The sequence below is a fragment of the Aotus nancymaae genome, unplaced genomic scaffold (assembly GCF_030222135.1).
Source record: "Aotus nancymaae isolate 86718 unplaced genomic scaffold, 86718_ANA_hifiasm-v0.15.2.pri h1tg000008l, whole genome shotgun sequence".
Classification (NCBI taxonomy): Eukaryota; Metazoa; Chordata; class Mammalia; order Primates; family Aotidae; genus Aotus; species Aotus nancymaae.
The window spans coordinates 439920-512008 of NW_026988419.1; positions in this window are offsets into that span (position 1 = coordinate 439920).

A 72089-nucleotide genomic window follows, 5' to 3' on the forward strand; every position below is an offset into this window, starting at 1 on the left:
GGGAAATTTTTAAAGGCAAAGAGGAGAAGTATATGCAGGCTGTTTTGAAACAAAAGTTCATTGTCTGCAGAGGTTTATCACAGGCAGTGATGTGTGTACTGGCCATTTTTAGGAAAGGTCTTCATAGAAGTGACCCTGACTTCAAGGTTGTGATTTAATAAGGCTACTTAAAAGGTTTCAATTAAGACTGGCTGTTATTGGAAAGGTGTTCTCATGGGAGTGACCTTAACTGCAAAGTGTGGTTTGGCGGATTCTCTGATCATTCTTGCTATCAGACAAATACGCATGAGGACCCTCCCTTCAAGGCCTCTCAACTCCATTTTATTAGGATTTGACATAAGTGTCTTCCCAAGAGTATGAATGTGATTTTCATCAGTGATTTATTTGTGAAGATCCTAGTTCTAAAGTAATATTAGGAGAGCCACCCTATGACTTGAGCTCTACCAGAGGGAAGAATTTATATTGGTAAAATCCTTTTCAAACTTCTTTGACTTAATCTTCTTTTAATTTACAGCACATTTTGGCTAGATCAGATAGAGTTATAACCGGTAGCCATATATCAATCATACTCCTGCGTGCATACAAACACACACAAATTTCACTTAAGTGACCCACATTAGGCACTGTTTTCTGATTCCAACCTAATAAATAAAAATAATACAGGGAGAAGGGAGAAGGATAGAGGGAGAAAAGATAGGAAGGAGAAATAGAGAGAGAGCAAGCAACAGAGAGAGAGAGAGATGGAACCATTTTCTCAACATATTTCTCAAACATTTCTTTAGCTACATTCTGTTATTCAGGAATTGCAAGGATGAATTAAAACTTCTGCACATAAACTTAGAGTTTTGATGAACTATAAACAATTTAAATAAATTATCAGAGAAAAATGTTACCATTAGCAGATTCTGTTACCAAAATGTTGCCATTTTGATTCTGAGAATTTTTGCGAGTATAATATACATTTAGAAAAGCACCCATGTCCTAAGTGGACAAATAGATACATTTTCACAAATGGAAATTCACCATGTAGCCAACAAAGAGATTAAGAAACAAGCACCTGCAGAAGAGGTTTTCATAGTCCCACCAGTCACTGTTTGTTAAGGGTAACCGCAATCCTATATAGAGTATAACAGCACTGATTAAGTTTTGGCCTTTCTTAAAGTAAACATGGAATTGTGATATATTCTCTTTTCACTCAGCATTGACTTCCTTCTGTGAAAGCAAAATAGATCTTGGGACCCCAAACTCATGAAGCCAAAGGGAAAAGTCAGGCTGGGAACTGGGTCATGCACACCTGCCTCCCGTTTTGGTTCTTAAATAGGTTGGCTACAAAGATGAAAAGCTACATACCTCCGTCACATTTTGCCCACCAGGAAATTCCTTTTGGGCCCCAATATTCCTACCCTAAAGTGTTTCTGTTAAAGTTCACCATGGCGATGAAGTTGATAGCTTATCTTCACAGGTACGAGGACATAGGACAGAACTCAAAGTCAGCCCTCTGCCCACCTGAGACAACTGCGTGTCGAATTGTTTCTTCTGCCTTATTGTCTGTGTTATCTTATGTATAAATGCAGATTCACTGAGCCAGACAGAGGCATGAATGGCTATTTTCCCCCAACCCCCTCTCACAGGAAAATCCAGCCCTTTTCCATTTAAATATTGAAGCCCTCAAAATCGTCTTCAGAGAAAGGCACAGACCTGTCTCCTTGGCATGTCCTTAGCTTTGGCAAATAAACCTCCTAAAATGATTAAGACTTCCCTTGGTCATTTGCCTTGATTGACACTTCAAATATGACTTCTTTCATTCAACATTATGTTTGTGAATTTCAATGATATTCTTGTATGGAGCTGTAGATTATTCATTCAGTAACTGTGTGGTATTCTACTCTGTGGATACACTACAATTTATTGATCCATTCTACTGTTGCTGAGCCTGTGGACAGGTTCCAATTTGGAGCTATTTTGAATAGGGCTGCTATGAATATTTTAATAAATGTATTTTGGTAAATACGTGTGTACATTTCTGCTGAGTATGTACCGAGGAGTGCGGTTTCTGGGTAACGAGGTGTATGTATTCAGCTTATTAAATACTGATGATCAGTTTTCCATTGCCAGTGTACACCCTCACCAGCAGAATATAAGAGTTCCAAGTTGCTTCGTTTGCCTGCCACTCAGTATTTCAGTCTTTTTTATTTTCCCCATTCTGTTGTTCACGTAGTAGTATCTCTTTGTGATTTCACTTTTTGTTTTCTTGATAACAGCTGCACAGTTTTTTATGTATGTGGGTGCCAACTGAATACCCTCATTTACAAAGTATCTATTCAAGTCTTTCAGTGATTTTTCTATTGAATTGTCCCTTTAACTTACTGATTTGTTGGTGCTATTTTTTGCTGATACAAGTCCTTTGTTGAGTATAATGTAACACCAACATCTTCTCCAAGTCTCCATACCATCTTTTCACTCTTCTAATGAGGCGTTAGTTAATAAAAGATTCTTAATCTTAATATAGCTCAATAGTGATTAGTTTTTGCTGTAGGTTAATGCTTTCTTTATCCTATTTAAGAAATCTTTGCCTATTCTACTCATAAAGATCTAGTCTTTTGTTTTTTTCTAAAAGTGTTATATATTGCCTTTCTCGTGTAGATTTGAAACGTATCTGGAATTGATATTTTTATGCATGGTGTGAGATAGGTGTCAAGATACATTTTTTTCCACATGGAAAGCCAATCAATCCAGCAACCCTTCTTGAAAAGTTTATTCACCTCTTAATTCCCAAACTTGTCATGTCACTTTTATCATAAATTAAACGGCTTCACATGTGTGGTCTGTTTCTGGACCTCATCCTGTGCTGGCAGTGCACTGTCTATCTGTTCATACATCAATATTGCATCCCCTTCAGGCTTTCAGCGTAGCAGGTTTTGAAAGCTGTAGTTCAAGTCTCCTCGTTTTTCTCTTCATGACTGCCTTACATGTCAGTCTGTTCTCACACTACTATAAAGATATCTGTGGCTGAGTTGTTTATTTAAAAAAAAAGAGGTTTAATTGGTTTACTGTTCTGCCAGGTATACAGGGAGGCCTCAGGAAACTTACGATTGTGATGGAAGGTGAAGGAGAAGCAGGCAGGCCTTCACACGGTAGAGTGGGAGAGAGAACGAAGCGGGAGGTGCTGCACACATTTAAACAACCAGCTCCTGTGAGAACTCTATGTAAGAACATCAACGGGGCTGCCGGTCCCCATGATTCAATCACCTCCCACCAGGCCCCTCCTTCAACACTGGGAATTAGAGTTTGACATGAGATTTGGGTGAGGACGCAGAGTCAAAGCATGTCACCTTGGCTCCCGTTGATGAGGCCAGGCCTGGCGTGGCTGGAGCAGGGTGTGAAGGCCTTAGTGGACATTGAGGAAGAGGTGGATCTGAGAGCAGAATAAAATTTTAAAAAGTTGGCTTTGGTCACAGTACAGGGTATGAGGGGGGATTAGACCAGCTGAGGAGCTACTGCCACGGTCCGTGAAGGCTGCAGTAGTCATAGAGTCCATGCCTCCTCTCTGGACACCGAGCCCCCTGCTCTCTGCTCAGCGGCACTGGCTTTTCTTAGCCCCTCATCTATCCATATGCTCCTTCCTGCCTCTAGGCCTTTGCCCTTGTGGTTACATTTGCCTGAAACTCCACCCATCACTTTTGGCCTCATTCCTGCCCCTCACCCTTTAGGTTTCAGCTCAGGTGACTTTTCCACAGGAAGCTTTCCTTGGTAAGTATGATGTAATGACAATGATAACAACCACAGCAGTAAAAGTCATGCACATTTTTATTCAATGGCTACCAAGTACCAGATCTAATCTAAATGCTGGGGAAATAGTAATAAATAAAACAGATAAAGTTTTTGCTGATATGGGGTTATATGAGAGAGAGAGAGAGAGGAAAGAATGTGCAATACGTTGAATATCGATCAGTCCAAAAAGAAAACTTGATCATGCTTTCACTGTTTCTGCGACTTTAAGCAAATCACTTAACTTTTCTGAAATAAAGACACCTTTCCTGCACATTTGACAAACTTATGTTGGGGATAAAAATTAACAGCATATGCTTAGGTGTTTAAAGAATGACCAAGTGCTGGCTGGGCACGGTGGTGGCTCATGCCTGTAATCTCAGCACTTTGGGAGGCTAAGGTGGGTGGATCATGAGGTCAGGAGTTCAAGACCAGCCTGGCCAACATGGTGAAAAATATAAATATTACCTGGGCATGGTGGCACATGCCTGTAATCCCAGCTACTTGGGAGGCTGAGGCAGAAGAATTGCTTGAACCCGGAAGGTGGAGTTTGCAGTGAGCTGAGATTGTGTCACTGCACTCCAGCCTGGTTGACAGAGCAAGACCCCATCTCAGAAAACAACAACAACAACACAAAACAAGTGCTATGTTCAGGGTACCATTAGCTAAGTGTCAGTGCTTCTGAACTCTGGATTCCCATTTGCTAAACCCTCTCTAACTGAAGGGCCTTAGGATCACACATCAGTCCAGAATTCTGGAGGACAGTGCTATGCTAGACAGACACACCCTACCCTTGCAGTGCTCCCTGCTTACAGATCAGCCACTAGCTATGATTCCTACAGAAGTGAGGGGTTCTTGCCTGCGATGACCATGCAGGACACCTCCCATCTGAGCTGAGCTGGGGAAGAAGCAGCTTATATGCTCTCTTATCTTCATTTACTGCCTGTCTCTTACAGGGGATAGAAAAGCTTAATTGCTGAGCATGCAGGTTTATTTTTCTGTTTTTCCCTGCTATGAGATATTTTAAGATATTCTTTGAGGGGAAAAATAATTCCAAGAATGAACCTTCTGGTGTTGCAAACTAGGATTTTCATGAGATAAGATATGGCATGAAAGCAAAATGAAAAAAGATTCTTTTTAAAAATGTTCAATGTTTTTAAGTTTCTCCAAGAAAAGTCCATTAGCATGTATAGTTTTAGGGGTAGAGTTGCCAGTGCCCACTGACAATCAGTAGGCTGCCTCTGCTGACGGTTCAAGATTCTTGAAAACACTTATTACAAGGAGAAGCTGGAAGGAGCCTTCGAGATGATGGAGGGCAGGGGCCTCTGTGTCCTGTGCGGAGAGGCAGCAAGCCCTGTTTCAGGTCCCCCTTCCCTCACGCCACTACCTCAGTGTGGTTTCCTCCCCCTCTCCTGGTGACAGGTTTAGGCCCTTCTGAACTTGGCCTTGACTGAGCATCTGTAGTGCGTCAACTTCCTGGTCCACTTCAGAAACCAAACCTCATTCCTGAGAGCCCAGGTTGGGGGTTGTCAACTGCACCCTGCTGAGGTGGGGCCAGGGCCAAGGTGGCCTTGTGGCTTTCAAGTGGCTTCATAGCGCCTGCCCTGGCCACCCAGTTGGACCTGTCTCCAACTATGCACAAGTAAAACAAGCTGCTTTTCACATGGAGCAATTCTCCAGGGGATGCCCACTGGATGTGTTATGATTTCATTCAATTCTGACACTATCTGCCTGGAGTTTAGAGTCAGAGCCTACAGGTGAAGGACTCAGTCCCATAACACTGCTCCCAACTTCAGACATCAATTGCAGTGGAAGTTTATCACCTGTAATTCTGACTGGCTAGCTGCAAATCAGGGTTCCTCCCGCTCCCAACTTGAGTCCAGCAGGTTTGCTAGGATGGATCACAGAACTCAGGGAAGCACTCGCTTATGTTAACCAGTTTATTATGAATGATACTAAAAAATACAGATGAACAGCCAGATGACGAGATGGATGGGAAGTGGGGCTTCCCAGCTCTCCCTGGGCAAGCTGCCCCCACCCAGTACCTTCAGCAACCCACAAGCTCATCAAGTTTTGTTGTTCAAGAGTTTTCACAGAGCTTGAACTCCAGCCCTCGCAGGTTTCCAGAGATTGGTGAGTGGGGCTGAAAGTTCCAACCTTCTAATAATTTGGTCTTTCTGGTGGCCAGTTCCTGAGGCTATCTGGGTGCTCCACCCTAAGTCACCTCGAAACAGCACTCTTATCCCTCAGAAAATCACAATAGTTTCATGACATGAACTGGGGACAAAGACTAAATATATTTTACATTATATCACAATCTACTTATGTCTTGTTCTTTTGTTTTGGAGATCACACATCGTATCTATTTTGAATTTCAAATTTAATTATAGAAAGTAAAAAAAGAAGAATCACTTACCCCTTCTAATCTGTTGCCTCATATGTAGCTGCTCTTCATAGCTAATGGGTAGTCTTCCTGAGTCTGTTCTGAGTCCATTCAGATCTATTTATACTCATAGGCAGACACATTTGTATACAGCAAAATCATTATTTATATTTGTGTGTGTGGTGTGTGTGTGTACATATATAATTTTTTAAAATTTATATGTTATCAACATATTTCCACATAAGTAGATCTATCTCATTTTTAATGGTTTCATAGTGTCTTCTATTCAACTGTTTAGTAATGTAATCCTGATTGTTTCCTCCTAGTTTTTTCTATTTTAGGTTTTAGCAATACTAACAATACTGAACATCCTAAAATGTGTTTGTGCTATTACTTCTATAGAAGAGATTCTTGGAGAGTCATTATTATTGGGTCAAGGACATAGTATTTTAGGGGTGGAAGGAAAGTTTCCTTTACATTCTCTCTGATGCTTTGCTGGAATAAACTGACAACAGAGAGATTAATAGGAGAAAAGGTGGACAAGTTTTAAAATGTGACTAAGTAAAGGAGCCATATAAAATATGAGATTCAAAGAAAGGCCAGATAGTTGAAGCTTACGCATCTTCTTCATAGGGGAGAGGGAAATGGGAGAAATGTAGCCAATTGTGAGGGCAGTAAATGATTTTTCAGGGAAAATGAATGAGTCCCAGGAACAATGGCCTTGGATGAAGAGTTCCTGTGAGCTCTGGAAGAGGTGGTGTGAAGGTGAGAGGCAAAACTTCACTGTGAACAAAGGTTGTCTTATGCAGATAATATCTCCCAGGTGATTTCTTAGAGCTGTCTCCAGAAAAATAGATGAAAAGACTATCTAGATGTGACGACAAGATTTAGTCTCTTCTCTTCTCCTGTGGTTAATCTTGCCTGATTATTTGTTCAGATTCCTACAGACAAAGTTTTAAGACAATTGCATTAAGACATAAAAGAGCTTCTCTTAATTAGATAAAGGAACTTCAGAGAAAGCCACTCTACTGCTTTGGGGAAAAAGGGATCGGAGAAGTGGAAAGAAGGAGAAGGTCAGAGAGAGACCTTGGTTCTGAGGATTATTTCAGAGGCCTTCCTGTTTCCTTTAATTCAAAGCACTCAGCATGCCAAGTCACGATGCTTTGGGATCTTGTTCTCTGTGCCCCAACAGTAATAAGTTATTCTGTTCAAAACAGTGTGGTAATAGCGCAAGAACAGACAGTAGGTGGAAGACGATATGCGAACAAATCTAAAGCACAATAATTTAACATTGTGAAAGTGTGGGGACACGGTTTGGCTCTGCGTCTGTTTCCAAAACTCAACATTGTAATCCCCACATGTGGATGGAGGGACCTGGTGGAAGGTGATTGGGTCATGGGGGCGGTTTCCCTCACGCTGTTCTTTCTCATGATAGTGAGTTCTCGCAAGATCAGATGGTTTAAAAGTGTGGCACTTACCTTCTTTCTCTCTGTCTCCTACCATAAGGTAAGATGTGTCTTTCTTCCCCTTCACCTTCCACCGTTATTGTAAGTTTCCTGAGGCCTCGTCAGCTATCTGGAACTGTGAGTCAATTAAACCTTTTTTCTTCATTAATTACCCAGTCTCAGGTAGTCCTACATAGCAGTGTGTAAATGGACTAATACATGTGGCATTTTTAAACATTGAAGGAAGGATATATATCATTTTATAATTACCTATCTACTTGAATAGGTATAGTAAGATACCCTCCTCAGGAGATATCCAAAACAATTTCCATGAGTATTAGAGAACCAAATTCCATAGTAACTATGATGGAAACAGATTTACTTTCCTAACCAAGGAGGGGAATGGGGCGGGGTGGGGATGGGGAACAGGGATGGGAAGCCAGTCTTTACAAACAGCAAGCTTATAGTGGACACTTTCTATTACATGCAAGTTAGGGTTGTGAAAATTGGTATATTTATACATTTTTGACTGAAGTTTAAATTGGTGTACTTTATAAAATAATCGTGAAGGAGCTATTTAAATTTCACATGTGCTAACTTCCTCTTGATAAAGTGATTTTCCCTTGGATTCCAGCCACAGTGTAGGTCCAAGGAGCTGGGCTGTCCCAATGCAGCTGATGGATACGAATGTCACTGATGCCATGGAGGCAGGCACCTGTCACAGGCCAGCTAACCCTACCTGCGCTCATCCTATTCGAGCAAACTGTCCTTGTCTGAGACAACTCCTGTGGAGTTGGAGGTGTCCATTTGCCTGTAATCCCTTGTTTTTTGAGCTGCAACTAGATTCCAGGCACTATTCTCAGCACTTGTATACAATTAAGAAATAAATCAATGAGTTGATAAACTATTTAAAATAAGCATTATGTTCTCGGTTTAGAAGCATCCATTTAAGATCTGATTTTTCTAGAAGAGTTAAAAGTGACAAGAAAGCTCAGTGATCACCAGGTATTCACTTTACAATTATTCTTGGTTAAATAGTGGTTTTTCTATTTTATTAATTTAAAAAAAACTGCCACTTTGATTTATTCACCAATTATATTGCTTTTTCATTTTCTCGATTACTTTCTCTTTTGTTTTTCCTTTTTTCCCTCACATCTTGAGTTAAATGTTTAGCTTTTAATGCATTTTTAAGTTGAACATGTTGAAGGCTATGAATTTATCTCTAGGGGCAACTTTGGCTGAATTGCATCTGTTTAGACATGAGGCATTTTTATTGCTATTTTATAAATATTTTGCACTGAAATTGTGATTTGCCTTTGATGCAAGCAGGCTTTTTCTTGCTCCAATTGTGTGCATTTTTATTGTTGGTACTTGTGTTAGTCCATTTGCATTACTGTAAAGGAATACCTGAGACTGAGTAATTTATAAAGAAAAGAGGTTTAATTGCTTCATGGCCCTGCAGGCTGTACAGGAAGCATGGTGCTGACATTGCTCAATTTCTATTGAGTCCTCAGGGAGCTTTTACTCATGGCAGAAGGTAAAGCAGAAGCAGGAATCTTCACATGGTGAGAGAGGGAGCAGGAATGGGGAGGAGCCACACTCTTACACAACCATAACTTGTGTGAACTACCAGAGGGAGAATTCGTTCAATACCAAGTGGATGGCACTTAGCCACTTATGAGGGATACACTCCCATGATCCAACCCCCACCGAGCCCCACCTCCAACACTGCAGATTATAGTTCAACATAAGATTTGGAGAGGACAAGCATTCAAATTATATCAGTACTTTATTGGTATAGTTTATTTTCTTTTTCATTGTAGTTAAACAATGCAGATTGCTTTTATTATTTGAAGTTCATTGAGGTTTTTCATGCATATATAATATTTAAGAAAGTAATGGAACAATCAATAAAATGAAAATGAATTAGTTATAGATTCCAATAAATTTGTGAATTGAATATAAGACAAAGGTACTAGTTCAAGCCCATCTGAAAAGCAATCATTGCTCAATATGTGGTGCTGGCTATCTGTCCAGAAAAATAAAACTGGATCCCTCCCTTCCAGAGAGCATAGTCGCTGTGGGCCAAGGGGAACAAGGCAACAGCGATATAAATGGAGCTCAAGGATAAGGAGGTATTTAACAGTAGAAGGGATGGGAGAGACAGAAAGGCACAGTCACCCAGGGGAGAGGGATTGGGCCACATTTCTCTATTTGCTGGAGGAAAAACTGTCTATTCAGGGGCCAGATTGTAAGTATCAAAAACGGAAGAGATCTCTGTAGTTAGGGTGGCCACACATCCCAGTCCTGAGTCAGTCCTCACGTGCACCTGCTGTGCCAGCCTCCAGTTGAGTTGGTGCCCTGTTTTATTTTCCAAAGTCTTGGTGAAGACAACAAATTGTGTAGTCACCCTTCCTATGGAACATCTTCCTGGAGAGGGTGTGGTCCAAATTACAGGTGAAGGCAATGACCTGAAATAGTAAGGGGGCATCTCGTCTTCCAAGATATGAAAGAAAAAAATGACAGGCATGGTGCTGGAGTCTTCAGTATAGGATGCCCAAGACTCCACAGTCAGCATTAGATCCTTGTTCAGTGGGAAGAGAACAGGCTGAGGCAGGCCGTACCTGTAACATTCTTCAAAGTATGTCAAGAGTTCCCACAGTGTAAAACTTCTACCCTTTCCCGTTGGGATTTTGGGGAGGCAACTGAAGGAAGTATGCTATTGTGCTCTCTGAGCACCTATCTTGATACAGAACAAGGATCGAAGTTAATTTTCTGAAATAGGAAATGTTAGTCATTGTACCAGGTAGATTAATTCCAAATCAAGAGGCATGTGGCTTGATAAGAAGGAGGCAAAAGGAAGAATTAAAGATAACAGGGAAAGGCATGGCTTATAATTTATTCCAGGACTCAGGAAGTGGAATACCAAATCTGTTCCTTTTTTTTTAAACAGCTCCTTTAATGAGAATGCCCTAGATCCTGACCCTCCAGCAATATTTTGCTGTTAATATTACAGACTCATTAATGCATACAAAGAATATGTTGCAAAAATCGGTGAGGGGATATAGCTGGTGTTGTCAGGGGTAGAACTGGAAAAAAATTGTCTCTGTGGTAATGGAAATAAAAGTCGCTTGTAATGAGGATAGTATGTAAGGAAGTGAAGGTTGTGAGGGTACACAACTCTTTCAAGACCAACAGGAAAGAATGTGATAGAAAGTGGATGGACAGGAGGGTGCAGTCAAGAGAGAAATTTCTTTTAGATTAGAGAGAACTAAGTACATTTAAATGTGAGTTGAAAAGAGCCAGTGAGAGGAAATGGTGATGGCACAGAGGTGGGAGGGGACACAGCAGAACGAGGTACCCAGGGTGAAAGGTGAAGGGAGTCTGAGCACTCATTCAGGCCTCCTTTCAACCCAGCAGTCGCTCTGGCCATGTTGCTCTGGCTGCTTCTGGAGACGCTGCAGATCCTCCGCCCACCTCTGAGCTCCTCGATCCTGTGTCTGCTCATCCCCACCACCCTGCTGAAGCTTGCCAGGTTTGTGTGTTCTGGATTCACTGGGTCTTACAGCAGGAAACTAGACAACGCTGTATCCCAGCATGCAGACCTCCCATGTACCTGGGACTACAGGCATACACCATTATGCATGAAGCATGCCTGTAGTCCCAGGTACACAGGTGGCTGAGGCAGGATAATCAGAGAACCTGGAAGGCAGAGGTTGCAGTGAGCTGAGATCACACCACTGCACTCCAGCCTGGGAGACAGAGCTAGACTCCATCTGAAAAAAAAAAACAAAAACATGAAAATAAAAAAGAAAGAAAAAGATATCCTCATTAGATCTGACTTTTTTGAGTGCAGATCAGCTCCAGGGTCTTGGTGCAGACCTACAAGACCTGTGTCTTGGCATTGGCAGCTCCAGTGGGGACATCCGAGCCAGCTGGCAGCAGCAGGAATGATGCTGGAAGAAGGAAGACAGTGGATGTGGATCAGCATGAGCTGAAAGGAGGATCTCTTGGCTCACCCATCTGGGAAGGGCGAAGATGGAGTTGACCTCTGGAAAAGCCAGATCCCAGGATCCAAATGATATCTTCAAGTAGAGTTTCTCTCTTTTCTACTCCTCCTCTGGCTTGAGTTCTTTCTCTGCAACTGCAGTAAGCTTTCCTTTGTGTAGCAGGATATGTGGCCATTGGAGGCTCCAGCTATTCTCATCCTAGCTTAGTGACCTGACAGTTTCAGTCCATGTAAGGTTGGGATTGGCTTGGCAAGGGTCTCTCTGTGCCCACCTAGGGACTGGGGACTGATCAAAGAGGCCAGAGGGATGAGGGATGCAAATTGATGGTCACACCAGAATGACCTGGTTATAATGAGTGGGGGGAAACAGTTTCCCATAGAAACTGAGGATCCTGTTACCAGACAGTGAGAGTAGGAGGATGTTTACAGGTCAAAATTATGGATTTTCTCTATCACGATGTCTTCTGTGGGTGCTGGGAACAGAGCTGCCACAGGAACCTTGCCAGAGAGCTCTTCAGGAGAGGAGGACTGTGGTGAATCCCAAGGAGGAGACTAGGGAATCATTTCCTGAGCACCTCAGTAGAACCTTCAGGAGACTCCCAGAGCTCCAGGGAGGGAGCAGCTAAGGCTGAGACAGAGCTCACGAAGCAGAGCTCTGGTGACGGTTATTTCTCTCCTGAAAAGTTTTACCCCCAGTGGCTAAGCCTTGAGTAAAAAGCATAATACCACTTTGCACTATAGCTATTTGTATGTGAATTTACATTCTTTACTAAATTGTCACTTCTCTGGCAGCAGGAGCTGTTTCTGATTCAGCTTTGGATTTCTCAGAGAACATAGCACAGCACCTCTTATAAAATAAGTGCAAAAGATGTTAATGTTGGTCAAATGAATGAATTTTTATTCTGGTCAGAAGGTCTAACTTTACCATCTTATCCAACGCCCTGTTATTATTTGGCGTGTTTATCTTTAACCCCAAGTCAGCAATGGTGCTTGGGTGCTTAGTGCCTGGTACATGGTGCATATTGCTGGGTGCATGGTACGTGGATCTGTTTGTGGTTCCATATGAACTGTGCTGTCAGTGGACACGGTACAAATTGACTAGAAAGAAACTTTCATCCTCATATTGTGTTCTGTGGCTTGCAAAGAACCTCATTCAACAGGTTCTCATGGTATTTCCAGGTGGGGCATGGGCGTCTCAGGAATCTACTGATAAGCAGCACGGGCAGCCCTAACACCTGGGTGTTCTTACCCACAGCCCTGTTTCCACACATCTCACTGCCTGCAGGAAAGATGATTCAGGTGAATTACTTCTTTTTGAAGTGATTAAAGTTTTTGCCCATAGTGCCTTTGTTTTTGCTGTAAACTACAGCTTTTCTAGCGTGCAACCATGTTTTACCATTAGATTACTCAGAGGCTCAGACCAGTCACTACAAACCATAAATGGCAAATTGAAATATGGATCATGAGCTGAATTTTCATCTTGTTGTCTTTGGATTTCTACAAAGGACCCAACGCTTCATGAGCTCTAGGGAAATATACTTATAGTCAATCCATTTTATTGCAAAATTGCCTATATAGGTTAAAAATGAAAAGAAAGAAGGCATCCCCCTCTCACCTTCGCTGCAGCCTCTGGAGTGCCTTGCCCTCTCCCTGCCCTCCACCTCCTCACTGTCTCATATCCTGTGACTCACAGGACATGTGCTCCGAGTCACAAAATCCCACAGTGAAGGTGTTTGGCAGCTGCCAGGTATTCTCCCCATCAAGAGGCTCTACACATGCTACCTGAAACGTGCTGCAGCAAACCGTGGTGAAAAATGCACTTTCTCGTCGCTTGACTTGGAGAGAGTCCTGTGTGTTTGAAGACTTAACAGATGCCACAGAACCCTCAGAAATGCTCTCCCCGAGGTTCAGCTCCCTCTTCCAGCAAGGGTGACATTTTCACATCCACCATCTTAGCTTAGGGCAGTAGGGATTTCCTAAAGGTGAACAAGCCCGTTTGGTTACAGATGGATTGTTGTCAGGACACAGACCACACCCTGCCTGGCCTTCCCATCCTTGGCAGGGTCCTAGAATGCTGTTTCCACTTTTCCAGATTCGGTGGTGAGAAATTTGGTGGTAATTACTAAGAAAAACAACGCTAGTTATTTCTGACAAAACCAAAGTTGCTTGGTTAGGGCTTGTGTTAAGGTTAGGGCTAGGGTTAGGGGGTGTATTAGTCCATTTTCACGCTGCTAATAAAGACATTCCCAAGACTGGGTAATTTATAGAGGAAAGAGGTTTAATTGACTTACAGTTCCACATGACTAAGGAGGCCTCACAATCATGGCAGAAAACAAAAAAGGAGCAAAGGAATATCTTACACGGGGACCGGCAAAGAGAGAACGAGAGGCAAGCGAAAGGGGTTTCCCCTTAAAAACCATCAGATCTGTGGGACTTGCTAACTACCATGCAAACAGTATTGGGGAAACCACAACCGTGATTCAATTATCTCCCTCCAGGCTCCTCCCACAACACGTGGGAATTATGGGAGTTAAAATACAAGATGAGATTTGGGTGAGAACAGACAAATCACATCGGGGGGATTTGCAAAAGTCACTCCTATCGTAATGCCTAAGTGTTTGTACTGCTACATGAATTAAATTTTCTTTTTTTTTTTTCCTCCCTCCCTCCCTTCCTTTATTTCTTTGTCAAAACGTAAGCTTCATGAGAGTAGGGGCACTGACTCTTTTACCCAACTCCTGGAATTTGTGCCTGACACCTAATAAGAACTCGGTATATACTTGTTTTGTTGAATGACATTTCAAAATTGATATTAACATGTACTGAGATCTGAAAGGTAATAGAACTTCTCTGTTGCTTTTCCTCATCCTAAGTCACCCATACACTCTATGTTGATAAAATGACACTTTTTGCTTCTTACCATGTCAGACCCAGTGTTACACATTTACATTGGATTATCTCATTCAGCCCATATAAAATTCTATGACATTGTCATTGTTATTGTCTGCATCTTTATAGACAATGAGACAAAGATTTTTAGGGTAAGTAATTTTTCCAGGTCTCTTGCTTGTAAGTGGATGAGTAGGGATTTGAACCCAGGTCCTCCTGACTTCTGAGTCCATATCTATCCCTAGGTATCTGTCAACAGGTGAAATCTGCACCCCCCCACATGATGATCTGAGAGAAGTGACTTTTCATTAGAATTTTAGCAGGGATGAATACAGGGGTATCACATCAAGGTTCTCAGGACTTTGACGGCTAATAACAAAGAAACTCGTGAGGGTGGCCAACTCAAGGCAGGCGACATCCACCATCTCTTAGAGACACCCACAATGTCTTGAGTGGACAGAACCAGGACCAGGACTTCATGGGGAAATAACCAATTATTTCAGGAATGCTCATCTGGTAGCATCAGCAAAGCTGGATCACATGAGGACAGAATTATCCTCACCTTGTCAAGAATGCAGGCTTGCCCCTTCCCTCTCTGGTTATAGCAGCTATCTCAGGAGTCATCTAATTCCTCCATACCCCCCAGCTTCACTGGGTGAGGAATAGGTGTGCCCTGTACCCCTGCCCTAAGCAAACACCCCAGTCTCTTAGTATGGGCAGTCTCTTTGTCTGTTAGTTCCACTTAGACAAGAAGGACATTTTAAAAATAAATTTTATTTAAGATGAAACACACACACAATACTACACACACAGACACACACATCTACCGAACTCAGAGTTCTTTGCCCAATACAACTAAAGACTATTGGCATTCAACCATAGTTTGACCATGCTTAGGAACAAATGCCAGCTGCTTAGACCATAATTATTCTTCTTCAACCCTGACCTGGTTGAAATCCTGACTTGCTTGAAGTAAGGACAGGTCCACAGCTAATGGGCTTGGGGCACTGGTTACAGGAATATTTGTTTAGCTTTTGGAATGTCTGCACCTCAGTGAAACACTTCATGGATTGCTCAGGTGTTTTCCAAATGATTTGGTTTAGAAAGAAGTTTCTGTTTGGTTTTGTAAGAGCCTCTCCTGGTGTTGACCTGGTTTGCCACTTTGACCTGCTGGGATGACTAGACGGCCATTTTATCCAAGCACCTGGTATTGCTAATGGAAGTTATATTTATGCTTACATTTTGAACAAGTGACTCTGACTTTTTTCATTCATATAAGTCTGTATTTCAGATACTAATAATTATGTAGTTGCAAAATTGATAGGTCTAATACTTTCTTATAAAAAGTATTAACATGACCAGGCGAGGTGGCTTAAGCCTGTAATCCCAGCACTTTGGAAGGCCAAGGTGGGCAGATCACGAGGTCAAGAGATTGAGAGCATCCTGGCTAACATAGGGAAACCCCGTCTCTACTAAAATTGCAAAAAATTAGCCAAGCGTGGTGGCATGTGCCTGTGGCCCCAGCTAGTTGGTAGGCTGAGGCGGGAAAATCGCTTGAACTTGGGAGGTAGAGGTTGCAGTGAGCCAAGATTGTGCCACTGCACTCCAGCCTGGGTGACAAAATGATACTCCATCTTGGAAAAAAAAAAAGGCGTTAACATTGAACAAGGAAGGCTATTCTGGTTTATGTATATTGCATACATTTTCTCATCCTATCCCACAGATTCTAGAAAATCCAATCACTTTGATTTTTGAAGCTAATATTTCTTTCACTATGTGTAGTTTTGAAGGTTCAGGAAAAACATTTTTGGTCTCACATATATTTCTACTTAGCCCCAAACAGAAACAAAATCCTGATTGTGCTCCAAGCCAAAATTCTGATACAAAGATAAATCACTTCTTTGTTGATACTTACTTTAGTGTCTTAAAAAAAAACTTCTTCCTTCACTAAAATACCAGAAAGCAGCAACTGGCATGCAGCAAGCATGTACCAAGCAGGCTCCTTTTGCGTGGTTGAAGCACGATGCCATCTGTACCCCCTTTTGTTTAGCCAAAGTATCTCAGTTTCCTTCCATCAATAACAATATACAATGAAACCTCTTCTGCTTAGGGGATGGCAAACGTGGACTTTGAATTCAATTACATGTTACACTTATTAATCATCTAATTCATTGGCTGAGGAATAATGTTGCCTAGAGCAATGTACATTGTTTTAACCCAACAGTATTTGCTTCATCAGGTTTTCCACCTCAGCTAATGGAAAAATACCGAAAGATGTAGAAGGCTCTCTACTGGGCATCTCTAGGGCGGCATTAGATAAGTAAAACATGACCTGAGCTTGAGGATCTTATAGTCTGGTTGAGAGTCTGAGATGTGGGGTATCTGAGACAGCTAGAAGGACCTCAAGGGGAGCATGGGGTCTCTTCTCCCTCCCCATTGTTCTCATTTAAACAACCACAGCATAAACCACCTCAAATTGTTTTCAACGTGACTATCCATCTGTATGTCCACATTTGCCTGTATGTTCATAGACACATGTAGATCAAAAACATAAAATCGAAAACACGTGCATGCTGATTGCAAAGTGAAACCAGAAATTAACCACATCCCAGCATCCATGAGGAATTTTTGCAAATACAGTGTAGACAGGATTACACAGAACACACCACTGATTGCTGGAAATGCTTCACATCCAGAGAAAAAATATGCCCAGAAAGGAAGTTTGGCTGGGTCACACAATAGCCCACTAGCACCCTTCCGTTAAAAAGCAAGGGCTCACCAGGCATGGTGGTGCACACTTGTAATTCTCAGCCACTCAGGAGGCTGAGATGGGAGGATTGCTTAAGCCCAGGAGATCGAGACCAGCCTGGGCAATAAAGTAAGACCCCTGTCTCAAAAAAAAAAAAAAGAAACAAAACTTAGCTGAGCATGGGGACACAAGGTTGTAGTCCCAGCTACTCAGGAAGCTGAGTGGGAGGTTTTCTTAAGCCTAGGAGTTTGAGGTTCAGAGAGCTATGATCACACTCATTGCACTCCAGCCTGGGCAACAGAACGAGACCCTGTCTTTAACAAAAATAAATAAAATAAAAGCGTAGGCTCGTGGGAGATGGGCTCTACAGGCTGCCTGGAGTGCCCTAAAGCCCCCTTAGTTGACTTTGGTTCCCATCTGCACAGCAGAGGCACTAAACTTCACCAGGGCGTGCAACTTGCTCCTGATGAGTTGGACACATTCTAGGCGTGTGTAAATGGGAAGTGTGTGTGTGTTCACGTGTGTGCACATAGGAATGCATGCAGAGGGCACAAACATTTCCCCTGGAGTCCCATCAGCCTCTCTTCTAGGAAGCCAGACTGGGGGCAAGATGAGATAAAGCTCCAGGCTGCTTCTACCAACCTGCCTTTCTTGACTGACCTCCATCTCTCATTCCCAGGTTACCCCAACCCCAGATTCCTGGATCCCCAAACTAGTAATCCACTTCCAAAGCTAGGCTGACAAATCAAATACAAGATGCCCAGTTAAATTTGAATTTCAGATAAACAACACAAATTTTTAAGTAAAAGTATGTCCCAAATATCCCAAGGGACATGTTTACACTAAAAAATAATGTTATTTATGTAAAATTCAAATTCTACTGAGCATCCTGTTTTGGTTTGTTTGTTGTTTTCTTAAAACCCCATCCCTCAATGATTGATACAGCATATACACCAATCTCAGCAAGGGAGTGACTAACAACAGCACGGGGCCTTGGAACACCCTGCCTGGTTTCTAGCCCTAACTCCACCACTTGCAGGCCACGGAACCCTGGGCAATTCACTTAACCCTGCTGGACCTCAGCTTTCTCATCTGTAAAATAGGGATAATACTAAATGCCCCTAACATTTTTAATTTTTTTATTATTATTTTTTGAGACAGAGTCTCACCCTGTCATCTGGAGTGCAAGCAGCGAGATCTCTGCTCACTGCAACCTCTACCACCCAGGTTCAAGTGATTCTCCTGCCTTGGCCTCCCAAATAGCTGGGATTACAGGCGCCTGCCGCCACACATGGCTAATTTTTGTGTTTTTAGTAGAGATGGGGTTTCACCATCTTGGCCAGGCTGGTTTTGAACTTCTGACCTCATGATCCACCCGCCTTGGCCTCTCAAAGTGCAAGGATTACAGGCGTGAGCCACCGTGCCTGACCATATTTTTATGTATTCAAATACTGAGAGCTCGAGAGGAGGACGACTCTCAGGCTGGGCAAGGCTGGTGCTTATTCTGGGGAAGAATGATGTAAGCAGATCTGAACTGGAGAGCCAAAATAGTCGTCGACTTTACCCTCAACCCTTCCTAATGCAGATGAACTTTCAAAAGAATGCCAAGGTAATGTAACCGAGAGAGGTCCTTCTGTTTCTTTCTTTTTGTTCTTTTTATTTTTTATTTTTGAACGCTCACACACAAAAAAAAACAAAAACAAAACAGAACTCACACTTTATAAACAGATAAAATCTTCCGACAAGTTGACAGAATTGTAGCCTCCAAACAGCAACATGTTAATGGGAAAATGGCAGGTACCCGTTTCCCACGTCAGTTTCCACGCCGGCTCCTGCTGGTGACTTGGCAGCCACCCTGGTAGTCGTGAAAATGACTGACACATCTATTTTCACATGTTTCTATGCCAAGAATAAGACTGGAAGCCTTGACTGAAGCAGTTGGCTTTTCTCAGGGCAGGGCGCGATTGTCCCGCGCACGGAGGGAATGGAAGGTAGGAGGAAATGGTGGTACTCTCGTCTTAGTCACCACCGCGTTGACAGGCCCCTCTCCTTTTCCAGACTGGACCCTCCCTTGGGGATGTGAACTCTGTTGTTAGCTCTCTTCCGACCTATAAACGCATGTTTGTAAATTCTACTGCCTCATTCATTTCTCCTTCGCCATTCAGATGGGTGTTGAAAAGCCAATTTTAGTGGATGTCAAGGGCAATGTGATTTGGAAAGAGGGTTGTCACCCCACTCGAGTGATGCTCATGGACAAGGCATGGGCGGAAGTGACATTCAGTTTCCTCATTTACAATTTCCTAATCGAGCCTCTGCTATGTGCAGATAATGCTCCACTGGGGCAACATGGAGTGAACTAGACAGACAAGTCTGTGCCCTCCGGAGCTCACATTCTAGCTGGTTAGAAAGGAAACAGACAAGGGGAGAACCGACTGAAATAATGTAGCTGCATATTTGCATGTTCCTGGGAGAGCCACTTGTTGAGTGGTGGGGCCTGGGAGACAATGGGCTGCATTTCAGAAAAACTATGGACAAGTTTTCTTGCTCACTGGGGTCAGAGCTCAGAGTTCTCAGTTCTCCACACAGGATCACCTTCTAAAAAGGAAGGGATCTGCAGACTACGTGTTACGGTAAAGTAACCAGATTGTAAACCGTCACCTGCAGCTCATAAAACCAACCTCGAGATTGTGCATCACGGAGGGAGGAAGTCCAGGTTCACATTCCAGAGTGACCACTGATGCTTTGTGTTCAGAGACTGGGCTTCCCTTTTCACACCAGCTTTCCTTGTTTCATATTTCGGCATTTGGGAGAGGTTTCTTTGAATTAACTGTTATGTTTGCTTGAATGTTGTTGAGAACGTGAATCACACAGTTTCTCAAAGGTTATTCTTTTCTAGAAGAAAAGTCATTTCATAGGAAGGCAGGCCCTCAGAATCTTCTAGAGCCCGGGGTCTCTTTTGCTGGCACAGAGCTGTATTGTCATGGCTTGAGGATTTTCATTTCTTACTCAGTTTATTGGAGCAAGCCGTAAGCTTGACCTGCAATGGCATACAGATAGGCAGGTGTTCAGCTGGGACCCTGCAGAGATGACTGTAGATTCTGCCAATATTGTTCACAGAAGGAACTCTAGGTCCAGTCCCAGGAAGGCAGGGAGAGGAGGAAAAGAAAAGGCAGGGAGTTGTCAGTCAGCTCAGGACAAGGAAGCTGGGGCCGAGGGGCCGAGCTGGAGTCAGAGCTGAAGGGGGACCTTCATCCTCAGCTCTTGATAGGGTCAGGAGTCTTAAGAAAAGCTATTCTGCCACGTGCCCACCTCTCGGCATGGTGTGGTTGGTTGTGTCAGGCGTGCACACCAGCTGGAGGTTTCTGAAGCTGCCTGTCATGGGGGGTGGTTCATGGAGTAGGGGGTAACCTGATGGGCTTCCTGCTGAGCTGCTGGGCATCACATACTTAGCCTGCAGCAGGGCGGCTTTCATTGCTCTGGGAGAATTTAGGGATGATCACTGGGCTTCTTCCAGGATCTCTGGTTTTTCCTTTTTCCTGTTCCATTCAATTGCTGATCTTTGCTTTGGCTTAAGGCCCTGAAGTGAAATTGGAGTCTAAGTGAATCTTGTCGCAAATTGAATTAAGACCGCACCTTCATCCTTTTGGACAAACGTTGCAGTTCTGCAGCTGTGGGGACTTCGGAGCATTCCAGGGCATTCTGCTAGTTGCTTGGGAATGGATGATGCATTGGCACAAAAATCGATAGCAGTGACTTGGAATCATTCTTCGACCTTTTGATAATCTCCTTTTAAGAAAGCATTATATTTTGGGGCCAGGCGCAGTGGCTCACGCCTGTAATCCCAGCACTTTGGGAGGCCAAGGCAGGCAGATCACGAGGTCAGGAGATTGAGACCATCCTGGCCAACATGGTGAAACCCCGTCTCTACTAAAATACAAAAAATTAGCTGGGCATGGTGGTGCATGCCTGTAGTCCCAGCTACTCGGGAGGCTGAGGCAGGGGAATCACTTGAAACCAGGAGGCAGAGGTTGCAGTGAGCCAAGATTGCACCACTGCACTCCAGCCTGGTGACAGAGTGAGATTCCATCTCAAAAAAAAAAAAAAAAAAAAAGAAAAGAAAAGATTATATTTTAATTGTATTGTATATACTCTGTAAAATATAGCTGAATTTTTAAAATCACATATAAATGACCACCTAGAGCTAACCACACAAGATTTTGCTACGTAGCATTTTCTATCATCCATCTATCTGTATTTTTTGTATGCAAATGTATTTTATAAATATAATTGCAAAAGATTTTTATGCAACAATGAATTATACTTTATATATTGTTTTATAACTATATACTGATAGTTGCCAAGGATTGCCTCTAGCAGCGAGTTAATTAATTCTTCCCCAGTTTTCTTAGTTACAGACAAACCATACTCAGTCGTAGATCAGATGATGGTTCTTAGGAAGGCTTTAAGGCAACGAGGTAAAGTGGGTTAGTGGAAAAGGGTCATGGCTCCCCCAAGAGATTGGCCACCCTGAGATGAGTGATTTGCGTTTGCAAATATCTCTGAGATCCTGGGATCTCATAGAGTCTTCTCATTTCCTACTTATATGTCTTTGTGGAAACCACATCATGTATAGCATTTCCAGGATAAGCAACTATTCCAGGAGACAGGTATGGAGGTAACTGAATATGCTTGTATTTCCCGCCTCTCTTGTTTAATGCTGAGGACATAACAACAAAATCTATTGATTTTGTGTATGCTAATATCAGTCGACGGAAGTTAGCCAGTGACCCTAATCCATACTGTAATGTGATTCTTTGTTAGTCCTTTCCCTGTCTCAAGTGTATTTTACTTGTGAACAAGCCTCAGAAAACATTATGTTTAGGAGGTCAGCCTTGGTAGGCTTATAGATCCGAAGTCAGGCCCTTTGCGGGTTCTGGTCAACTTTTTGCATCAGAATAACGAACCTGAAAAGTAAGAGTTGGGGTTGGCATAGAGGGCCAAAAAGTGACCTAAGTGGATAACAAGGTCAAAACAGGCTTCCAAGGCTTCCAGAACCAACCAGCCTCGGGGTTCTAGTAAGTGACTCACATTCCCTTCCCCGTTGCTATAAATGTTTCTCATTGTTGAATACCTTTGACTTGTTAGGACTGAGCCTTTTTCTCTAAATAGCTGAGAGATGAGTTGTCAGTTGAAAAGAATCTTTAATGAGTGAAAGTACTGTTTCCTGGCTTCACATTATTAAATTATGATGGTATCTCCTGTCTCTAGTCAGGACAAAGAGAAGGATAATCTTGGAAAGTTTCTGGGCAGGGGAATTAATGACATGGCACACAGGTGCTCTTGTTGTGCTAAGTCACAATTCTGCAAATGCTCCAAGATTGAATCCGCTCTGCAATAAACCTTTTCCCCCAGGTGTCACTACTACATGTCACATCCACTCTAAGCTGTTGTCTGCTGTGCGTTTGTGTTGAATGGCTTTCTAGATGTGGTCCCAGGAAGAACGGTGCAAGCATCCCAAAGCCCTCTGCTCTGATAGGCGATAAATGAAATAGCCAGCATATGTCCCAGAGAGGGAGGAAAAAGTCCATTGCAGGAGACAGTTTCTTAGAGTAATTGACCAAGAACTTGGCACCAGGGAGGAGAGCTTTACTGATTCCAGAGTCAGAAGACATGGATGGATGATCCGTTTACATATTATTGAACATTTTAAGTTATTTTCAATAATTTGGTAACAGTTTTATAATAAACATATTTATGCATAAACTTTATGATAAGGATTATTTCCTTGAAAAAAGTTCCAAGAAGGGTCATATACTAGAAAGTATTTTGAAATAACTTATTTACACTACCAGGAGAATACTGATTAATTCCTAGCCATTACTTCTTACTATAAATAAAACATGACTCAATGGCTCCTCAAAATCTTCAGGGATCCAGGCTACATTTATTTTTCTGCTTTGCCATCTTTGTCATTGTTAACTTGTACCTTTCTGTCTCATGATCACAAAGTGGCTACTGTGCCTTCTAGGGCATGGTATCTACATTCCAGATGGGGTGAAAGGTAGGGTTGAGGCCAAAGCTTTGTTTATTACACCAGGAAAACCCTCTCCAAGGTCTTTTGCTTATACGCTGTCTTAGTCCATTCTTGCATTACTATAAAGACGTACCTGACACTATGTAATTTATAAAGAAAAGAGGTTTAGGCTGGGCGCGGTGGCTCACACCTGTCATCTCAATACTTTGGGAGGCTGAGAAAGGTGGATCACAAGGTCAGGAGATGGAGATCTTCTTGGCTAACATGGTGAAACCGCATCTCTACTAAAAAAAAAAATTCAAAAACTTAGCCATGCATGGTGACACATACCTATAGTCCCAGCTACCCAGGAGGCTGGGGCAGGAGAATCACTTTAACCTGGGAGGCAGAGTTTGCAGTGAGCCGAGATTGCGTCACTGCACTCCAGCCTGGGTGACACAGCGAAAAAAAGGAGGTTTAATTGACTCATGGCTCTGCAGGATATACAGGCTTCTGTTTCTGGGGAGGCATCAGGACACTTACAATCGTGGCGGAAGGGTGAAGGAGAAGCAAGCATGTCTTATGTGGCGGGAGCAGGAGGAAGAGAATGAAGAGGAAGGTGCCGCACACTTTTAAGCAACCAGATCTTATGAGAACTCTATCACAGGACAGCACTAGGGGGATGGTGCTAACCCATTAGAAACCACCCCCATGGTCCAATCACATCCCATCAGGCCCCACCTCCAGCAGTGGAGATTACAAGTCAACATGAGGCTTGGGCTGGGATACAGAGGCAAAGCATATATCATGCCCCGTGGCCAGAACTGAGTCACACAGACACTCTTGATTGCAAAAGAGGGGAAGGAGACAAACAAGCACGTTGCCTTCTGAATAAAATCTGTTGGAATGGAACAAGAGGCAAACCTGTGTTGGGTGGACACCAATGCTACCTGCCACATGTATAACTGTGCTGTGTTAAAATTGCTAACATTTGTTCCAAAGCCAGTTTAAAGAAATGCAAAGTTTTTGTAGATGTTTTGAATGACTGATCTAATAACATGGGTAGTCATTGATAGGAAGAAGCCAGCTTTCAGTAAATCAAATAGCAAGAATTTCTGGAGTCAGGGGGAGACTTACTAAAACAATAGAAAGAGAAAATATTGTGAGAGCACTGAGAGAGCAATGCAAATGACAAACTTAAAAAACATAAACCTGTTGCTTCTGAGACCTCTGTTCTGTTCCATTGGTCTACGTCTCTGTTTTGGTACCAGCACCATGCTGTTTTGATTACTATGGCCTTGTAGTATAGTTTGAAGCCAGGCACCATGATGCCTCCAGCTTTGTTCTTTTTGCTTAGGATTGTTTCGGCTATGTGGGCTCTCTTTTTGTTCCATATGAATTTTAAAGTAGTTTTTTCCAGTTCTGTGAAGAAGGTCATTGGTAGCTTGATGGGGATAGCATTGAATCTATAAATTACTTTGGGCAGTATGGCCATTTTCACGACGTTCATTCTTCCCAACCATGAGCATGGAATGTTTTTCCATCTGTTTGGGTTCTCTCTTATTTCATTGAGCAGTGGTTGTAGAAGAAAACATAGGCAAAACCATTCAGGACACAGGCATAGGCAAGGACTTCATGGCTAAAACACCAAAAGTAATGGCAACAAAAGCCAAAATAGACAAATGGAATCAAATTAAACTCCAGAGCTTCTGTACAGCAAAGGAAATGATCATTGAGTGAACCACACCAACAGAATGAGAAAAAATTTTTGCAACCTACCCATCTGACAAAGAGCTAAAATCCAGAATCTACAAAGAACTAAAACAGATTTACAAGAAAAGAACAAACAAACCTATTTAAAAGTAGGTGAAGGATATGAACAGACACTTTTCAAAAGAAGACATATATGAGGCCAACAAATATGAAAAAATGCTCATCATCACTGGTCATTAGAGAAATGCAAATCAAAACCACATTGAGATAACATCTCACACCAGTTGGAATGGCGATCATTAAAAAATCTGGAGATAACAGATGCTGGAGAGGATGTGGAGAAATAGGAACACTTTTACACTGTTGGTGGGAGTGTAAATTAGTTCAACCATTGTGGAAGACAGTGTGGCAATTCCTCAAGGACCTAGAAATAGAAATACCGTTTGACCCAGCAATCCCATTACTGGGTATATATCCAAAGGATTACAAATTGTTCTATTATAAAGACACATGCACATGTATGTTCATTATGGCACTGTTTACAATAGCAAAGACCTGGAACCAACCCAAATGTCCATCAACAATAGACTGGATAAAGAAAATGTGGCACATATACACCATGGAATACTATGCAGCCATAAAAAACGATGAGTTCGTGTCCTTCATAGGGACATAGATGAATCTGGAAACCATCATTCTCAGCAAACTGACACAAGAACAGACAACCAAACACCACATGTTATCACTCATAGGTGGGTGTTGAACAATTAGAACACATGGACACAGGGAGGGGAGCATCACATACTGCAGTCAGTTGTTGGGGGCTAGGGGAGGGACAGTCGGGGGGAGGGTGGGGAGGGACAACGAGGGGAGAAATACCAAATATAGGTGATGGGGGGAGGAAGGTAGCAAACCATCTTGCCATGTATGTCCCTATGCAACGATCCTGCATGATCTGCACACGTACCCCAGAACTTAAAGTACAATTAAAACAAAAACAAAAACAAGACATAAACCTGGAGACAAAGCCTGTCCCTGTAAGGTTCCCATCACCTCTCTTTGTCACTCACTTTCTGTTTTCTCTGGATAAGTGTTATGTTTATAAAATTCCCCCTGTATTTACTGTTTTTCTCTCATTTTCTCCAGAACAAAGTTTCTCAAACGGTTCTGAAATATCGTATCACCATATTTAGGCATCGAATGTAGTTCTAAACCATGTGTCTCCAAAAGCGCTATGCATCTCATTCTTAAATATGATATCACAGAGTTTTTTTAAGCTGTATTTTTCTATAAATTGAAGATAGTTGCATTATGGACATTAAGATTGGAATTTTTTGCATATTTATAATGCTCATCAATAGTTATTAATTGGGATGAGGGTCCCTCCTATGATGCCACCTAAAGCCAACTTTATAAGTTTATTCTGTTCTCTCTTCTCTCTTTCCTTTTTAACAAAAAACTTTCAACCTCTGTGTGACTTGGTTAATAACTAGCTGAAGAACTTTAAGCAGGCCTTCAAGGAGCCCTCACTCACCAACGCCCTTCCAGGTCTAGATTTTGTCAGGTATGAAAGGGAAAGCTTTGGACCAATCTTTCATGCCCCTTATATTGCAATGATCAATGAAATTTTATATTTACCATAAAAATCTTGAAATTCCAGTGCTGGGAGAAGTCCTAGAGAGAGTCTCTTCATATGTGTATGCACATGGACCCAGAGAACAGAAGTGACTTCCCTAAGCCCTGCAAGAAATCTGTGGCAGAGCTGAGGTGACAACACGGGTCTTGACCAGCCAACACAGATAACTTATTTTGCCAGTACTATGTCCTCGCTGAGGCAGGAAAATTGCTTGAACCGGAACCCGGGAGGTGGAGGTTGCAGTGAGCTGAGATTGTACCACTGCAGCCTCAGCTACAGAGTGAGACAGACAGACAGACAGACAGAAATAAAGAAAGAAAGAAAGGAGGGAGAGAGGGAGGAAGGAAGGAAGGAAAAAGAAAAGAATAGAAAAAAAAAGAAAAGAAACTCACACTTGATTTTAACAATAACTAAAAAATTAAGGTTATTAAAACTTTTCCTTTCTACTATTGATAGCATCCATTATTGCAATAGAAGTAAAAGATCCTTTTTCATCCAGCCACTCAGTGTACACAGATTACACGAGGTTATTCCATTTCTTGTCATATTGTTAGATCTAATATTAGTAGGTTTAAATATTCATTGGGCGTAATATTTTCTCCTCGATTAAAATAATTTGTAATAAGTTTTTGAGAATCTCTTGAGTGGTTAGATAATGTTAATTCGAACGTTATAAAAAAATCAACCCTTGAAACTATTGAGCCTTTCCACTGGATATTGGCTTCCTTCAGTTATGCTGCTGGAGAAAAGTAGTTTGTGAGTCATCCCATTCATATGCCATCATGTATAAAGAATGCTGCTGTGTGTATTGTTTCACCATACAGACGTGATTTTTTTTTCTTTTTAGTCTCATTCCGCAAGTGTGGCTTTCTCAGGAAATCAGTAATGCACGCTTCATGCTGCCTTAGCCAAGACTCAAAGTCATCCTGAGCACCAGGGTCTTGGAAAATCCACGAATAAGCAATGAGTACTCTGGGGAAATTTGTTCCAAGACCAGCTGTGTCTTTTTTTCCCATGTTCTCAGCTTCTCTTCAGCGAAACGCATTCTGCAAGGTAGGGGAAAAGAAGCTTGCTGTGAACCTGGAACATGGGGAGCCAACGGGACAGGCCCAGATTGACAATTCTCCTAGCTCCCTGCAGAAGCAAATCTTCTGTGGACAAAAGCATCCTCAGCAGACAGCCTTGGGATTGCCTCGTATTACATGCAGATTAGCAGGAATTCAACATTAATTACAAAACATGCAAAGAAATAGGCTGTTACGAGTGAGAATCAGCAGCAAACAACAGAATTCCCCTTTTCTTAATGACTGGAATTATATATGGACTAAAAAATAACCATTTTTATTTGAAGAAATGAAAGCTAGAATAAAAATAACCAGAAACAGAGGGTGCAAGAGATGAGGCAGAAGGTGGATTTTAGTCAAATGGTACAAACCTTCAGTTCTGCGTTGAATAAATTCCGGAGATCTAATGTACAACACGGTAACTGTAGTTAATAATAACGTATTGTATACTTGAGGTTTGCTAGCAGAGTAGATCTGACACTGTTCTCACCACACACACACACGCCACACACAAAGGTGAAGTGATGGATGGGTTCATTGTGGTAATCATTTCACAATGTATATGTATACAAAAACATCACATTTTACACCTTAAATATATAATTTTTATTTTCAAAAAATAACAATAAATAATAATAATTAATTTTTTAAATGACCAGAAAATAAGAGAATATTTTTAAGATAATTGTCAAGTTTTACAAATGAAAATTATCATCAATAAAATAAAAAACTCTGTAGACAAGGCATAAGTAACGATTAAATACAGTTGAAGGAAGAACCAAAAAGCAGATTTGAAGAAATAGCACAGAGAAATAGAAAGAGAAAATATGGAAGAGAAGTGGAGAAATACAAAGTAGAGAGTTAAAAAGCATAGTGTGCATCTAATCAGAATCCGAGAGAATGAAAGAGGAGAAATACTTGAAAGGATCATGGTTCAAAGCTTTCAAGAACTGGTAAGAACGTGAATCACCAGTTAAGAAAACACAATGAATCCCAAACTGCTTAAATTTTTTTTAATGCACATGTTAGATTATGGTGAAATTACAGAAAATCCAACAAAAATGAAAAGATCTTAAAAAGCCAAAGGGAAGAAATAGATCACCTGCAAGTGAAAATTAGATTTAAAGTAGGTTTGTTATTAGCTGCAATGAAAGCCAGAGAGAATAAAACAATACCTTAAAGGGCTAATTTAGGATTGTGAACCCAGCAAACTAAGGTTTAAAAGCAATGGCAAATTGAAGATAATTTGATAAACAAAACTCATTTTACCACTAAAGGGACATTAGTTAACCGAAAGGACTCCTAGGTATGTTTCCCAGAAAGAAGAAACAATCCCAGAAAGAAGGTCTGATTTTGAAGACATAAGGCATCCAGTAACTTTCAAATAAGTGCACACATTTTTAAAAGTCCGTGTAAAATAATAATAACAATTTTAACAAAGAAAAAATGCTGGGACGCATGAGCAGATAAGTCTGGAGGTTGAACAATTGTTCAGGAGTGGTCAAGATATTGATTAACTTTGGAGATGAGGTTCAGTAAGCCTGAATTCCAGCTGTAACCCCACAAAACAAATAAATGGGTATCACTTTCAAACTGAGGCAGAAAATAGGGTCTGGAGGCAGGGAACCTAAGAACTTCCTAGAACTAAATTAAACAGGAAAAAAAAAAAAAAAAAAAAACCTTCTAAGCCCAAGTAAATAACTTTTTTTTTTTTTTTTTGAGACGGAGTTTCGCTCTTGTTACCCAGGCTGGAGTGCAATGGCGCGATCTCGGCTCACCGCAACCTCCGCCTCCTGGGTTCAGGCAATTCTCCTGCCTCAGCCTCCTGAGTAGCTGGGATTACAGGCGCGCACCACCATGCCCAGGTAATTTTTTGTATTTTTAGTAGAGACGGGGTTTCACCATGTTGACCAGGATGGTCTCGATCTCTTGACCTCGTGATCCACCCGCCTCGGCCTCCCAAAGTGCTGGGATTACAGGCGTGAGCCGCCGCGCCCGGCCGTAAATAACTTTTTAACTCTACTTCAGCTACGGCAGAAAACGTCCTCTTCATTTACATAGGGTGTACACCGAGTAAATTACTTTGTATCTTCACTTCATCTATTTTACTTACATAGGGCATACACCAAGTTACCAATGGGAAACCTCTAGAGGGGTATTTAAACCCCAGAAAATTCTGTAACTGTGTCCTTGGGCCACTTGCTTGGGGCCGCTTCCATCCCGTGGTGTGTGCTTTCATTTTCAATAAATTTGCTTCCGTTGCTTCATTCTCTCCGCGTTTTGTGTGTGCGTTTTGTCTGATTCTTTGTTCAAAACGCCAAGAACCTGGACACCTCCACCGGAGGGGAAAGAAAAACCTAATAGAAGAGAACATTGAATGACAATAATTATAGTGGTAGAAGAACAGCAACAACAAATCAACTTAATAAAAAAATAGCATTAGCAGGGTAAATAGAAATCACCATGTAAGATGCGATGAAAAAGGAGACAGCGTATAATAATTACAATAGATAAAAAAAAATAAACTTTCTACTCAAAATGCAGAGTATCAGTCTTGATTAAGGAAAAAAACCTGCTATGCCCATTTAAATGAGCCACATCTAAAACATAAAGACACTGGAAGTTAAAAGTAAAAGAATCAAAGACTCTAGGCAAATATTAAAGAACGCCCACACAGCTATGAAATTATCAGATGACATAAATTATCAGGGATAAGAAGGGTTACCACAAATCGATGTAACAATTTTAAATGTGTATGATCTTAAATGCTTTCAAAATACATATAAAGCAAAAATTGATAAAATTGCAGGGGGAAATTAACATATCCTTGGCCAAGGTAGAAGATTTCAACATACCTTTTTCAATTATTGACAGGCCAAACAGACAAAAACATTAGTATAGGTATAGAAGATCTGTCCAATACTATTTAAAAAATTGAATTTAACAGACACTCAGATATCAGCTTTCAACAATGGGAAAATACACATTCTTTTATCACGCAAATGGAATATTTACAAAAAATATGTAGTAGACCACGAAGAAAACTCAATACTTAAAAAGAAATGCATGGGAACATCTTATAGATCATGTTATTCGACAATAATATAAATTAGTTAGAAATTATGTACGTATATATGTTATGTATTATATATGTATTTTTATTTATCTTTTATTGCACTTTAGGTTCTGAGGTACATGTGCAGAATATGCAGGATTTTTGCAAAGGTACATATATGGCAATGTGGTTTGCTGACTCCATCCTCTGTCACCTATTTCTGGAATTTCTCCCCATGTTATCCCTCTCCAACCTTCCTACTCCCCACTGTCCCTCCCCTAGTCCCCGCCAACAGACCCCAGTGTGTGATGCTCCCCTTCCTGTGTTCTCATTGTTCAACACCCGCCTATGAGTAAGAACATGCAGTGTTTGATTTTCTGTTCTTGTGTCAGTTTGCTGAGAATGATGGTTTCCAGATTCATCCATGTCCCTACAAAGGAAAAGAACTCGTTTTTTATGGCTGCCTACTATTCCATGGTGTATATGTGCCACATTTTCCCTGTCCAGTCTATCATCGATGGGCATTTGGGTTGGTTCCAGGTCTTTGCTATTGTAAATAGTGCTGCAATGAACATACATATGCATGTATCTTTATAATAGATCAATTTATAATCCTTTGGATATATACCCAGTAATGGGATTGCTGGGTCAAACGGTATTTCTATTTCTAGGTCCTTGAGGAATCGCCACACTGTCTTCCACAATGGTTGAACTAATTTACACTCTCGCCAACAGTGTAAAAGTGTTCCTATTTCTCCACATCCTCTCCAGCATCTGTTGTCTCCAGATTTTTTAATGATCGCCATTCTAACTGGCGTTTTTTTAAAAATTGAAAGTCCCACTTGTTCCATGGACAAGGTGTCTGCAAAACGTCGGGTTAAGCCAAGTTCAGCAGCAATGAGGAGCAGGGAGAGGAGGTGAGACAATATTTTGCTGCAGGAGTTCCCATATGCCTTAATATATAATGTAGACGATGCAGTTATAAGTGAAGAAATGCAGTGTTTTTATATATCTATTTTGCCATGCAATTTTCTATTCATGGAGTAACTCATGGTACTAGTCTTCTAGGGAATGCACTTTGGGAAGCACTGTTCCACGGCAACCCTGGGGCATGCTTCATGTAAACCCTGTTCTTTTTATTAACCCTATTTAACTTCCCATAACAACTGCAAACCTGGATATTACATCTCGCAGTATGCATTCTAATAAAACCGTGAGTTTTTATTATCACTCCTGATGAGGGTGATAAGATTAAATCTTTCACAGCACACTGCAATGAACAGGAAAGAATCAATTTGGCAAGAAGGCATTTGAAGATAGAAATATTTGTATAGTATCCTAAGTTTGTTTTAAAAACACTTGAGCTACTTTGTAATTTATGTCAAAACTCTGAGATCTGCTATAAAATGCTCTGAACTACTTCTCAAACGTGTCAGGACAGCTGTGACCCTGTGGGGGTTGACCCTCATCCAAAATGTCTCACTTTCTAGACAGTTAGGAGACCTGAATTCCTTTCCAGATCAGTGAAGCTGTGACTGGGCGATGAATCACTGTGGATGAAAAGTTAATTCATTATGTTGCCTGGAGCAATGAACCATTTCTGCCCCCTTTCCAGCTTTCTCATCCATGCTTCCCTTTGCCTTGAAACAATTCATTAGTTCCGCTTTGTCATGGGCCCACCTGTACCATGTTAATGAGCAGCCAGAAGGGATCAGAGAAGATGGGTAAGTAACCAGCCCACTCTGCGGCTGGCACAGCTCTAAGGGGCACTTTTTATTCTACAAAAATCTTTCATTCTAAAATCTAATGCAAGCTTCTACATTAGGGGTTCACCTGACAGTATTTTCATACACCTGAAAAGGTCTGTATGTTAACCCAGCATGGTGGTTTTTAAAATGTGTCCAAAAATTCTTCCTATTCCTTTCTTCAAGAGATGGAGCTCAATTCACCTTTCCTCAAATGTGGGTGGACTTAGTGACTCACCTGAAATGAACAGGATATGGCAAAAGTCATGGGATGGCCTTTCTTTATTTCTTTTCTTGCTTTCTTTCTTTGTCTCTGTCTTTTCCTCCCTCTCCCACCCTTCCTCCCTCCCTCCCTTCCTTTCTTTCTTCAGAATCTTGCTGTTGCCCAGGCTGAAGTGCACTGGTGCAATCTCAGCTCACTACAGCCTCTACCTCCTGGGTTCCAGCGATTCTCCTGCCTCAGCCTCCTGGGGAGCTGGGATTACAGGCGAACACCACCACACCTGGCTAATTTTTGTATTTTTAGTAGAGATGGGGTTTTGCCATGTTGGCCAGGCTGGTCTCGAACTCCTGACCTCAGGTGATCCACCCTTTTCGACCTCCCAAAATGCTGGGATTACAGGCGTGAGCCACCGCACCAGGCCATGGGATGGCTTTTCTGAGATTAGCTTATAAGGATGCTGGGGCTTCCACCTTGGGTATGCACTCTTTCTGTCTCCTGAATCACTTATGCCGGGGAAAGCAGTAGCATGAGAACTGTGGAGAAATCCGTCCACACAGCAAGAAATGAAATCCTCCTGCAACAGCCATGTGAATGAGCTTGGACATGGAACCTCCACTCCCCATCAATCTTCAGAAGCGATGGCTGGACTGCCAAGTCTGTGAGTCAGAACAATCTAATCTAGAAGCTGAGCTGCTCCCAGATGTGTGACCCTTAGAAATTGTGTGAGCTAATAATTGTGTGCCTGTTGTTTTATGGAGTTAAGTTTTGGAGTAATTCTTATGCAGGAATAGATGACTAACACACCCATTGATCAAAACTGCTCAGGGTATAGGGAAGCCAAGTGAGATCATCCCAGGTGATTTGTATCTACCCCACATGGCTGGGATTGTACTGGGCTGGTGGGAAAAGGGGGTTTCCTATGACTGGAAGGCTGGACTATGGGGGAGGAAGCAAGGATGGAGCTTTGCTCTGGAACTGAAAGTTACCCACAACCTTAGACTCGGGCGGTTGAAGAGACAGTGATACATCCATACAATGGAGGACTCTGCATCTGGAAAAAGAATAAGGAAAGCCTCTGTGAATTGACATGAAGGGTTTTCCAGGACGTGTTGTTAAGAGAAAGAGCAAAGGGTGAGAGATTATCTATAGTAAGCTATGTTTTGTTTAAGAAACAAGGAATTATAAGAAATACTTGTATATGCTCATTAGTGTAAAAAGACATCCTAAAGGATAAACCAGAGACTAGTGAAATTGGCTACGTACATGGAGTGGGTTGGAACAGGGGATAAAGGACGGGGGAAAGGGAAAGACCCAAAGGGATGCGGTAAAGAGGCATCTCTTTCCTCAGCACAACTTTGTGTCTACTTTCAATGTTTAGAATCACGTTATGTTTCACATGCCGAAAATAAATAAATAAAATCAGCAAGATTGGGAATTTAAAAAAATAGGACATGAAACACAAATAGAAACAAATAAACATAATGGTATTTCAAATGAAAAACAATCACACTGAAGGGGGAGCAGAAACTAACTCAGTAATCTTAATAGTATATTCTCAGGCTAAAGCCAAAAGTAACTATACATAATTATGGAACATTGATTAATATATTTGTTTTGCATAGTGGTAAGGGTTAGCAGTTAGCAATTCTGAAACAATATATTCTTGAATTGAGCAAATAAAAATATATACTGTGGATAATGAGAGTCACGTTTCTCACCATTGGAGAAGCAAGTAACAAATATGTAAAAAGAGAAGGAGAGAATTAACTTTGTTGTTAGGACCAGTGGTATTATTATGAGCTCATAGTTTTAGGTTAAAAATAGATGCACACAACTACATACACCTAGTTTTTAGCTGTATCCACTGGGGGCCTAGAAGCAATGGCATCCCAGTAGCAGTGAGCACACCTAGAGCCTAGAGCTTGCTTTCTAGATATCATTCTTTACTAGAAGGAGCCAGGGCTCTTTGGAGAAATGTTTGATTCCAAGATTGGGGCTGGGAAAATACATGTGAACCTGAAACATGCAGTTTGTCAGAAAGTAAGGAAGCACTCAAATAATTATCGGTGCATATCAAAGGTCACTTAAGACTGATATAAGGGGATCCCACTTGCCAGATCTGAAACAACATGAGCATCAAAAACCATAGTAATGGGTTATAATCCATGGAATAAAATAAGAATATATGAATCCATGATTAATGAAGTAAGTGGGAAGGAAAGGAAAACAAGAGAAAGCTCTTCCCTGGAACAGCATTTCCATCAATGTATGCAGAAGAAATGATGGAATTAGAAAATCATCATTAAGCAACAACCAGAATAGCAATTATTTTAGGAAGGAATCATCAGGGAATGTCAAAACTAGTAGGTGACAAAGAATAATGAAAAAAATATACTCACGTGGCCTCAAAGTGTCTCTTCACAATGTATTTCTTAATTCCACAACAAACAAAATATAACTTTACATTGGAGCAACCTGGCAGAAAGTAGCATAAATAAGTGATTGATCAATGATTCAACTTTTGGGGGACAGAGAGACAGAAAGAGAGAGAAGAGAGAGAAGAGAGAGAAAGAGAATGATGAATAAAACCAAATATATAGAAGGGCATGCAGGAATTCTTTGTACTATTTTTGCAACTTTTCTGTCTGAATTTATTCAAAATACAAAATAAAAAAACTACCTTTTCATTGAGTGCTGTATCTTTCGGGGAAATCACCTTATGCCCATTGTTCCAGCTGCTTATCAGGAAGGATAGGCACTTATCTGCAGCTTCCACGTAAATAAGTGAATTTTTATCTTAACCCTTTTCTTGCCCTTGTGAGACTGCTATTCAAAGCTTCTTATCAGGGATAAAAAGTGTCACTAAAACATATCTGCTGGTGTCTTCCTTGCTTCTTCTAGGAGGAGAGAAAAGCCCACAAGATACAGGAATGATCTCTACAGCTTAGCTCCCTACCAAAAGCATAAGAGGAGAAGAGAAATCCTCACCATATGGGCACTGCGGTAGGGTTGGCAACATCTAAGTGATGGAGATAGCATTGTCCAACGTGTCAAAGATGACTGTCTTCGCTGATGCAGAAGAGAAAGACCCTACTGTGACAGAGGCACGGAGAAACCCAAGTGCCAATGTTGGCTGGGCCATGGCTATGTCTGGTCTGGGGGAGATTAGAGTAATTCCAATGGGCTTCATCAAAACCTTGCCTTTAGTAAACAATGCCAAGAGGTCCAAGTGCTGGGGCATTAGCAGTGATGGTGTAAGAACAAAAACTGGCTGGACGCAGTAGCTCACACCTATAATCCCAGCACTTTGGGAGGCTGAGGCGGGTGGATCCCCTGAGGTCAGGAGTTTGAGACCAGCCTGGCCAGCATGTTGAAACTCCATCTCTACTAAAAATACAAAAAAAAATTAGCCAGGTGTGGTCGCATAATTCCAGCTACTTGGGAGGCTGAGGCAGGAGAATCGCTTGAACCCAGCAGACAGAGGTTGCAGTGAGCCGAGATCGTGCCACTGCACTCCAGCCTGGGCAGCAAGAGTGAAACTCCGTCTCAAACAAGAACTGTGCTGAGCATGAAAAAGAGTTGACTTGTCCAAGACTGAGACTTAAACTGATGGCTTAAGATGAAGGTGGGGAGAGATCTTGATTTCTCCTGTCCACAAAGGATAAAATGGTCACATTTGGACATTTAGATTAGGATTTTAAAACTAAAGCCTGAGATGTACCCACCCTTTGAGACCGGAATTACTTAAACTTTAAGATACTAGAGGTTTTTCTTTGTCATTTCTGCAATAATTTATCTTGAGATTCAACAAAAGGGAAAAAAAGGTATGATAATAAGTTTTGAAAAGCTTTAAGAAATAAATAACATTTTCATAACTTATTGACCCAAGTCTTTCTCCCCAACTTCCTAGTTCATGAAAGATGATTCTAAAGTAGTAATGTCATAATGTGTCTTGAAATAAAAACCTCACATAGAATTGAATTTCTTTTCCTGATTTGGTAATTGTTCAAGCTCTGTCAACTTAACATTGTAACCATATTTCACTGGGTAAAGTAATTGATTCATTATTTTAAAATCTGTTCAAAGAATAGCTTTTGCATTAGTTAATTGAGTTTCACTAACAACAAAAACATAGTGACTCATAGTATAACATCAGAAGTGCATGGTAGAAAGAAGGAACAAATATATCGATTTCTTCAACAGATGATCACTGGATGCCTGCCACATGTCAGCCAGTGTACAAAACATTTAGAAGGTTAGTTAATAGCACCAAAACACAGTTGTCCAGAGGAAGGCAAGCACAATGAAGATGAAGACGTTGTCGCTGCTGATCATAGTAGTAATGAAGGCTAATGTTTATTTATTTGGTATTTCATGCCTTGACCCATACTAAGTATTGTTTGAGTATTAGCTCATGAAATCATTACAACACCATGAAGTTGTTACAATGGAGGTCCTCATTTTGTAGATGAGAAAAAGAAGCTTATTAAATTAACTTGCCCAAGGTCATACAGTAAAGGCTGGAGCCTATGTATTGACAAACTAAATCTATCTGATTTCAAAGGTTTGTGTTTTTTATTTTCACACCAGCAGGAGAAAGAGAGGGAGCTATGGAGACTGAGAGAATATTATTAGAGATGCTGGCTAAAATATCAAAATTAAAATGTGCACATGGAAACAGTAAAGAGAAGAATCAACATCTGTGATGTGGAGAACCATGTTGAGAAGTTCTCTCAGAATGCGAATGAACAGGACCAGAAATCACACACTGGGGAATGTGAAAAATATAAGGGTAAATGGGATTTCCATGGAAGAACTCAAAATCAAGAAAAACAAGTAATAATGTATAATAGGGTAAAAATTTCTGTAAAAATTTCTAATTCTGCCACTTAAAAAGATTTACTAAGTACAGGATAAAATTACTGACAAATATAAACAATAAGTGTTTTTTAGTGCAATTCAGTAAAGTACAAATATTAAGTGTTTAGAACTATGAGTTTTGACACATAAACAAGATAGAAAATTATTCCAAACTCTATTAAGTTCCTATGTGTCCCTTTCTAGTTAATCACTATTCCCAGAGGCAACCACTATTCTAATTTCTTTCACCATCGAGTAATTTTTCCTGTTTCTGAACTTCATATAAATGAAACTATGTAGCATTTAACTGTCTAGCTTGTTTTAGTCACCATATGTCTTCAAAATTCATCAGTAGTGTATTTTTTCATCGTCGAGATGTATTTCATTATATGAATAAACAACAATCTGTCATTCCTCCTGCTGAGGAATATTTGTAATTTTTTTCCCAGTTTTTTGGCTATAACAAATGAAGTTACTATGAATATTCTTGTGCAAGCCTTCTTATAGACATATGTTTTCATTCCTCTTGTGTAAATATCTAGGACATGATTTGCTGAGACATAGCATAAGTGAATGTTCAATTTTATAAGAAACTGCTGGTTTTACAAAGTGGCAGTATGATTTTACACACTCACCAGCAGCATGTAGAGTTCCAGTTGCTCCACATCCTGGTCAACATTTGATGCTGTCAATATTTTTTATTTTAATTTGGATGTGAAGGGGTATCTCATTGTTTTAATTTTCATTTTCTTAAAGGCTAACAATGTTGAGCACATTTTCATGTGCTTTTTGGTCATTGTCTATCTTCTTTTATGAAGTTTAAGTGTCTGTTCAAATCATTTTTAATGTAATGCTTCTTATCATAAGCCAGGTCAGAACTGATGAAGGGATCCTCACAATGATGATAAATACAAGGTATATGTTCAAGAGATAAAGATGTAGAACTAACAGAATGCCATGAGAGCAAGGAAGACATGTTGAAGGGTGATCACCAGGCTTCTGGTGTGAGTGGATAATGATGATAATGGTGAGTTCTTTCATAGATGAGGAGTTGTTTAAAAGCAACTGACATGATTCAACATGTCAGTTGAAGGAGGTGTGCTGGGGGCAGAATCCCTTTACACTTTGTTTTCACCCAATATCCAGCAACCTAGTACCATCATGGGAAAAACTTAGAGCTAAAACAACTGCTGTAAGTTATAAGCTTGTATCAATTATATTCTCATTATTTGAAATAACCTAAATACTTCATTGGTGTAGAAGTTTCTAGGAGATCTTCGTGGGAGATAAAAAAATAATAATTTTTAAAGTCAACAAAATGTTAACCTAGAGAGTTGTGTAATATTTATGCTCACTGGTGTGTTTGATTTGATTTGGGATTTTGTAAGATAAATATTTCACCATCCAATCTCAAAACAATTTTGTCTCAGAACACTTCTTTCTTGGGGTTGTGAAAGTCATGGCTCTTGTACTTTAAGTAAATATGAGTGATGTTTTCTTGGAATTTGCCACATATATATAATTATGTTTGCCACATAATTTTCACAAGGGCCAGCCTTTGTATAGAGTAAATCCACTTCTCAATTGATGCAGAATTACTAGATCAATATGTGTTTATGCCTGGTTTAGACCAAGCTTAATCACAGAATGTGCTTCATAAAGCCATTACAAATACTCTCTTTAGAAACCTTTTCTAAGTCATTTCCTGGGACAACTCAGTGCCTTTATTGTTTGGTCTTCAATTTCTCATTATTTTTCTTCATTTGGGTGTGCATTCAAACACATGATTTATCATAAATGCTTTTGAGTAGACATTCCCAATTCAGGAAGCATAAATGATCTCAGTTAGCTTCATTGTATTTATTTCTGTTTTCACTCAGCTATGAATGTGCAAATCATGAAATTAGTTTACTAGCTGTCACATTAAGATATAAGAATATATTTATACAGAAAGAAATGAATACAAAGTAAATTTTGGGTAGTATATAAGTAACAGAATAGCTGAGTATCTCTTAGATTGTAATATGCATACTGGTGGACTTATGAGTTGCAATCTCGGTGTGCTTTTCATTCCTGTGATATCATGTTTCATTTTGCCCTGGGAATTATGGGAAAGGCATGCATTAAAAAATTATAATAAAATACTGTATTTGAGAAGTTCATTGAAAATTCATAAGTTAGATAATAAAGATGTCTTAGTCCATTTTCTGTTGCTTATAACAGAAACCTGAAACTGAGTAATTTATGAAGAAAATGAATTTATTTCTCACAGTTATGGAGGCTGAGAAGTCGAAGGTGAAGGGTAAGGGCCTTGTTGCAGAAAGGAATTCTCTGCAGAGTCCCGAGGTAGCATGGGGCATCATACAGTTAGGAGCCTGAGTGTGCTAGTTCAGACCTGCCTTCCCCTTCTTATAAAGTCACCAGCCCCACTCCCATGACATCCCATTAATCCATTAACTTGTTAATCCACAAATTCTTGAATGAATTAACCCATTCATCAAGGCAGAGACCCTATTACCAATCATCTCTTAAACACCCCACTCTCAATACTGCTGCATTAGGGATTAAGTTTCAGCATGAGTTTCTGAAGGGACAAACATTCAAACCAAAGCAGAGCCCAGAGGCCAACTCTAAATATGAGAAAAATTATCAAAAGCATAAAATGTTGCACAAAGAATACATGCAATAATCACATGAATGACACAGTGAAATTTCCCTTAGCTGAACACAGAAGTCTTCATATTGAAAGGCCCAAAATGCTTAGAAAAGTTGAGTGGAAAGAGATTTATAGTCAGTGATGAAGTTTTTCAAGGATAAAGAAAAATTCTTCTAGGACCTAAAAAAACATTTTAAAGGCTGCTTCAAAAGGAGAACACATTATCAGGTTAGTATCAAACTTAACTTCTGCAGCATGAAGTGCTAAAAATCAATAAATCTTCTCTACACTTTTGAGGGAAAATCATTGTAACCCAAGGATTTTATCTTTTTTTTCTGAGACAGATTCTCACTATGTCACCCAAGCTGAAGTGGAGTGGTGCAATCTCAGCTCACAGCAACCTACACCTCCTGGGTTCAAGCGATTCTCCTGCCTCAGACTCCCAAGTAGCTGAGACTACAGGCACACACCACCATGCCTGGCTAATATTTTTGTAATTTTAATAGAGACAGGGTTTCACCATATGGGTCAGGCTAGTCTCGAACTTTTGACCTCAGGTGATCTACCCACCTCGGCCTCCCAGAGTGCTGGGATTACAGGTGTAAGCCATTACGCCCAGCCAAATTCTGTCATTTAACAAGGTATTGCTTTTACATGTAAGAATGACCCCAACATAAATTCTCAGATACAGCAGACTTCAGAGAGTATACTGTTTTAGCTTCCTACTCCTGCTATAAGAAATTATCACAAACTCAGTTGATTACACAATACAGATTTATTCTACATTTCTGGAGGTCAAAAGTCCTAAAATCAAGATGTCAAAGTGCTGTATTCCTTCTGGAAACTCTAGGAGAGAATTTGTTTTCTTGCTTTTTTCAGCTCCTAGAGCTCACCCGTGTTCCTTGGCTTGTGGCCCCTTCTGTCTTCTAAGCTGTCAAAGATCATTGATCTTCTTTGACAGCCACACCCCCCTCCCTCTGACTCTCCTCTTCCTCCCTTCTCTTCCACTTAAAAAAATTCTTGTGATCATGCTGGGCCATCTAGATAATCAAGGATAATCTCCCCATTTTATAGTCAGTTGATGAGTAACTTCAATTCCATCTGCGTAGTCGATCGAATATTCCCCATCTTAGTTTCTTGAGGTCACCCACAAACTTTGGTTCATGGCCTTTTTCCATATTCAACCAGCAGCATAACACCTTCAAATCTCTCTCTCTCTCTGACTCTAACCCTGCCCCCCTGCCCTGGTCCCCCTCTTATAAAGATCCTTGTGATTATATTGGGACCCCTCAAATATCCAGGATAGTCTCCCCATCTCAAGCTACTTCACATAATCACGTCTACAAGGTCCCATTTTTTCACATAAGGTAATGCATTAGCAAGTTCTGGGGATTAGGATGTATTTTTTTTTTTTAATTTTTATTTTTTAAGATGGAGTCTCACTCTGTTGCCCATGCTGGATTGCAGTGGCACGATCTTGTCTCATGCAAGCTTCACCTCCTGGCTTCAAGTGATTCTCCTGTCTCAGCCTTGCAAGTAGCTGGGACTACAGGTGCCAGCCACCACTCTCACCTAATTTTTGTACTTTAGTAGAGATGGGGTTTCATTATGCTGGCCAGGCTTTTCTCAAACTCCTGACCTCAGGTGACCCACCCACTTTGGCTTTCCAAAGTGCTGGGATTACAGGCATGAGCCATGGTGCTTGGCCTGAAGACATAAACTTTTAGATACAGTAGTTTCCTCTTATCTGTGGCTTCATTAGAGATTTCAGATACCCGGGGTCAACTGCAATCTGAAAATAGATGGGTATAGTACAAAAGATATTTTAAGAGACCACATTTACATAACTTTTATTACATTATATTATCAAAATTGTTCTATTTTATTATTAATTATTGTAGTTAATCTCTCAGTGTGCCTAATTTATAAATTAAGCTTTATCATAAGTATGTATGCATAGAAAAAACCTTATATACATATGTAAGGTTTGGCACTATCCCCAGTTTCAGGCATCCAATAAGTATCTTAGAATGTGTCCCTGGCAGATAAGGAGGGACTACTGTAATAATGAAATAATTCCTGTATGGCCAAACGATCTCAAATTTAGTAGTTGAAAGATCAATAATAAATTATTTGTAACATAAATGACAAAAAGTTAGTACCCTTCTTATATAAAGAACTTTTACAAATCAATGATTAAAGGATAATCATCATAAGGTAAAAACAAACAAGGGACATCAGTAGGCACTTTGGAAAAGAAGTGAACAGAACCAGCAAACACAAAAAGTATTATGTCAAATTAACCAGTGATTTTAAAAAAATGATCGTGTACAGTTTGGTGTGAGGGATTTTAATTAGTTCAAACTTGCTGCAAAGTAATCAACGGCATGCACCAGACTTGCATATTCTTTGTACCAGCAGGCACAGTTCCCCAGTTGGCTGAAGGAGTGCCTGGGCTGTCAGGGGGCAGGTTACGCAGTTCCCTAGGGTTCCCCCTTCACAGTGGCATGTGACCTTGTATTCACTACAGAACCTTCCCTGCCTCCCTCCCTCCCTTTCCACCCCATCCTGTGTACTGATCCAGCAGAGACCTTCAACTCACGCTGAACTGTTGCAAATTCAGTGATGGCCCTTTCCACAGCAGCATCAACATGGGCAGGTGAGGCGTCTGCACTCCTGTGGCCCTTGCCGGGGTTGGTGGCACATGCCCGCCTGAGACCTGCCATAACTGCATGGGCAGCCTCTGCTCTAGTCATTGTCCCCAGCACAGTCCAGCTCCTTCTTACTCTGAGTTTGAAAGATTGATAGCAAGTAAGTTCCACTCCTCTGTCTCTGTCTCTGTCTCTGTCTCTGTCTCTGTCTCTGTCTCTCTCTCTCTCTCTGAGGAATATTTTGGAGGTTCCTTACTCCTTGGATATCAATAACCACATCTACATAGTCCCATTTTTCACATAATCACATCTACAAAGTTCCATTTTTCATGTAAGGTAATGCATTAGCAAGTTCTGGGGATTAGGAAGTAGACATTTTTCTGGTTTGGGAGGTGGTAGGACAATATTAGAAATATCACAGGAAAAATGGAGGCACATGTGAATCCTTTAGTTAAATTTGAAATGCAAAACAAATACTTTTAGATATACTCTGAATCATTATAGCATTTCACATTCCAACAGCCTATGGTTTTTATCTCTAGTTACACGTTTACACCTTTGAAGATCAGGCTTGTCGCTTTTCCTGGGGGAATAAAGTCTTGGCATTTAAAAAATGAATTAGCTACTGCTTAGCCAGAAGGGCCAAAGGCAGAAATACATTTAAAATAAATTAACCCCTGACATAATTAAAATATTAATGCTCTCTCTGGGGCATGGAGGCACACCCACACACACTCACACATTCAAACACAGGCACAGTCTCCTCCAAAAATTAGGCAACATTTTTCACTGACAACATTTTAACTTCAAAGGACTACAACACATCCATATTTACAGACTCAAAATTGAAAACGTCATGCGATTCTAACGTCCAGTCTTCTCTTGCCTGCTCGTGTCACCTAGCTGCAGTCGAACCTGCACCATCACTTGCTCCCAGCCCTGACACTTCAACCATCAGTGTGTATTTTCTTTATTAAATTATTTAAGTGTGATTTACTTGAATTACAAATGTAATGCCATTTTTTGGTGGAAAATTTAGAAAAGCCAACATAAGTAATCAAAATTCTTCAGAATCTTCCAAGATCAAGTACTGTTAACATTTTAATGAATGTCCTATTCATCTTTGATGGGGATAATTTTCTTTCAAATATAGAATTACACTGCTGTTGGAAACCTATGATTTGTTTTACCATTGAGTAGTTCATGAATATTTTTCACTAGCTATGTTTTTAATTATTTTTAATCAGGTATTTGCTATGTTACATGGGTTATTATAATTAATGTAACTTAACCTCTACCCGTGAAATGTTTTGTGTTTCTTATTTTTTATGATTTTGTCCAACTCAGCTAAATCTTTGTGCATATCCATGCTTACTTATCTAGGATAAATTTCTAGAAGTAAAATTTTCAAGCTTTATATACTTTTTAAAAATTTACTATTATTAGCAAAGTTACCCTCTGAAGGTCTGTAATAGTGTGCACTCCAGTGTGTGAAATGTGCTTGTTCCCCTGCTTCCTTACCAATCCTGAGTATCGTGTTTTAAATCTTACCTCCTTAGACAGGCCAAGTGTTTGCACACATTTTGTTAATAATTCTACTCTTTAGGAATCGTGTTTCAAATTAAAGATATAAATTTTGTGTTTTACATTCTTTATACACTCATCAAAGATATGTAGAATAAAACAATAGTACAACTTTATATATAAAAGTAAGAATCAGCCGGCTGCAGTGGCTTATGCCTGTAATTCCACACTCTGGGAGGCCAAGGTGGGAGGATCACTTGAGCCTGGGAGTTCTAGACCAGCCCTGATAACACAATGAGATCCTATCTCTATAAAAAATACAAAAATTAGCCTGACATAGTGGTGCATGCCTGTGGTCCCAGCCACATGGAAGACTGAGATGGGAGAATCACTTGAGCCTTGGAGGGCGAGGCTGCAGTGAGCCAAGATCATGCCACTGCACTCCAGAAAACAGAGCAAGACCCTGACTCATAAAAAGGTTGGGGGGCATAGAATTAATAGTCCACATTGATTTGCTGCCCTTGATTTCATCTTTGAATGGCAATGACAGTGAAGTCATGATCATATATACCTGGCTGCTTCTGAACACGATGAAGAAAGGGAGACATTTCCTTAGTCACAATTGTGTATGTAAAACTCTAACTCTTCAAGCAATGAAGTAGCAGGAAATGGGTAGGGCAATTTGCCTGAACATAGCTAACACTGATTTACATTTGTTTCTAAAAGTTCAAAAACAGGGATGATGAGTTCCTGATATGCAAAACTCCATTATCTGCTTCTATGGAAAGAATACATAGGGATAAATAAACCCTGGTAAATAACGTAATAACATCTAATATCAATATTTAAACACTTAAGGTATTGGTAAAACACAAAAAATGCTGCTATTATCTTTTTAAAGAGAATGTGAAATTTGAAATGTACAGCATTTTATTTTCCCAGCAAGCTAAGAAAATATTCTTTAAATTAGAAAAAAATCTCCAAATCAGTTATTCAACACCTTTTATTCAGGGATTCCTATGTGCCAGGCTCTCTAAATAGCTTCTGCCTTTAAAGAGCAGACAGTCCCATGGCAATAAATAATGTTCCAGGCAAATAAGTGTGTTCCTTGGTGGGATAGGCCAAGTAGAATAAACTGGGAAGAAATCAGGAAGCCCAGTGACCAAACTCAAGTGCTCAGAACCACAAAGCAGAAGTCTGGGTACTGAATGCCTGCACGTACAAGGTGGAGGATGCGTCTCAAAGGTATGCGAGCATGCATGTACGCCGTGGTCCTGGATCTTGCAAATGTTAAAGAAACCACTGACCACCAAAGACAATGGCTAGGGTCAGCTGAGTTATGCTTCCAGTGGTTGGGTGGAAAGCATAGTTCAGCTGACCCTAGCCATTGTCTACAGTGGCTGTTAGCTACAAACTGGGCCTGGGCCTGCTCCAGATGTTTCTCATCCTCCTTGACCAATAAGCCCGTTAGGGTACATTCTCTTCATGGAACAAGGGGCAAGTAAAATCATGAGAACTCATAAGACCTAAGCTTTGACCTACGATGTAACTCTCACTTACCCACTGGATTTACTGGGAGAAGGTAAGGTAAGCAGGTGTTGTTTGCCCCATCCCTGACCATTTAAATTGAGCATTTAAATTGAGCGTCTCCTACCTATGATAAGATCCTCAGCAAGTCAAAGCCGCCAGGGAAAATAATCCCTGCCTCAGATAACTGCAACTCTCAGTTCATTCTCACCCTGTCAGTGGTTCCCCGTTCGTCTCTTTAGTTTATAACTTGTTTTGTAACTCTGCACTGAAACGTCTGCTATATGGTTCTGATCACTTGAATTTGATCAGTGCACTTTCTGATCTCTTCCCAGTTTATTACATTTGGCTTCATGCTCAACTCTGACTTGCACATATCAGATGCTAGAATATTATACAGTTCATCCATAAAATACTTGTTCCCTCCCTGTCCCTGACCTCCAGCCAAAGAAGGGATCTCATTATGAAAACAGGGGATGATATGGGTTCACGCAATTTTCCCTGCCTCAGCTTCCTGAGTAGCTGGGACTACAGGCACCCGCCACCATGCCTGGCCAATTTGTATTTTTTTTTATAGTAGAGACGGGGTTTCACCACGTTGGCCAGGCTGGCCTTGAACTCCTGACCTGAGGTGATCTGCTCATCTTGGCTTTCCAAAGTGCTAGGATTATAGACATGAGCCACCATGCCCAGTCGGGATGATACTTCATAATCCTTGAACAGAATTGAACTGGTTTCTTGGGTTAAAAAGAACAAGAAAACTCAATTCCAGTGGGCAGTAGATTAAAGTGTATGCCCAGTCTGCGATGTCTTACATTAAGCAACATTGATAGAAGAAAGCAGTACATCAGTTCCTTCAGCTGACTAACAAGATGGGCAGCTGTGTGTTCTGAGATGCATGCTGAAGGGAGGTGGAAATGCAAATCGGCATCACCCTTCATAAAGCTGCATGAGAGTAGCAGACTTTCCAGAATTCTTTTCCATGATCCTTCAGGTTCTTGGCTAAATTAAGCTTCCTGTTGCTAACCTGAAGAAATGTCTGTGCAGAGGCGGTGTGCTGGGTGGTGCCATCCTCCACGGGCCCTGACGTCAGCCCGCTCTACCGCCAAACATTGCTTCCCCTCCTCTCTCTCAGATTTCATGTCTTCGCTGATCCTGAGAATAGATCTCCTTTTTTAAAGTGGAAACTGTTATTGTAAGAAATACTCATGGTTACATTCAAATATACCAAGAGCCATTTATGACCCTCCACGTGCAGCAAGAAGGCTTTAGGATACTTTCATGTAACTATTCATCAAAACAGAAAAAAAAAAAAAAAGAAAACCTCAGTAGGTTTGCATACTTATCTATAATTGATCCAGCTCCACATTCTCATTAGAACAAAATTACTCTCTTTTTCATTTGGCTATGCTGTCTTCTTATATATCCACTGCTTTTCCATTGTGAAGGGGTGGAGAAGACTTGATTACTTGCTTCAACGTAAGGTATGTAATTTTCCTGAAAAGCCTACATACACAGATGCATTTTCAATCAGGGCTTCAGAGCTCAAAAAAAAAAAATGTTTGATTAATAGTCCATCAAGGGTTTCAACATACGCTTCTGTGTTGAAAGGATTTTAGATAAATCCACTGAGGAGAATGTAACTCTGGGTATGAAGATAATCGTATCTGACCCTCCTGTGCAAATGCAGCTGCTTTAATATTAAGACAACTGATACTCTGAGGTCTATAGCTGTAGAGCCTTGAAGGCAGGAACCTGGTGCCATTCAGTGAGATCTCATTGCCCAGGACACAGTGACAGCACAATCAGGGTTAAATAAAGTGGTTTTGTGCCTAATGAAATCCATAGAATATGTGGACAAAAAAAAAAAAAATCAGTCCTTTTTGACAGATTCTCTGAAGGCCATATTTGTGTGGGTACCGCCCATTCTTATATATGTTGGGTTAAAAAGGAAAAGCAAACTCAGTTTCAGTGAGCAGTAGATCTAAAGTGTATGCCCAGTCTGTGATGGGCAATTACATACAATTCCTCAATTTTTAAATAGATCCGTTCATCCAGAAAAGATATTGAGCACTCACTCCCATTAGTATGTGTTGAGCACTCACTCCTGTTTGTCCATTGGACAAACAGCCGTTACCTGGCAAGTGGCTGTTAGCCCAAGCTCATTTCTCTTCTCCGTGAGGACACTGACAGACCTCCTTTCCCAGCATCCCTTGCAGGGGCCATGGCCAGGTGCCTCAGTTCCAGCCAACGGAATGTGAAGATGAGGGTGTCTTCGCCAAGCCTGGCTCCTAACATCTTCCTTAGTGCACTCCTGCATGCTCCTTCTCCATTTCAGTTGGCCGGAATGAAACGAGCCTTGGTAGCTTTGGAAACCATGTGTTGAGGATGATAGAACCTTCTTCATCCTGGGCCCTTGAAGGTCTGCCCAACCTAAACCTGTATATGAACAAGAACAGAGCTTCTAGTGGGCTATGCCTACCCCAAGGAAAACACTGGAGATGCACAGTCAGAGGAGAGGCAGCCCCTCCCCTCAGGGGGCATCCAACCCTACCTTTATGCTTCTGCAGAAGACAGCCACATATGCAGAGAGACTCTCCACAATATGTGCTCAATATGTGATCAGAATGGAGTGGACAATGAATGATTAACAATCAGCAGGTCCTTCAGAAGGCTTCAGGAGACAACCAGCAATATACAGCCACCTATCAACTGCCCTCAGGGCTAATGGGATGCTGCCACTAGCCAGGCACAGAACCCGAGCATCAAGGGATGGATTTCCAGAAGCCAGCCAACCACTGCTTCTGACTCTTCAAGCCTAACCAAGGCACGTGAACCAGTGCTTGCAAGGACAGGACTCTCATTCACAGAAGCAATATCTGGCACATGCTTAGCTTCAAAGCATAAAGCATGATGCTTGCTAGAAGGCAACCTATTTCCAGTAGGTTCATTTAGAGGGCTTTGGAATCCTCAGATTTTAAGATACTTTTATTAGTCCATTTTCACACTACTATAAAGAACTGCCTGAGACTGGGTAATTTATAAAGGAAAGAGGTGTAACTGAGTCACAGTTTATCATGGCTGGGGAGCCCTCAGGAAACTTACAATCATGGCAGAAGGCAAAGGGCCCCTTCTTCACAACACAGCAGGAAGGAAAAGTGCTGAACAAAAAGGAAAGAGCCCCTCATAAAACCATCAGCTTTCCTGAGAACACACTCACTGTCACAAGAACAGCATAGGAGAAACCACGCCCATGATTCAATTACCTCCACAGGGTCTTTTCCTTGACCCGTGGGGATTATGAGGATTACAATTCAAAATGACACTTGGGTGGGGATACAAAACCTCACCATATCAATACTTTTATATGTAGTTCTCATTTAACCCGCAAAATGGCCTTGCTGACCAGCAAGATAACCTGGAGAAGTTAGAACACACATCTCTGACACCTGATCCAGTGTCCTTTCTCACAGGATTGAGTTCTAGTTTATATCAGAGATTAAGACACCCTTTCCTTAAAGTATCCCTAGTATTTCTCTCTCTCTCTTTTTTTTCTTTTTGAAACGGAGTTTCACTCTTACTGCCCAGGCTGGAGTGCAATGGCACGATCTCGATCTCAGCTCACTGCAACCTCTGCCTCCCAGGTTAAAGTGATTCCCCAGTCTCAGCTTCCCGAATAGCTGGGATTACAGGCAGGTGTCACCACACCCAGCTAATTTTGTATTTTTAGTAGAGATGAGGTTTCTCCATGTTGGTCAGGCTGTTCTCAAACTCCCAACCTCAGGTGATCCACCCACCTTGGCTTCCCAAAGTGCTGGGATTACAGGTATGAGTCACTGCACCCAGCCAATCCCTAGTATTTCTTAATAGCCCCTATGAACCCACAGCCTAGCAGCAGATTAAAGCTCAGTCTGAGACCTGGACACCATGACAGGTGCTCTGTTCCATCTCAACTAGCCTAGTGCCTTGAGGCAGCACTACAGCCATGCAGTGCAATGAGAAATCAACAGGGTGAAGATCAAAATGTCACGATGTCTCATATTCAATTCCCCAGGCAGAATACGTATGAAAAGAACCTGAGAATTATGAAGAGGAGTCTTGAGATATTTGCTATGATTGTTAGGGTGGTGCTGGGCCTGAGGTTGAACTTGCATATTTGAATCTCAATTTCTATAGAAGTTAGAACTTCAGACACCCCATTTGCCTTCTTTGTATACATTATAGACATCCCCTGCACGCCGAACCCGGTGGCTCATGCCTCTAATCCCAGCACTTTGGGAGGCTGAGGTGGGCGGATCACCTGAGGTCGGGAGTTTGAGACCAGCCTGGCAACATGGCAAAACCCCATCTCTACTAAAAACACAAAAATTAGCCAGGCATGGTAGCATGCACCTGTAATCCCAGCTACTTGGGAGGCTGAGGCAGGAGAATCACTCGAACCTAGAAGGCAGAGGTTGCAGGAAGCCATGATTGTGTCACTGTACTTCAGCCTGGGTGACAGAGCAAGACTCCGTCTCAAACAACAACAAAAACAGGCAACCCAACCAAAATCATCCCCTGGACATTATTTATTTCGATTCAGCAGGTATTTACTGAGCACCTTCTAATGGAAGGACTAGCTGACATCCATATGCTGTCTATATCTTTGAAGGTATGAATTTTTAGATTGAAAGCTATGAAAATATCCTACAGATGGACGATTAAACTCCATCCCTGACCAGGAACTTCCAATCTGAAATAAGGATCCTTATTTCTTCTCATTTTGAACTAGGAATTGTTTAAGACATAATCAATTTAATTCAGCTTGCCTGATTGTCAAAGTGAAGTAAAATCATCTCAGCTGTGTCAGAAGTTTACGTCAGAAGTACACAGATGCTCTTTGGACACATGCTTTCTATGGCTCATGTATATTTTCATATAGAGCTCTTAAAAGTGGAAGTGTTCATATCCTGAATTTGGGGTTGAGGGAGAAGAAAGAATCTTAAAATAGACTACTTGAAAATGTTGCTGGTTTTGTAAAAAAATATGATAATTTCATGAAGTGAAATTGTATGAACCAAAATTGTTATACTTGAGTAGCTTTATTATTTAAAAAGTTAAATATCACAAAGCTCTTGAAAGCTCTAAATTATAGAATACTTCCGTAAGAGTGTAGTTTTGTTAGATTTCAACATAAGGTACAATATGTCATTATAAGCTATGGAGTATAGCAGGAAATTACCTGGAAACAAATTGGAGACCCAGTTTATAAACTTTGGATTATCTCTGGATTGTTGAGACTTCACACTTCTGTACCTCACATTTTTTTTTCTCAAGTTCTTTTTAAAACAGTTTCAGATTTATGGAAAAATTGAGGAAATACTACAGTTAGTATCCACATCTAGTTTCCCCATTACTAACATTTTACATCAGTACACTCTCTCATCAATGAATATAATGAATATTCACGCATGATTATCAACTAAAATTCGCTTAATTCAGGTTTCCTAACTATAATGATCTTTTTCTCCCAGGATCCCATCCCAGATACCACATTGCTTTTAGTTATCATGCCTTTTTAGGCTCCTCTTGTCTGCGACATTTTCTCAGGCCTTTCTTGTCTTTGGTGATCTTGAAAGTTTTGAGGACGACTGGTCAGGCCTGTTATAGGATGTTCCTCAATTAGGGTTTGTCGGATACTTTCCTCATAATCAGAGTTATTTATCACCACGCTTTTTGAGGTGATCACTTATGAGATTGAATGAGGATGCTAAGCAGACAGGATGCCTGGGAAACAGTGGCAACCAGGAGCTGTCTTGAGCCCATGATGACAGGGAGTCTCCCCATCTCTCAAGTCCTTTTTATTGTAAAAATTTCCTTGACCTTCCATACAAGTACACATAACTGAACCAAGCTGAAGGAAATGTTCCACATAGCTTCTTATGAAGTTCATTCTAATGTAATGAATAAATTAGATATCTGTTAGCAATTATAAAGGACTTCAAAAGCTCCTTGTTTGTGATTGCTTGCTTCTTCAACCATAGGAAGGGTGATCCTTTCTCATAAAGATTCATTAATACATTAATTTGTGCAAGGAATGCTTTTTCAATCTTCCACACCAAGTAGGACAACACAATCCCTATCGAAGTTATCTAAATACATGGAGGTACCAGGAATTTAATATTGGAATAATTGATTCCAAATGCCAAAATATCATCCTTTCAGAAAGCACCTAAAGTCAGCTCTATCTATCGCTTCTATGTTGCTAAAAATCTAGAAAGCTGAGAAGGAAACACAGACTGACCACTGTGGTTTGCACATGCATTTGCTCAGTCTGTATTTCCTCCCCAACTCAGTGCCAAGCTCAGTGCGGCCATTGAGACTCTGCATGGCTTCAGCTCATTCCTTCAGTGACAACCTCTTGTATTTCATGTGAGAATGCAGATCAGGGTGTGTCAGAGCAACAGGAAGACCTTCCAGGAGACCAGGGCCCCCTCCCTTGGAAGATAATTGTGGCTATCACTCTTGAGAGTACAGCAGTCATTTTCAAGTTTTGGTTGGAAATGGGGATATAAATCTCCCATTGCATCTTTCATTTCTGACTGCTGGTGGGAGAGGGAAGTGCTTAATCTAAGCACTAAGAAAAATTTAGACACTTATTCCCACTCGCTTCATCCCACATCCAAACTGTTAGCAAGTCCCGTACCATCTACCATCTAAAATGTGCACCAAATCCGTCTACTTCTACCTACCCCCTCCATGACCACCCTACTAGAAGCTGCCAACACCTTTCCTCTAAAGGACTTGCTCTTCCCACTGTAGCACCACTCAGTTCACTGCCAGATATCAGCTAGCGTGGTGACTTCAAAATGAAAATCAGAACAGGTTACCCCCCGCTACTGAAAACTATTCAGTGGCTTTCAGTTAAGATGGAAATAAAATCCAATCACCCACCACCACAGCCTGGGAGGCCTCGTGTGGTCTAGGCCCTGATTCCAGTTTCCTGTACCCATCCTTCACATGCCAGGCTGCTCCTAGCCCAGGGTCTTTGCACCAGCAAAGGTGGCGATCTTGGCATAGCTGGCTTCTATCTGTTACTCAGTTCTTGGCTCAAATATCACTCCTCCAAAATACCTTTCCTGCCAGTTTAATTCAGAGTAGCCCTTCAATTACTCTATCACCCTCTCTTAAAAGAATTCTCTATGTGTTGCAACCAGCTATATCTCTTACTTGTTTCACCGCCTTGAATGAACTGAGAACAGAGACCTTGCTTGTCTTCTTAACTGCTATGTCTGCAGCACCCACAATGGGCCCAGCATATCATATAATAGGTGCTCAATTAGTATTTGTGGATGAACTAACACAGAGCTAGAGCTACTCTGGACACTGAAGTAAAAGGCTGTTTTCCTTGAGAGAAGAGCACGTGTTTTTTTTGTTGTTGTTGTTGCTTTTTTTTCTTTTTATTTATTTCTTTTTTTTTTTTTTTGGTAAGTCCTGGGAGAGGCATTCCAAAAGATCCAGAATCTGCAGAAAGAGAGGGGATGGGGAAAAAGATTTTGAGGTAAGACAAACTGCAGCAAAATTTAAAATTCCTGTCAATCAACAGCATTGAGAGTCGAAAAAGGCAAGCCACCAACTGGGGAAAATATTTGCAGTGCATATATCTACCAAAAGGTATAAGCACAGAATTTATAAAGAATTTCTAAAGATTAACATAAAAATAATTCTATAAAACATGGGCAAATGGCTTTAATTGAAGCTTCGCAACAGAAGATACAGGAATAGTCAATAAGCTCACGAAAAGGTGGTAAACATTATTAGACATTAGGAAAATATAAATTCAAACCACAATAAGATATGACTTCATGCACACTAGCATCTCTAAAATTTAAAAGGCTTGCCAGTAACTTCAAGGTGTATATAAAAAGTTAAAATTATAAAGACTGACAGCCCCAAATGTTGACAAAGACGCAAAGCAACTAGAACTGCCATCTATGACCAATGCAAGCGTAAGATGCTATAACCAATTTGCAAAACCATTTGGTAGATTCTTACGAACTTAAACATGTATAACAGGAATCCGTTTCTCTGAAGGATTCCCACTACTCAAGAGTAGTGAAAATACATGTAAACAAAAGACTTATAAAAGAATGTTTATAGAAGTTATTCATAATGGACACAAACAAAAACTCAAATATCCATCAACAACTGTACTTCCCAGCGATAAAGATGGATAAAATACAAATTCATATATCAACACGAAACCATCTCAAAAAAATTTTTGTTGCACAAAAGAAGCCAACCAAAAAGTATGCACCAATGATTTTATTTACATGATGTTCGTGGCAGGTTAAATGAATCTATGGTGGATGACATCAGAAAATGTACTGCCTGTGAGGGAGGTGTCGGACATTGACTGGAAGAGGGGCACAAGGGAACTTACTTGGGTGATGGAAATGTTTTATGTTTTATGTTTTGTTTACATGTTGGTAACGTGAGAGAATACTGTCAAAACGCCATCAAGTACACTTAAGATCTGTGCCTTTCACTATATGTAAATTTTACCTGAAAAAGTCTAATATGAAAGATAACTATAAAAAGAATTGATGGAAACAAATTGTCCCTGAGTTCTGCAGTCTTTTGGAGGCCTTTTCTTTTCATCTCCAAATAGAACTGCTTGAGCTCCTTCCCCATTGGGAAGTCCAGCACTCTACCTGGGATTTGAGGGTTGGTGGACAAACAGAAAGTGTCCTATTGCTACTCTCTATAAATGTCTGCTATCAGCCCAGCTCTCAAATCCAAAAGAATTCCCTCTGCCCTGGCAGTTGCTGCATGCTGTTCATTCTTGTATTTCTTCAACAGATATTTATTAAGTTTGTACTAGTTTCTTGGCATCATTCTACACGATGAACACAAGGCCTCTGGTTTCATGACAGTGTTCCTTACAGTCCAGTGAAGGATCCAGCCAATTAGCCAACCAGTAGTTATCCAGGATAACAGCCATTCTCACTTCACCTGAAGCACAAACACAATCTCTCCTCTATCTCTCCAGGTTCCACACGGGATATGCTTTGGCTGTGTGTCCCCACCCAAATCCCATCTCCAATCATAATCCCCACATGTTCAGGAAGAGAAATCATTGGATCATAGGGGTGGTTTCCCCCATATTGCTCTCGTGATAATGATCTTGTAAGTGTTTTGAAGTTCCTCCTTTGCCCTTCTCTCTTTCCTGCCGCTTTGCAAAGAAGGTACTTGCTTCTTCTTCACCTTCCTCCATGATTGTAAGTTTCCTGAGGCCTTCCCAACCATGAAGAACTGTGAGTCAATTGAACCTCTTTCCTTTAGAAATCACCTCGTCCAGGGGGTGGGGAGCTGGGGAGAGATAACATGGGGAGAAATGCCAGATATAGGTGATGGGGAGGAAGGCGGCAGTAAATCACACTGCCATGTGTGTACCTATGCAACAATCTTGCATGTTCTTCACATGTACCCCAAAACCTAAAATGCAATAAAAAATACTGTAAATAAATAAATGAATAATTTTTAAAAGACACACAGAAAAAAAAAAGAAATTACCTCATCTTAGGTAGTTCTTTATACTAATAGCAGTGTGAAAATGGACTAATAAAACGAGGTTGTTACACACAGGACTCATTAAAGCCTTGGAGAAAAAGAAAGTGATTGCAGATTAAAAGTAGAGACTCCTCCAATTTCTTTCTTTCTTTTTTTTTTTTTTTTGAGATGAAGTCTGTGTCACCCAGGCTGGAGTGCAGTGGCACTACCTCAGCTCACTGCAACCTCCCCATCCTGGGTTCAAGAAATTCTCCTGCCTCAGCCTCCCAAGTAGCTGAGATTATAGACATACACTACCACATCCAGCTAATTTTTGTGTTTTTTGTAGAGATGGGGTTTCATCGTGTTGGTCAGGCTGGCCTTGAATTCCTGATCTCCAGTGATTCACCTGTCTCAGCCTCCCACAGTGCTGGGTTTACAGGCATGAGCCACCATACCCAGCCAGGATTTCCTTCAAATTTAATAGCAGACTTCCCTATTTCTAAAAATTCTCTGGACATTCTTCACCAAAGGGCTTGCTCTCATGAGATCCCAACCTCTTAATCTCTTGCCTCATGAGCATTTCCTTCTTCTCCTCTTGTGATAGATTATACTGAGAGACTCCAAAAGATATGTTGAATCCTAATCTTTAGCACCTCAGTATATAACTTTATTAGGAAATAGGGTCTCTATGGAGGTTAAGGCTATTAGAGTGGTCTCTACTCTAATAAGACTGGTGTCTTTGTCGAAAGGGGAAATTGGAATACAGACACAGATCTGTTCAGAGGGAGGATGACATGAAGAGACATGGTAAGAAGGCCATGTGAACACAGAGGACCAAGTGATGGTGTCCACAAGCCAAAGAGTGCCAAAGATTGTTGGCCAATCATCAGGAGCTAGGAAGAGGAGGAAAGGATTCTCCCCTACAGGTATCAGAGGGAGTATGGCCCTGCCAACACCTTGATTTTGGACTGCCAGCCTCCATAACCATGAGGCAACACATTTCTCTTAAGTCACCCAGTTTTGGTACTTTTTAGTAGCAGCCCTAGAAACCTAATACAATCTCATTGTTGAGATGCGAGCTCTTCACCCTCAGTCCATTGGGCTGCCTGCAGAAAATGCAAACATTCTGCTACGTCATCATGTAAGGCAAAATAATTCATTTTTATCTCCTATATCCTGGCCCACCTTGAAGGGTTTTCGAAAACAAAAATGTCATTTGCCCCATGATGAATTGTGTCACATTCCCACACATAAGGAGTGACAGCAAATCATTTCAAAGAGATGAGCCTGGAAGGTCTGGTTGAAGTAGGGGCCAATGGCCTGAATCTGCCCACCAGAAGGCCACTCCCATGGAACATGGGGGCTCCTCAGACCCAGTTGGGAAACCCTGGACTAGACAGGTGACTCCCTGTGTGAGTGAGGGCACACTCAGGCTTCCAGATTTGATGTCCAGTTCCTAAAAATGTAAGAGAGAGTACACTGATCCCCCATTTGGGGGTTCTCCCAGGAAGCCGGTGCATCTGCAGCCACTCTTTATGCCCCCCACTCCTCTTCTTTAAAGGGTCTGCATCAGTGGAGTGGGCAAACGGGGGAAAGAGATGAATGACAGCATAGAAGAGCCAAGAGAAGTTTTGCAATAAACGGATATGGTGGGGACTGGGGAGAGAATAAGAAGACAAATATAGGACTGAGGGCTTCATTCTTGGTGATGGGTGAAAACGAAATAAGAACAGACATCCTGAGTCACAGCAGAGACTCAGATCTGAGGGGAAAGGAGGCGGTCTTCATTTGGGATTCATGGTGTTCCTTTCCCTTCCTTGCCCTAGAGTTTCAATATCTGACTCCAAAAGAGGAAAGTGATGTCCATATCCATGGCCTCTCTATAACTGTGAAGGGAGTCAGAGCACATGTCTCCTCATCAAAATGCCATTTTCTTATTGCACAAAAATAATTTTTCATTTCTGAATTCAACACCTAATAGAGAATTTAAATGTAGAAAAACATCAAGCATCTTAGAAAAGTCACAAGAACTAATGAGCCACCCACAGAATTGATCTCCAAGGCCCGGTCAGTGATAGTTCAGTTAAAGGTCATGAACAAATATAAATTGTGATCAATTATTTAAATATAATTTAAGACAAACATAGTACAAAGCCTTCCCAAACCAGACATGATCGATTTGCTGAAAATAATGTTGTATTTCCAAGAGACCAACCAGGCCCCAAATCAATAAAATGACTCCTAACCATGAACATTTTATTTAAGGCCAATTTATCATCATCAATACCTTTAAACAAAACCAGGGCGTGATGTGGCACTAAGAATTCTTTGTGGTTATTTTCCTGAAAAAGCTGATAAACAAAGAGAGTAATTTGTCCCTCAGTTCACACATACCGGCCCCTCCGGGTGAGGTTTTTGCTAAAAGGGATGAAAGGGAATCCATTGTTCTATCGCTACTCTTCTGTTCTGAATAGAGACTGCAAGATTCAGTGTTCAGTTCACCTCAGTAATCGTTTATTGAGCATCTACAATAGTGGATTTTAAAGTTTTTCTTCCCACTGCAAGACAAATGATGGCTGGCGCTCAAATGTGCAAAAAAAAAACCTTCCCCGGATGACCAAGGACAACCCTCAATTCCACCATTTCCTCACACTTATGAACATGCAGCAGAACGCAGAACAGTGCTCGTGACAATACCATAAGGACAATCTCAGATCCGTTCTGATTCTTGCAAATAAAAACAAAATGCTCACAGTTTGGTGCCTAAACTACTATCAGAGCCACTTTAATGGCACATTAGTGGTTGAAGACCACAGATGTAGAAGATGCTCGGTGTTTGTGATCAAACCCCTTTCCCCAACATATTATTTCAATGACTTTTACAAGGAATATGCATTCATGGAGAAGAAAAATGTGACCTTGAAACCTGTTCATTAGATAAATGAGCATCTGGTTCCTCCATTAATAGCTGAAAACTCATTCTGCCTCTGCAGTGAGGTTCCGTACATCTTCACTCAGATCTACAGTTAATTTAACTCTTCATGGGAAAATCTGATTTTCCGGTCATATCCTTGGGAGGATTCCCTCTGTTACCCCAATATTCCAATCAGCCTAGGAGGAGGAGACGGGGATGGGGGCAGAGACCCAGGGGTCAGGTAATAGACAGAGGGGACAAAAGGGTCTGGTCACAAGATTCACTTCTTCTTTGGCCATTTCAGCGAAGTGGGCAATCTGGGGAGACAGTGGAAACTTGGGCTGCAGGCAGACTGGGGGGTTTGAATCCCTACTGCACCAGGGCTGGGCCTCAGCCAGAATGCACAGGTGTGGGCCTCCCAGTCATTTATAATCTACACCCTCTGATTGTTCAGCGTCCTCACCAAACTGTTTGTTCAACGCACGCTTTAACTTTTTATTATGGAAATTTCCAAACACAAAAAAGAGAATCGAGAGACTGATACAATGCACCCCATCTGCTAAGACCAGCCTCCGACAATTATCAGCTCATGGCCAGTCTTGTCCCTCTATACCTCCAACTTCCCTCCTCTATTAAGAATTCTAATTTACCCCAGATGCATCCATTACTGCTTGATGAACTTTGGCAAATTACTTAAATCTGCGATTATGTCACCTCATCTGTGAGATGAGCCTCTTACCCCTTTGTCACTCCCTAGGAATCCAGCAATACCTCAGACTTCTCTGAGGCAGGTTTTTCCCTCTAAGGACTCTATTTTGCAAGACCTCACATCTTCCCACTATGGTATCACCCATGTGGACCAAATGGGAATTCTCATGACTTCTTTGCCCCAAGAAACTCTGGGTGCACAGCCCAGTTTCCATGCACCCCCGTCTCTGTCAGCTTACCGACAGCAGCTGGTCAGCATCTCTCTGCCTTTTCTACTTCTCAGGTGGAAGTCAGAGGCCAGTTCAGCCCCAAACTATGGGGAACATGCCTCAAGTTCTCCAAAGAGTCTCAGTGAAAATCCTCAAACTAACCTCGTAGTGGGAGCAGATATCCTCACCCTGCACCCTGCAAAGGGTTGCCACTAGCAGCCACGATAGCCTGCTCCTGAAGAGCATAATGCATCTAACACTAGCCTTCAACAATGATCAACTCATGGTCAATCTTGTCCATTAGTCTGTGAGTCCTGTTGTTAAGGACTCACATGGACTGGAAGGGTCTGTCCTTCCTGCCAATGCCAGGTGGAAGGAAAGCTGGATCATCTGCCCAGACAAGAACACTGCTGCTTTATTGCTGACACGGCCACATGTGAAAACCTGTCCAGCACATTTGAAACACATATACCCAACAGCTGCTACAGCCTCCTCAGTCCCAGCAGGGACTTTCTGGTGTCCCACCTTTGGGCTCCCAGCTCTGCTCTTGTGGGTCATGGTCAGATGCTCAGTCTCTCTTCACAGAAGAAACCACTTAGCAAGTTGGCTGGGTCTAGAAAGCTTCCAACTTTGGCCATATGCTTTGCCAGATCCAAGATATTCATTGGTTGTAAAATGCTATAAACACACATTGAGATGGGAGTCAACCCATTGGTTCACCTGAGGCTTGAGACGCTACATTCCAATGAGACCTTGGTACAGAAATTTCACTGCAGATTTCAATATCTATTTGTGCAGCTTTTAAACACCCTCATCCATGTTGAGGTTGGGACTTAGAGACTGAGAGGGAAAGTTTATGAAAGGGATTTTTGGATTCTGATGGGATTTTGGGCATTAAAAGTAATGGCAAAACTGCAATTACTTTTGCTCCAACCTAATAAAATATAAGAGAAGAAAATGTAAGTGAATATTCATAAAATAGGTAAAACAGGATGACATCAAAGGCAGAAACAAAGGAAAGTAATATCATGTATGATCTTATAAATTTCTGTGAAAAACAGGAAAACCGCCGCCACAAACTAAGAACGATGACATCCTGGGGGAAACATTCTTAATCTATATGAATTTTACTATATAAAGATCTCTTAAAAATAAGAAAAATATTCTAAGGGGAAAATGAAGAGACATTTAATTCAAGAAAGAATAAAAATATGTAAAGTTTTCATCTTAGAATTAATCAACAAACTGAAGGTCTTAAATAACCATATGATGTTTTTCATCTACATGGTGAAGGATAAAAAATAATAAATGTTAGTGAGACTGGAGAAGGCTCATACATTTCTTCTGGGAATGTAATCTGGTACAACATTCCCTAAAAGACGTTTCTTCCATATGAATTAGAAAGCCTAAAGAAAGTGCATGCCACTCGATGCAGGAGTGGCTGCTCGGATTTAGGGTAAGGGCTGCCTTTCGGACCAGGCTGTGTGCTCCGAGTTCATGGTGAATTCTACGTTAGGCAAGAGCTGCCACAGGGAGGATGACACCACGGTGGAGGTGTGGCCCGGCCAGACTCTCTGGGCAAATCTCCATGGACCACGCTAAGGCCGATCCCCATGTAAAGACCATGTCTAGGACCCCAGGGCTCCATCCTAATTTGCCTTTCTGTAGTCACCATTGTTTGCTTCCCCTGCAGACACGTGTTTGACCCTCATCTCCAGAGGGCTAGTTTAGAAACTAGAGTGAAAGCAAAGAAACATACAAGCAAGTGTTTATTATAATGAAAATGGATTTGATTTGCTTCTGTTTACTCATATTTCTTTATTACAAATATAGATGTTGGGCGGTCGGGCAGGGCGCAGTGGCTCACGCCTGTAATGCCAGCACTTTGGGAGGCCGAGGCAGGTGGATCACCTGAGGTCAGGAGTTAAGACCAGCCTGGCCAACATGGTGAAACCCCATCTTTACCAAAAACACAAAAATTAGCCAGGCCTGGTGGTGCACGCCTGTAATCTCAGCTTCTAGGGAGGCCGAGGCAGAAGAATTGCTAGAACCTGGGAGGCAGAAGTTGCAGTGGGCCAAGATTGCATTACTGCACTCCAGCCTGGGTGACAGAGTGAGATTCTGTCTCAGAAAAAAAAAAAAAAAAAGACAAATATAGAAATCCTTGCAACACACATTCTGAGGATTCCCTACATTTTTCCTGGTAGCAGAAAAGCACCTGCCAATGATATGGCATTAGCTTAGGGGAGAGTCTGTCTGTAAACACCATTCTGCTCTTCACTGTCTGCATTTTGAACCAATGAGATATAAAGAGGAGCCAGGCAGGAGATGAAAATACCAGCCTTGTCACTGACCAAAGCCCATTGGAGATACGGCTTTAGATCTCAGCCAGATGCACTTGCTAATGTTTTGCCACTGAATTAGCAGACACTCATCTGGCTGGGACACAGCTAGACACCCACAGGGCTTGACACCCACTCCTTAGAGGCAGTCCCTGACAGACCAGGGCAGACTCTCCCTGCAGGTGGGCAGGCTCAAGGAGAAAGTAAAGAGCTGGGCTGGAAACACCTAGGTCGCCCTCTAGTAGTCACCTGGAGCAACTGACTTCTCTTCCTCCTGGAAACAGTGAGTGACAGATGAATCAGGAGATCTCCACCCAGCTTAGTGGTTCTCAGGTCTATCCTACCGGCACACCAGAGCTGCCTGAGGCTCCTTAAACAGCATAAATAGCAAACTACCCCCAGAGGCTCTGATCAGATGGCCCAGGTGGAAACCAGGCACCAGCTTAAAAGCTTAATGCCACGCAGGTAATTCTGATGTGCAGTCCCTATTCTAGCAAAGTCCACCCACATGGAAGCCCCATGTGTCAGAAGTTGGTCCAACAGTATGAATGAGGAGATGCAAAATACAACTCCGAGGAGAACTTGTTGAAAACATACTACTGAGCCATCCTAGAGATGATTCTAGAAGCTCCATTATTAATCCTTCCCGTGATTAGCAGATGATCTACCTATATCGCTCCAACCCATGGTTCCTGCCAAGCTTCCTGGATGATGGAAGAATGTGTGAAAAGTAGGTGCAAACAGTGGCACTGTTGCATTTTCCCCAACTCGTTCAAGTCCAGCTGGGATCTCCACAGGACTGGCTCTTGATGCTGACATGTTGCATACAGAGAAATGCTGCTGATCTTTCTTTCTAAGGCAGAACTTTTTTTGAGGGTCTACCCCAAGCTTGCATTCAATAGAGCCTAATGGAGACAGCTCACATGAGGTTCCTAATCACACAGTACTTATTTATTTTATTTTATTTTATTTATTTTTTTGAGTTGGAGTCTCTCTCTGTTGCCCAGGCTGGAGTATAGTGGTGCCATCTTGGCTCACTGCAACCTCCACCTCCCAGGTTCAAGGAATTCTCCCACCTCAGTCTCCCAAGTAGCTGGGATTACAAGTATGCACCACTAGGCCTGACTAATTTTTATATTTTTTAGTGGAGACAGCGTTTCACCACGTTGGCCAGGCTGGTCTCGAACTCCTGACCTCAGGTGATCCACCCGCCGGGATTATAGGTGTGAGCCACTGTGCCCGACTCCTAATCATATAGTATTTAAATTAGAGGGAGGTAGATGCAGAGACATCACTGTTTAACAATATGTGAGTTGTAAGTAATTAGTGCTGATTTGTGCAGGGAAATGGCAATGATTTGGGGGCATTAACTGTAACAAAGCAGGTCTTTCATTAGAACTTGCTACCACTGAAACAAGTATTTAGAACTGACCATGCTAATGACCCGTTCATGTACTTGGAGGTCAGGGTTAACTGTTATGCACTTCACTCGGATGTGCAAAAATACACACTAGTGTTATTTTCTATTGCTGTTCCTTTTGTAGGTCAGAATCCCTGAACTAGGACTGATGAGCCTAGCGGGACCAGGAAGTGGGGCTCCTTTTTTGGTGGTCCTTGGCCCCCTCTTCCAGCTTAATGACATCTGAGTGGAGAGGAAAGTAACTTAACCTCACTGCACCAGGGGCCCAGGAAGTGGTCAGTTCCCTAATGAAATGTGTCTGGGCTCCTTCTCAGCGGTCCTTGGCCCTTTCTAGCTTGATGGCATCTGGGTAGAGAGGAAAGTGACTTAACCTCACCACATTGGGGCAGGGAGGGCCTTAAGCCCACTTGCTGGTCCGTGTGTGTCCTTGGGCAGGGCGAGGTCCTTGTCACCCCTCTCCCCACTTCACTCCTAACTTCTTCCGACTTTGAGTTTTGGGAAGCTGACCTGTAAGGGCCACGTCCATAGGGGCATTGCAAGAGATGGGAGGGACGGGGTGATTGAGGCCAGGGTATTTATTGTCTTTGTTTTTTTCTCTGAAGTGTCACTGGGGGCTGCTTGGTCCTTTGCCAAGGTCTCAGGTGGTGGGAGGTGCCCTCTCTATGCACCCTCCCTGTCTCTGGCTTCAGTGAACTCCCACCCCAACCTGAGGATGCTGTACCGCCCCCTGTGGGGCCCCTGCCCTCAAACAAACCTTTGGAAGTAGTTTCTTTCTCATCCTCTAGTCCAGGTGTCTTAACTTCAGTGTTCCCTCTGTCCCTAGAAGGAATTCTGATGAGAATCTTGGACCCTCTCAGTCCTCTGAGCGACATCCTGATTCCACTGGCGCCCGTCCAGCCTTACAGCTAATGCCTGAGCTGTAGAAACTCAGGCAGCTCCCCCAGCAGGTCCTGGGCCTGTGGGTCCCACGCTGGTTCTCACTAGAGCTGCTGGTCCTCAGGGTCTCGGTCACAGACAGCAGCTCACCCAGGAGCTTTGGCCACGATGTCTACCCACACCTGCCTCGGGCCCTGGGTAAGCCTGATTTCAGAGTCTCAGCCTCCTCCCTCTGGACCACGGGGAACAGGCTGCTCCCTCCTGCTGTGGTGACAGGGGCAAGCTGTTCTCCTGCTGGAGCCCCAGTGGGACAAAAGCACCCTGCCTTCCCCTTTCCTTCATATTTTTCTAGGGTCTCTAGCCTTTTCCCACCTCCAGGAGAGCTCAGTCCGAGGAGGCCTCAGGACTCTGGCTTTTCATGTCTTTGCCCTCCTCTTCTCCCTGTAGCTGCCAAGTCGAGTGGGCTTTCTCCTCCCCTTCACTCCCCATGGGGGTCTCCTCTAGGTCAAACATACCCCTTTCCCCATCCTATGAACCTCTTTGCTCTAGAGGGCTCCCCCTTCTTCTTCCTTGGGACACTAGGCCGCATGCTGAGTCTTATATAGGGCTCAAGGAGAGAAGCATCAATTCTGGAATTTGCCCACATCAGTGAAGGCTGAGAAATTCCTCTTTGGCTAACATTTGGGAAGTATTTTCTTGAGAACTTCAGGCTATAATGGTGATAAGAGCCCTCCTAAAAAAATAGCTTGGGAAAACAAAGACAGGCTCCTCCCCATCCCCTGCACCCACTGCAGGACTTCTCAGAGCCTTTACTACACTGTTGTGCTTTAAGGCTCTCTAAGGCGTCATGTAGCATGTAGTATTTGACCACAGATTTTTTTTTTTTAACAGAACATCTCATGGGATGAGTTGTTCTGCCAAACACTCTCTGGAAAGCACTGCTCTAATAGGATTAAATTTAGAATGTCAAAGTTCAAAACCATTTCAGAAGATAAGAGCAAGCTGAACATATTTCTCTAAGGCAAAGGGCAGACAAGAAAGTGAGCAGTAGGCAGCGTTAAAGCTGAGAGCATAAAACACGGCAGCATAGCAGGACAACAAATGGATTAAACTCACTTATTAGAATTCCAAGAGTCTCCCTGACATGCTACTTATAAAAATACGCCCAAGTGGGGAAAACAGGGAAATGAAAAATGAAAGGATGAACAAATATACAACATGGAAATGTTAGCAGATATAAAGAAGATAGAAATGCAATTGAAGAGAAATTAAATTTCTAGAAAATACTGTTTAATGGGACAAATAAGGCCATTTTAATGGACACAAAACACAATGCAATGTAAGAAAATAATTGTGTTAGAGCTTTGTATGTTGAATCAAAACTGGCAAAGCAAAAATGATTTTAATTCCAAAGAATGCTGAACAGAAAAGCATGGTAAAATTTTAAACTAATAGTGTCAGTCCAAGAAGATTAAACACCCAGAAAATACATATGAGCATAGTAGATTTGATCAATGTAATTAATAAAGAGAAATTTATAGACATGTATAAGCTTTCTTTCTTATTTTAAGTGTCCGTGAAAATTTAGAAAATTGGTCATAGGCTCACCCCTACAGAACATATATTCCCCAAAATAGAAATTGTACAAAACATATTTTTAAATAAAATACAAACAAACCTACAAATTAATAACCTGGGTTTAAGAGAAAGTACCAAAATCACTCACAAATTCAAAAACAAATAAAAGTGAAAATCATTCGTCTAAAAACCTGTAGGATTAAGAGGTAAATTAGCATATACTATAGTGGGTAACTTAGACGAGCATGAAAATGAGAACGGACTATTTTAAAATACATATGTCTTAGTTAATAAGATTATCAGACAGAAAGGCACAACTTTTAAGAAAAAGAATGACAGTAAGTTTCTAGAGTATTCACCTCAGGTTGTGTGTGTGTGTGCATGTGTGTGTATATGTGTTTGATTTATTTATTTATTTATTTATTTTGAATTAAAAAAAAAAATTAGTCCTGAGGAAACCAGGAGAAAAGAAATAAAAGAAATATGACAGAAATTAGTTAATCATGAAAAATGAAATCTATAAATAGAACCAAGAGCTACTTCTTTTTACAAAATCAGTAAAATAGGCAAATCAAATTTAACTTTTAACAGTCTACCATACAAAAACATAAAATTAGAAAGTCGCAATTGTAACAAAAGGTATAATGCTATTTCTTAAAGCTATGCGTCTACTTAGCAGAATTGAAACTTGAACATATCAATAAATGAAAATATTCTGTGTGTTTTGTTTTGTTTTGTTTTCAGACCTAGTCTCGCTCTGTCACCCAGGCTGGAGTGCAGTGGTGTGATATCGGCTCACTGCAACCTCCGCCTCTTGAGTTCAAATGATTCTCTTACCTCAGCCTCCCAAGTAGTTGGGACTACAGGCGCTTACCACCATGCCCAGCTAATTTTTTGTATTTTTAGTAAAGACAGGGTTTCACTGTATTAGACAGGATGGTCTCAATCTTCTGACCTCATTATCCGCCTGCCTCAGCCTCCCAAAGTGTTGGGATTATAGGCATGAGCCACTGTGCATGGCCAGGATTTTTTTAAATGGTAGAAACTTTTCCATGCTCATGGATACAAAGAATCAATATAGTTAAAATGCATACTACCTAAAGCAATGTATAGATTCGATGCTATTTCTATTTAACTACCACTGACATTCTTTACAGAACTAGAAAATAATATTTTAAAATCTATATGGAATCAAAAAAGCCAAGGCAATCCTAAGCTAAAAAACAAAGCTAGAGACATCACACTACCCAACTTCAAACTATACTACAGGGCTACAGTAACCAAAACAGCATGGTACTGGTACAAAAACAGACATGCAGAACAATGGAACAGAATAGAGAACCAAGAAGAAAGGTCACACAACTACAACTATCTGATCTTTGACAAACCTGACAAAAAGAAGCAGTGGAGAAAGGATTCCCTTATTCAATAAATGGTGCTGGTTGGCCATAAGCAGAAGTTTGAAACTGGACTTCTTCCTTACACCATATATAAAAATCAACTCAAGATGGATTAAAGACTTAGCTGTAAAACCCAAAACTATAAAAACTCTGGAAGACAACCTAGACAGTACCATTCTGGACATAGGAACAGGCAAAGATTTCATGATGAAGACACCAATAGCAATTGCAACAGAAGCAAAAGTTGACAAATGAGATCTAATTAAACTAAACTTCTGCACACTGAAGAAAATTGTCAACAAAGTGAACACACAACCTATAGAATGGGAGAAAATTTTTGCAAACTATGCATGTGACAAAGGTTTAATATCCAGCATCTATAAGGAATTTAAACAAATTTACAAGAAAAAAAAACTCTATTAAAAAGTGGGCAAAGGACATGAAAAGATACTTTCAAAAGAAGACATACCTGCAGCCAACAAGCATATGAAAAAAAGGCTCAACATCACTGATCATTAGAGAAATGCAAATCAAAACCATAATGAGCTAGTATCTGACATCAGTCAGAATGGCTGTTATTAAAAAGGCAAAAACAACAGATGCTGGCGAGGTTGCAGAGAAAAAAGAACACTTATATACTGTTAGTAGGAGTGTAAATTCATTCAACCATTGTGAAAGACAATGTGGTGATTCCTCAAAGACCTAAAAACAGAAATACCATTTGACCCAGCAATCCTCTTACTGGGTATATACCCAAAGGACTATAAATTGTTCTACCATAAAGACACATGCATGTGTGTGTTTATTGCCCCAGCACTATTCACAATAGCAAGACATGAAGTCAACCTAAATGTTCATCAATGGTAGACTGGATAAATGAAATGTGGTACATATACCCCATGAAATACCATTCAGCCATGAAAAAAGAATGAGATCATGTGCTTTCAGGAAAATGGGTGGAACTGGAGACCATTATCCTTAGCAAACTAATGCAGGAACAGAAAACCAAATACCATATGTTCTCACTTTAAGTAGGAGCTAAATAACAAGAACATGTGGACACATAGAGGGGAACAACACACTGTCACCCTTTTGGAAATGGAGGGTGGGAGGAGGGAGAGAATCAGTAAAAATAACTACTGGGTACTAGGCTTAATACCTGAGTGATAAAATAATCTGTATAGCAAACCCCCATGACACAAATTGACCTATATAACAAACCTGCATGTGTACTCCAGAACTTAAAATAGAAGTTAAATTTTAAAAACTTTTAAACAGCAGGACCACTAATGAAAAAGTATCATAGAAATATTCAAATAATTACTCTTTAAAGGCTCTGGCTTTAGTTATCCTTTCAAGCAAATTATATAATTTAACAGGAAATGTGTTTTTGAAATGCTAACCTAAACCTGATTTCAACATGGATTAGCACAGCACAGATATGACAATTGTAAGTCACTCTCATGTATAAAGATCCTAATGAAAATTTTACCACAAACCACTGTACTAAATCTGAACATACATATACACAGATATGTAGGATTTATCTCAGGTAACATTAGAAAGATGTTATAAAATTTAACTAATGCATTAAACTGATATATGAAATAAGTAAAAGATATAGAACTGTTTCAAAACGTGTTGACAATGATTTCAATACATTTTAGTCCTCTTTCCAGCTATAACTTTTTGAAAAGTATGACTGGAAGGAGATTAAGAAGCATTCTCTCCAAGCAATACTCATTATCATAGTAGGAACTCACTTGAGGTGCCATCCGTGAAATCAGGAGAAAATGAGAATTGTGACTATGGCTACAAATTTTTTCTTTTCCTTTCTTTTTTTTTTTTTTTTTTTGAGAGAGGGTCTCCTTGTTTTTTGTTTGTTTGTTTGAGACAGAGTTTTGTTCTTGTCACCCAGGCTGGAGTGCAATGGCACAATCTCAACTCACTACAACTTCCACCTCTCGGTTACAAGCAATTCTCCTGCCTCAGTATCCCAAATAGCTAGGATTACAGCCATGTGTCACCATGCCCAGCTAATTTTGTATTTTTAGGAGACATGGGGCTTCACCAGGTTGATCAGGCTGGTCTCAAACTCCTGACCTCAGGTGATCCACCTGCCTCAGCCTCCCAAGTCATTACAGGGGTAAGCCACCACATCGACTATGGCTACGAATTTATTAATTCATAACAACAAATATCCATTGCAGGCCTACTAGCTCTGGGTGTTACAGGTGTTGAGAACACCTGCAGTTTAGTGTTCTGTTATGTCATGGTCATGTTATTGGTATAATTGTTATCTCATGATTGCTATTATTATATTAGTCATTGTTATGATGTCCATAGTAACAAAGTGTCCTGCAATGTGCCCTGTTAGATGAAATTTCATCAAAGCATATGGACAAACCCAATACCCAAAAGACCTTTCCTATATACTTTAAATCCTGAGTTAGAGAAGATATGATACAAAAAGAATCTTATTCACTGTAATAACATGAAAGATTCCATAAAATACCTCAAAATAATCTCAAAAACAAATAAACGTATATGATAGAATTTAAAAATTGCATTGAGAGCAGTAAAAGAACCATTGAAAGGAAGGAAAGAATAGACATTCCATATTTCTGAGTGGTAAGATAGATACTGTTAAAAATGTCAATTTTTCTCAAGTTATTTTTTAGGTTTAGACAATACTGTAGTTTGAAGATGTGTCCCCTTCAAGATGTAGATGTTTACAATATGACAGAATTGAGAGGTGGGGTCTATAAGAGGTGATTAGGCCATGAGGGCTCCTTCCTCAGGAAAGGGATTAAGGCCCTTAGAAAAGAAGCTTCATGAAACACTGGTTTGACTTGCTCTCTTGTCTTTCCGCCTCTGCCACGTGAGGACACAGCAACAAGATCCTCCCCAGAGATCAATGCCATGATCTTGGACTTTGCAGCCACCAGAATCCTCAGAAATAATATTTGTTTTCTTTCTAACTCACCCAATCTTAAGGATTCTGCTAAGTGGACTAAGACAGTTGATTTCAACAAATAGAAATATTTTTGTTTGCTTGTTTGTTTTACAACTTGAAAATTATATTCTATTTTGTTTTCTGGAAAAATAAACAGACCAAAGAAGCAAATAAAAAGTTCTTAAAAGAATATGGTGGGAAAGGCTAGGTCCATTGGATACTAAGATATGGAAGAGACAAACACTCCATTCATGCACTTGGCCAATATTTATTGCATCCTGTTGTGCAGCAGGCAGAGTCACAGCTACATGCAAGGCCACAAAAGTAAAAAAGAAAATCTGCTCCTGCCCTCTTGGAACTTAGAGTCCTCCACTCCATCAGGTGGCGGGAGGTACTGTGAAGAAAAGGACACAAGGAAAAGCAGTAGGCAGTAACTAAGGGCACAGGGTGGAGCTAGATTTGATTGGGTGGTTGGGGAAATATGTCTCTGGAGGTGACTGTCAGAGACCTCAGTGAAGATTAGGCCCAATGGCTGTATGGCAGAGGAGTTCTATTGGAAGAAAGAACACAGGCTCAGGATAAGGGCTGTCTTGACAGGTTTGAGGAACAGTGAAGCCATCAGTGTGACAGGGAGACCTGTAAGAAATGAGGTCTTGAGGTAGCCAGGAGCCAATGCATACCAGAGGGCTTTAAAGCGTTAGCTGGAAATTGTCCAAATTTTCCCAGACGGGTCTAGTCTATACCTGCTGACCCCTCCATAATTAATAGTGCCCCTTTCTTCCTTATAGAGAAGGACCAGAACGTTATATACAATCCGTAAGCAAAATTCAATTCAAGCAGGACTGTAGATCTAAGCATAAAAGTCTGTAGAAAAAAAATCACAGGAAAATAATTTCCTGAACTTGTGTTAAGTAAGCAAGGATTTTTCAAGTCAAAATACAAAAGGTGGTAGCTATAATAAGGTGAACTTTTATTAAGTAAGGATTTCCTAATCATAGTACAAAGAGTAGTAGCCATGTATTAATAAATTGAACTTGGTCAAGAAATTATGAACATCAGAAGACTCTATTAATAAGCCTGGGATATCTTGTCCATCAATCAAGGAAGTGTTAAAAGATCACCCCCCTCCAACATGACATGTGCAAACCGACATTAAAGACCTCACATTGGTGACGTTTAGGACAGTTCTGCTCCTCAAAAGAATAAAAACAAAAATGAATAATAACATATTGAATACAAAATGAAAACAGGACTCCATACTGTGTTAAACATACAGATGAATTAATAAATAAAAGTAAAAACATTTTTATAGTAGAATGACAACTAGCAAAATATAAAAATCATAACAAAGTTGAAAAATTCCCATTTTATAACCACTATATTAATAATTACTTCAGGCAAGAATTTGGGTGAATCTTTACTGGGAAACATGATATCAACATGGTGCCTTCTCCCTGTGGATGATATATTAATTACATGGAAGGAAAATGAATCTTTTCAGTGGAGAAATCTAATGGACACCTCTTTGTCTGAGTGATCAGAATGATGTCATGAGCTTTCTGAAGTGATGCATTGAGACAGAAACAGCATCAATCATGAACTATTCTGAGAAAATAAGTAGCTTGAATTTAGTCTTGAAGAAGGAACCAGAAATAGCCGAATTAAAACACTTTCTACAATACGAACATATTCTTAAAAAATGTTAACATCATTTTAAAAAAGGCTAAGGACCTATTTCAGATTAAAGAACACTAAACAGATGTGAAAACTAAATGCAACATGTGATATCACAGTAGGAGAAAATGCTATTATTGAGATAATTGCCAAATTTTTATGATAATACATTAAATAATATTAATATAAAAATGTTAAATTTCTTGGATTTCATACAGCAATTTTGAAAGAAACTGCCTTTGTATTTGAGATATACTTAAGTTTTTAGCAACGAAAGGTTATGGTGTCTACAGCTTACTTTTAGTGATTCACAAAAGAGCTGATAGGTACATGAGTAGGTAGACAGAAAAACACAATTGTGGCAAACATTTTACAGTAGAATGGCAACTCATAGATGTAGAAGGCATGATAGAGTGGATTTTGCAACCACCATAGTAATAATTATTTCAGAAAAAAATTTGAGTGAATATTGATTGGGGAACATGATATCAACATGATTCATTCTCAATAATTCACAAAAATGTTGATATACAGAGAGATGGAGAGAAAAATACAACAAATACGATCA